General features: G+C 44.6%; 1 long non-coding RNA gene across 1 annotated transcript; it reads right to left on the bottom strand.

Moving 5' to 3' along the window:
* Nucleotides 1-17,246: 17,246 nt before the first annotated feature.
* LOC138258661 (uncharacterized) lies at nt 17,247-40,825 on the bottom strand. The gene is made up of 3 exons (XR_011198489.1): nt 40,762-40,825; nt 39,788-39,824; nt 17,247-18,943 (listed from the first exon to the last, which is right to left on the bottom strand). It is a non-coding gene; the product is annotated as an uncharacterized lncRNA (long non-coding RNA).
* Between the last annotated feature and the right edge of the window lie 31,264 nt (nt 40,826-72,089).

Here is a 72,089-nt window from a genome sequence, read left to right as displayed (position 1 = left end):
TGGAATTTGTCTTCAAATAGCCTGATCACGGCCCATCAATTGTCTGGGTTTTATGTATGCATGAGTGACAAATAGTGACAGTGTACCATGGCTGAATGCATGGATTGGGTATGGTGCCTCCAGCACAACAGAAAACGTTAGATAATGTGCTTGAAATGTCAACACATGTTTGTACCCTGACGGTCCACACACTGATTCACATCAGCCCCAAAATATTGATGGGGCTTGCGTGGTGAATAGCTGTGAGATTAATCAGCACAGAGGCACTGATGTTCCCAGCTGCAGTGGGAATTTTAGAGGCCACCCTGTGTACAAATGTTGTGAGGAAACCTGCCGGTTTTAAATTACTGATCCATTAACTTTGTCAGCACACCAAGGTTGCCCTCTTGTCAGTCTCATAAAAATTCTGCAGTGCCATAGCTGGACTATCCGCATGTTTGTTATCAATTCCGCTTTGGGTTTTGTTCAATTCAGCTGTGAAGGATACTTTGTTAATGCAGGGAATGGCTCCACAGACTCATGACTAGACCTGCACGTAACTGTTACAACATGGACCCCAATAATGGCACAGGGTACACATGGGCCCACACCTTTGAACTGGACACCTTTGTGCAATAACCCACTAGAAATATGTGAACACGTGCTGCTTGGTCTGCCGGTCCTCCACTGCCACAGGAGAAACATAGGTCATTTATATCAGTGTTGTCCAACCTTTTTATCGCCGCGGACCGGTAAATGTTGGATAATTTTTCCGTGGCCCGCTTGGGAGGGCGCAATGCTCTGCGCCTCGGCCGCCCGCCATAGTGAAATGAAGCTGAAGTTCCTCGGGCGGCCCAGTGCCAATTGATCCACTGACCGGCACCGGTCCGCGGCCCGGGGGTTGGGGAACACTGATTTATATGACTCAAACTGTGGAGTAACATTACATTTGTGGATAGGTTTTGGGATTCGGTGTCACAAACACCGTACCCACATAGCATTTTCAAATGCCTGACTCAGGGGTAGTATACAAACAAGTGACCAGGAAGTGGTATTAAACATTCCAGGACATGTGATGGCTTAGTCTTGGAACATTACCATGATCAATCATCTTCTATCTATCCTGTGCATGGTTTGTCATGGGAGATGCTTATGTCCCAAAAATCTGGGAAGTTCACACATCATTTGTTGCTACGTGTATGACAAACACATTTCCTTACTCATTTCCACACTGAATACCATCTGATTTTTGTCCACATTGACAACACATGCATACAAGCACATTTATGAAAACACCTCTTGTGATGTTCACACAGTGGGACAATTAAAATTGTAAGAGCCAATTCACACACATTGATACACAGGCAATGAGTTACTGCATGGAGGTGTGTAGCCTTGCTATCCTCTATTGACGCACAACCTGCTCAAACTGGGTAATACCAATTTGTATTCCAAAAGTTTGGGGATCCATTGCATCAGTGAAGAGTGCAAATCTGGTACAACAACTAGAGGATCCTGGTCTGCAGTAGTGTGATCTGCCACATGTGCCCATACACCAGAATGCACAATGTAGGTGTAAACAGTTACAGCTGTCATGTACTATAAAATTTGAGAAATGACCCAAACCCAGTAAAAGACATACATTTTGATGCATATGTGTCAAAAAAGACACACATGCATCAAAAAACACGGCATATGCGTAGAAAAATGACGCTCACTGCCATGATACATCCATTGGCCCTGAGCGGTAATTCCCACACTGTACCCCATGAAATTGGTTAAGTATGAAAAATATTTGAAAATATGGATGCAGGGTAATTTTTAAGCATGTGTGTAAAAAATGACGCACAGACTGTAAGCGTTATAATATTTTAAAGCATCAGAATAAAAACGCACTGCATTTGAGGCAGGAAGTGATGTAATAGGATGTCCTGTTTATAGAATTGGTACAGTGGGTGTACTTTCACTTTGCAGTTTGATTTTTCTTGACTGTGTGGCTGTGTTTGGACTTGTCTCTGTGAATATTGTGAATTTGTCTCCTGTGTGCTCTTTATATTGTCTTTTGGTGTTTTGTAAGTGTCTGTGGTATCCTGTGTAAGTGTATTTTTGTCATTTCTGGTGTCTAATTTTGTCTTTGTACTGATGGGAGTCTGTTGTGGGTAGTGTTAATTTGGGGATAGTTGGGCTGTTTTAGTGTTAATTACTTTTCATTTCCCTCTCCTCCTTTCCCTTTATTATCCTCTGTACCACTTAATTCCTTTATTTTTTCAAGCATGTTGGGTAGGCCATGTCTCGGTAGAATGGGAGAGGAAGAGCTGGGGGGATTCATTTGGCTGTTGTGCCACTTCCTCCCTTTGATGATAGAAGCAGGTGGCCGGGTGATACAGGGGTATCACACAGAAGCAAGGGGGCTCTGGTGGGCAAAGGTCCTGTACCATCTGCAACACATATACAACACACCGCGCAACGACCACCAGCTAAAGCACCGTTGGGCTGACCTTGTTGCCTGGGAGCAAGACCTACTGGACCACCTGGGAATAGTGATTGGTGGCCCTGTCGGTGTGTACAATTCAGAGTAATGTGCAAACTGAAATGCTCTGTAGTGACAGTAGCAGATTTGTTCATATGCTGCAGGCAATGTTTTTGGACATGTGGAATGCAAGTTAAACATACAGTGGCCGAGATTTATACAATAATTGCTAAGCATTACCGTCATCTGTTGATGCAACACCTGCACTGAGCTAAAAAACACAACTGGAGCCTGTAAATTAGTGTTGCCTTCACGTCAATAGAGGATGCAAATGTGGCTCTAACATATGTTTTAGGCATGGTCGGTGATTGTACCAGAAAAGACGTTTTTAATCCAGATATTTTCAAGAATTAATGTGTCCCCCAATTTCTTCTGATACATGTCTGAACTGAATTCTGACACATACGTAACAAGTTATTTCTAACCTTAGGTAACATCTTAGGCTGATAGTTTGACTTGGTTGTGCCACAATTAAATTAGGGATGGATGCCAAAAGTAATGCGCATGGGTTTATATCTAAATTTTTGGTGCTATTTTAAATAGCTGTGGCACATAAAATGAAGCAAATGATACAAATTGAGGGGGTAACAACTATCCATGGCCCTCTGTTCATTGTACCTGTGTGTTTTACATTGGTCTTCGGCACAATACCTGGAACAGAGCTAATGCATTTGCCATCTGTGTTACTCTATAGCCATGAGCTTCTCATAAGTTATTGGATCATCATGGGATACCTGACGTTGGGGAATGCATGATCACAATGTATTATGTGCATGATGTCGTGCAAGGGACCCTTGACCAATTCCATCATACATATAAAGTTCACTAATGCTTTGCTAGTATATTTTGGCACACCCGTGCTGATCTAGTGCAGCATATGTTTAATAACTAACTTCCCAGTATGGAGGCTATCACTGACATGGGAGTATGCTAAGATCCGAAGACCAGCATTCCTGTGACTGCTGCCATTCCAAAGGTACATACAAATTGAAACCTACATCATCATGATTGACACAGTGGTACATTTGCTAAACCATGTGTTAATATCCCAGTGTCAGTTTGCTGTATATCCGCTGATCAACCAACTTGGCAAATGTAAGATGAAGAATGTGGCTCACTGTGATTTCCAAACTCATAATGGGTACACAGGGCAATGAGTGACACATTTCAGGTGCAACGACTACGCCTGTGCCCATGCAATCTTTCATGGATGACTACAAAATACACTGTCAACATATATCTCCTTGTTGTATCCAAATATTAAGACTGGTCAATCCATGGCTACCCTAAAACTGTCACCAAATAATGCACAGGATCCCTGCCATTATGGTGTCATAGGGGGCTTATGTGGCTCAGGGTACACTGTAAATGTATCATATGAAACCTTGACACAACAGAGGCCCTATATGTAAGGGACCATAGAAAGCATTATAAATCATGACCTTAAATCAACCCACAGGTATGTCACACAGTAAATGATTGTCCTTTGATGCACAAGCTACAATACCTGAGTGACTGGTATTGCAGTGCTCTAGGAAAGTGGCTTTGCATGTATCTCATTTTAGGAAGGTAGCCTCCTTCTAGCCTTGTTACCCCCACTTTTGGCTTGTTTGTGAGTATATGTCAGGGTGTTTTTACTGTCTCACTGGGATCCTGCTAGCCAGAGCCCAGTGCTCATAGTGAAAACCCTATGTTGTCAGTATGTTTGATATGTGTCACTGGGATCCTGCTAGCCAGGACCCCAGTTTTTATAAGTTTGTGGCCTATATGTGTTCCCTGTGTGGTGCCTAACTGTATCACTGAGGCTCTGCTAACCAGAACCTTAGTGTTTATGCTCTCTCTTTGCTTTAAAATTGTCACTGCAGGATAGTGGCTAATTTTACCAATTCTCATTGGCACACTGGAACACCCTTATAGTTCTCTTGTATATGGTACCTAGGTACCCAGCGTATTGGGGTTCCAGGAGATCTGTATGTGCTGCAGCATTTCTTTTGCCACCCATAGGGATCTCAGACAATTCTTATACAGGACTGTCACTGCAGTCTGAGTGAAATAACATCCATTTAATTTCACAGGCAATTTTTACAGCACATAAGTAACGTATACGTCACCTATATGTCTAACCCTCACTTGGTGAAGGTTAGGTGTCAAGTTACTTAGTGTGTGGGCACCATTAACGCGTGCACTACATATAGGTCACTACCTATATGTAGCTTCACAATGGTAACTCCGAACATGGCCATGTAACATGTCTAGGATCATGAAATTGGCACCCCAATACCATTCTGTTATTGGGGGGAGAATTTAATGCATCCCCGGGTCTCCAGCACAGAACCCGGGTACTGCCAAACTGCCTTTCCGGGGTCTCAACTGCAGCTGCTGCTGCTGCCAACCCCTCAGACAGGTTTCTGTCCCCCTGGGGCCTGGGCCCCAGGAAGGCAGAACAAAGGATTTCCTCTGAGAGAGGGTGTTACACCCTCTCCCTTTGGAAATAGGTGTGAAGGGCTGGGAGGAGTAGCCTCCCCCAGCCTCTGGAAATGCTTTAATGGGCACAGACAGTGCCCATCTCTGCTTAAGCCAGTCTACACCAGTTCAGGGATCCCCCAGCCCTGCTCTGGCACGAAACTGGACAAAGGAAAGGGGAGTGACCACTCCCCTGACCTGCACCTCCCAGGGGAGGTGCCCAGCGCTCCTCCAGTGTGTCCCAGACCTCTGCCATCTTGGATTCAGAGGTGTTGGGGCACAATGGACTGCTCTGAGTGGCCAGTGCCAGCAGGGGACGTCAGAGAACCCTCCTGATACGTGCTTACCTTTTTCAGTAACTATGCCTCCTTTCTTGGTAGCCAAACCTCCTTTTCTGGCTATTTGGGGTCTCTCCTCTGGGCTATTCCTCAGATAACGAATGCAAGAGCTCACCAGAGTTCATCTGCACTTCCCTCTTTGACTTCTGCCAAGGATCGACCGCTGACTGCTCCAGGACACCTGTAAAACTGCAACAAAGTAGCAAGACGACTACCAGGAACATTGTAGTGCCTCATCCTGCTGGCTTTCTCGACTGTTTCCTGGTGGTGCATGCTCTGAGGGCTGTCTGCCTTCACCCTGCACCGGAAGCCAAGGAGAAATCTCCTGTGGGTCAATGGAATCTTCCCCCTGCCAACACAGGCTCCAAACTTCTGCATCACCGGTCCTCTGGGTCCCCTCTCATCCTGCTGAGCGTGGTCCCTGGAACACAGGAGCTGGGTCCAAGTGTCTCTACAGTCCAGTGGCCCTTCTGTCCAAATTTGGTGGAGATAAGTCCTTGTCTCCCCACGCCAGACAGCAAACCTGTGTACTGCGTGATTTGCAGCTGCTCTGGCTTTAGTGCACTTTTCCAGGACTTCCTTTGTACACAGCCTAGCCTGGGCCCCCAGCACTCCGTCCTGCATTGCCCAACTCGCTGAGTTGGACTCCGACATCGTGGGACCCTCCTTTGTGACTCTGAGTTGACCACTGTCCTCAGATCTTCTAAGCACCAGTTCTGGTACTTCTGTGGGTGCTGCCTGCTTTTGTGGGGGCTCTCTGAGTTTCTGAGTGCCCCCTCTGTCTCCTCCTCTAAGCGGCGATATCCTGGTCCTTCCTGGTCCCCAGCAGCACCCAAAACCCTCAACTGTGACTCTTGCAGCTAGCAAGGCTTGTTTGCAGCATTTCTGCCTGGAAACACCTCTGCAACCTCCAGCACGCCGTGGGACATCTTCCATCCAAAGGAGAAGTTCCTAGCCCTTTTTGTTGTTGCAGAATCTTTGGCTTCTTCCACCCAGAGGCAGCCCCTTTGCACCTTCATCCGGGGTTTAGTGGGCTCCTGCCCCCCCCGGACACTTTCGTGACTCTTGGACTTGGTCCCCTTCCTTTACAGGTCCTCAGGTCCAGGAATCTGTCTTCAGTGTTTTGCTGGTGCTTGAGGTTCTTGCAGAATCCCCTATCTCGACTATACTGTCTTTCTGGGGTAGTCGGGTAACTTTACTCCTACTTTTCAGGGTCTTGGGGTGGGGTATTTTGAACACCCTTACTGTTTTCTTACAGTCCCAGCGACCCTCTACAATCTCCCATAGGCCTGGGGTCTATTCGTGATTCGCATTCCACTTTTGGAGTATATGGTTTGTGTTGCCCCTAGGCCTATGTCTACCTATTGCATCCTATTATGATTCTATATTGTTTGCACTACTTTTCTTACCTGTTTTGAGTTTGTGTACATATAACTTGTGTATATTACTTACCTCCTAAGTGAGGGTATCCTCTGAGATACTTTTGGCATATTGTCACTAAAATAAAGTACCTTTATTTTTAGTAATTCTGAGTATTGTGTTTTTTTATGATATTGTGCTATGTGATATAAGTGGTATAGTAGGAGCTTTGCATGTCTCCTAGTTCTGCCTAAGCTGCTTTGCAATAGCTACCTCTAACAGCCTAAGCTGCTAGAAACACCTCTATTCTACTAATGAGGGATAACTGGACATGGCACAATGTGTAAGTACCACAAGGTACCCACTATAAGCCAGGCCAGCCTCCTACACTCATTACTACAAATGCTGAGAGGAGTGGACTCCATAAATTAGTCTGCAAACAATTGATGGTGCACGTTTGCCACCACATGATATTTAGGGCCACTGCATGTGTGCAGATATGTGTGTATCACTCACTTGAGTGACCGGGTCTGTACATGTGTGCAGTGGTATGTCTGTTGCAGTATCATCATGCCTGAGAGGCAGGACTTTCAGATTCAATGTTACACACAGTAATTTTATTTGGAAGTGTTGTACAGTGCACAGACATTGAGCACATTTCTCCCTTCCATGCTTTACAGGTGGACCTGCCCCCTACACAATCGGAGAGGTAGCTTAATTTTCAGACCCAGACGTATTCAGTAAGTGTTGATATTTCAGGTCTGTTTTGTGTTTGCAGCTGTTGTGTGATTGACTCCTGTGTGTTGGACACATAGCAAGGTATGATGTGCTGGTAAATGATCGGATATGTTACTTGAGTGGAGTGTCACTTTTTTTCCATCTTTGAGTTGGACAATCATTAGCGTAGAGTCATATTTTGGGATTGTAGTGCAGCCCTGTAGGCATGGCCTTGTGAAGAGGGTGACATTTGTTGTTAATTTTTTTATTAAGAAAATTTAGCAGAGGGCCATATTTATGATTTAGTCAGCAAGTCAGACCCTGAATCTCAGAACAGGGATGCCAAAGTCTTACTAACAGACTTGAGCCTCCCTGTTCACTAATGAACATGGTCGACTGTATGTTTGACTTCCTAGCAGCATGTAGCTCTACATGTTGTGCTAAGTGTATGTGGCACTTGAGTACAATGTCATGGGTGTGCATGCAGCTTATGGCCAGATGTGGGCTTGCATCTATCTGCTTGTTGTAAGACATGTATTAGTGATATTAAATTATGTTGAAAATTGTATTTACAAACATAAATGTGGATGGGACTGTCCAAGGTTTGGGTGTATACTAGTGGGACATCCTCCTTACCTGTGGTGGACTATCCAAACCCATGTACAGCTGTCCAAAGCTTCCTGGGTGTCCTAGATGTTTGAAAGTATTTGTTTCTTGTCCATCACCACACCCCGAGGCACAGGCTTAGGGTTATGAAATGTGTACCTAGGAGTGATGATCCAAGTTTAGTACACAGACATGTAAATCTGTAAATCACTTGTCGAAACTAGGATACCCACTCATGATTAGCAACTGTATTTCATCCTGGCAATTCCATTTACAAATTGTGTGGCCCTTGATTGTCATCCAGAAAATAGTAATTACAGTAGTTGGCCTGTCACATGTGGAGGCAACAAACAGCTGTCAGGGCACTCACGAAAGTACATTTCGGAGTATGGTGATGTAATAGATCCTCTGTATGGAAGGCAATCACGCCAAGCTCTGGTTCAGGAAAAATTTATTTCTTGAAGCAGTTCAATCATAATAGAGAAATGTCCTTGAAAATCATATACAATTAGCCACCACAGCCAACACGTGTTTCGTCCAATGAGAGATCCCTCTCACGGACTTCATCAGGGCTTAAAATCAGGTACGTCCTGTGTTCAATGGTACTCTTATCGTGGTCTAATATTATGATTGAACTGCTTCAAGAAATAAATTTATCCTGAACCAGAGCTTGGAGTGATTGCCTTCCATACAGAGGATCTATTACATCACCATACTCCGAAATTTACTTTCGTGAGTGCCCTGACAGCTGTTTGTTGTTACTGTCAGTTTCCTTTGAAACATTGGAGGAGCCAGGAAGATCCTCCTGTCAGGAGCACCATGACATAATGAATTTGTGAACTTGACTGCATGGACTTACTGTGAGCGCCCATTACCTATGACCTACTTCCTAGTGGCTATTTTTCTATCACATGTGGAGGACTTGCAGCAATTTTTATGTGACAAATGGCTGAACAATAATGCATAGGTCATTTAAGTTGTTACACATCTTTTAGAGCATTGCTGTTCTGTTAGATAGGACATGTCTAGGGTGCATTGGCATGTACTTCCTCTGGGCAAATCTATGATCTGTTTGGTGATATGGCCTGTTTCAGCTACATTAGATGTATTGTCTGATTTACTTCAGTAGCTATATCACACAATGAAGTACCTAATGTTTGGTTTTATCTTTTTTAACAGCTGCCAATATGAATACCATCCAGATTCGGGATTTTCAGTGCCGGGCGATAAGTTACAGCCACATTCTGGATGTGGAGTATGGGTTCTGCCACATGGCACGGTCTTATCACCATGAAAGACCCTTTGGAGTTTGGAGGGCATTTGGAGGGCCTTTGGTGTCCACAACAGCCGCCACCACCACTACCACCCAGGTGGCACCAAGCATATCAGGTACCACTGCAGGACCTTCGACCTCCACTTCTCCTGGACCTATGACAGCACCACCTGCACCTCCCCCTACAAGCATGGCTCCGACAACTGGACAGACATCTTCAACTTGCACCCAGACCACCCCTGTTGCAGTCATTGACCCTGCAATTTTCCAAAGAATGAAACGTGACATGTAACGTATGTTGAGGAAAATGAACAGGCTGCAGCAGGAGGTGGCACAAATTAATAAGAGGGTGCGTGTCATCAAGAATACCCTGCAGAGGGTGAACTTGTGAAAAATATACCCTCTGTCTTGAATCCCTCCCTCCTCTTTCCTGGTTCTTTTAATTAGTGAGTTTAGGGGGCTTAGTGTTCGGTTAGAATAGTCTGTTTAGTCAGTAGTAGTGGGTTGGGGGTGGGGTTATGATCATTTTAATTATTTTTTTTTATTATGTGTGTGGATGATGAAGTTGGGGTTTTTGTGTTTTAAAAAAATAAGAAAAATAAACTAAAAAAATAAAATATAAAAATACAAAAAACTATATATTTGTTTAGTATAAGATAGTATGTGTTTAGGTTAGTATATGTTGTCCTCCGTGTGTCCCGTCTTATAAGGGGGGTTGATGTTTAGAGTGTTTAGTTAAATGGGATAAGTAAGTTTAGCTTAGGTTAGTTAGGGCCTGTTGTGGGTAATGTGTAGTTAGGATAGGTTAGGTTAGTTACGGTGTTTCCCCAGGTTTTGTCTTCCTTTTTTACTGTTAAATAAATATTTAGGTACTCCTTTACAGTATGTGTCAAATTCCTGGAGATCAGGGACTTGCCATGGCTGAACAGTGTCTCTTTAGTATTTGCATTTGTGTCCCATCCTGCACCAATTCCCAATTGAGCTCTTACATTGGCAGCTACACCAGAGCTACTTTGCTAAGATTCTGCCATCCATTGCACCCACCACTCAAGGTTACTATGGATCCCAAAGTGTTGTTAATTTTTGATGTATGTTTTCAATCTCACATACTTTGGGACCAGATTTGGTATTGAGGACACTGTGTTATGTCTGCCTGCAGCCTGATGTTCATGTGAAGCCTTTTAAGGTGAGTGGTTGTATGATCTCATGTAGTATGGTACACATAACTCACACCTATCATTTGTTACATTGTTCAGCCAGGTTACTTATTTGTACATACACTCATACACATCCATTCCTGCTCTATGGTGTGTGTTAGGAACATTTTGGGTCAAATGCCACATACGCAAAGATTGGCTTGAAGAAAAATTTGAACACAATAATTTTTGGCTTAGACATCCCTTGAGGAAGACTTATTCTGTCCAACATATCATTATACTGTATAGTTTCTATTTCTCTCAGAATTAACCCTCAGGAAGGGCAGATGATGGTACAATCCAGACCGCAGTGCATAGTTATCAGCCCACATTCTTTCAGGGCATTTGTATTGACATTCTATAATTATTGACATGAGACAAATATCACTGATCCCCCTCACGGTTGATGTGTCACATTACGCAGAGACAAAGTGGTTGTGTAAGTGCTATTTATCATAAAGTGCTGTAGTGCTATATTTACATTGTCTATGATTGTTAGTCCATTAGTGTGACACCTTCCATTGTGATCCTCACAAGTGCAAAAGGAAATGTCATTGGACATGGTAGGGTGAAGTGTCAGACAGTGCAGAGGGGCATGATTTGCCAATGTGTTAGTGAGAGACAATCACGGGGCAGAGTGACAAGATAAACAGTGGGCTGCAGAACAATGCTTGAGAGCAGCAGTTGCAAGACTGGCGTGTTACAAAGCACAGGACCTTGGTTATAAGTGGCCAGGTGGCAGGGACTAGTGCTACCGGATACTCTTACGGGTGAAGGTGATCTGTTCCACGCCCTCATCTTCTGATGTGTGTGTTGTCTCGTCTGCCCTTGGTGGTTATGGTTGTGAAGGGTGTAACACACACCTCAGTGTTGGAAGACGTGGAGTCAGACATCCTGGTAGCTGCCAACTGTGGGGCTATTAAGGGCAGTACTGCAGCAAGGAGGAGCTGCTGGTTCTTAAGAATAGCAGCCACATCACTGTGGTAGGCAGCCAGGTCGGCCCTGAGGGGATCAATATTACATTTGTGCACGTGTTGAAAAGTTTGTTGTTGGAGGTGTTGTGTCAACTCTCTTACAGCTGTGCTGGTTTCCTTCACACTTTTTTCAAGTTCTTTCAAGATTGTTGTTTCGCCCTTGTATGGCTGCTGCCTGTTCTGCAGTTGACATCATGCACAAACGCACCCCCCTCTAGGCTGTCTGCCATATTTTCCATCCCCACCCCCACCTCCTTGGCCAGCTCCTGCTATGCTCCAACTACAGTTCTCTCAAAGCTGGTGCCAGTGTTGTTGGAGCTGGCAGGTAGTACAATTGGGGTGATGGGTGGTTCCTCTGTGTTGGCTGCTGTATCTGTGCTCCTCCTTGCGACTGAAGGTGGGGTCTGGAGGGTTCCAAGGACATCTTGGAGGGTCTGCTGGCTGATGTTTGTCAGCTCGTCATCCATGTCATCAGGGAAGTCCAGGACAGGCATATCCACAGGAGAGCCAAAGTCCTCTGCAATGAGATATTGTACAATTAGTGTGTCTGTGTTGTGGGATTTGTAATGTGACGTGCATGCCTTCCTATTTGTTGCACATTGTGATCTTGGTTCCGGTTCATTATTCCTGTTTTTAATATTAGCATTCTCCCAGGCTTATGCCCCACCTGCAAGTCACATTTAGGGGGTTATTCTAACTTTGGAGGAGTGTTAATCCGTCCCAAAAGTGACGGTAAAGTGACGGATATACCACCAGCCGTATTACGAGTTCCATAGGATATAACAGACTCGTAATACGGCTGGTGGTAAATCCGTCACTTTTCCGTCACTTTTAGGACGGATTAACACCTCCTCCAAAGTTAGAATAACCCCCTTAGTGTGGTCAGTTTTGGAACTTGTCAGCATCACATCCTCTAGGTGTAGGCTCTGCCCAATTTGTATATTGCCACCTTCTTGTCCTACTCAACCCTCCGTCCACTTCCATTGTCATGGTTGAGGCCTTCCACTGGCTGCGGTTGTTCTGATTGCACTTGCACCACACTTGACAATCTGGAACTGACCCAGTCTCAGATATTTCACATCCAGTTATATGTTGCTGAGACCTAGCATATACAATGTATAGCATTTGCATGGCACACTACAGATGTCAGCATTGGTAATGCATAATGTTTATGTTGGGGAATGTGTGCTACATTGGATTGCACTGATGGTCCTAGCAGTGTTCCATTTCCTCTTCTGACTGTGAGGGTGAATTTCACTAGCCAGTAACATATGTCCTCCCCCTCAATGCTGTTGTCTGAGCAGTATGACATTTGGGATGTTGCCTGGTGTCATTGGAGCTATTGTGACCAAGGCATAGGGTGGACCGTGCCATATGCAGCATGGGTATCACATTAGTGCTGTGTACCTCATAATGTTTATGACATTGACTGGTGTTTGTAGCAACTATGGACATTAACATTTGACAGGATTAGAACATTTATATTGATTACAGGGGAATGATATGGTTGTCATCCTGACCCCTCTAATTTGAGTGTGTTTGATCCATGGGGACGTTACTGCCATTAGCTACTTGACCTGCACACACAGCAGAGGTGGTAGTGGCAACTGTTGTCAATGTTAACTTCTACTTGCAGATATGACCTGAGACTGTTAATTGAGCCCTAGTTCATGTAGGGAGAATACCAGCTGTTGTGTGACAGCAGGCCAGTTTTCTGTTGTACCCTACCCTCCTGGACTGGCGTTACCTTTCCAACATCCTTGGCATGGCAGCATACTCTGATGCAAAGGTTGTTCGTGTAGTGTAGTACTGTGCCCCAGGTTTCCTCTGAACAGCCCATGCCCCCGTGGCGTGCCCCTTTACCCATGCCACTCCTTGAATATCATGACTTACTTGCATTGTGTAGTAGGTATGTACCCCACCCCTGCTTGTAGTTAACAATTGTGCATTTTAATTCCCCACGCGACTTACCCTGCATCTGTGTTGTCTCCTGGTAGTCTGCGCTGTCCTGTCCTTGAATCCCTGTGACGATCTCCTCAAGGATGACGGCTGCCACCATCTCCTCCATTTTGTCCAGGGCCTCCTGCGGTGCTGGACTCACACCTCCAGTCTGCAGTGCTGCCTTCCTGTTCCTGGCCATCGTTTCCTAGGTCCTCCACTTGCAGTCATACCAGCGTTTCTTGCACTCAATGACAGTTCTCCATACTTCTGCCACACTGTTTATCTTGTCAACAATTTGTTGCCATATTGCTTCTCTCCTACTAATTGGCAACTTTGAGGTGACAAAAAGTTGGTGCTGGTGTTCCGTCACCTCTTTCACCAGAATTTCCTGCTCCTCTGCACTGAAGCGACACTTTATTTTCTTCTTCTCCCTCTCCTGCTATTGCGTCAAAAAAAGGCGCATATCTGGTTTGCGACGTCGTAAACCGGCTCATAGTCATTTTTGACACATTAACGTCTTTTTTCTTTAGGACGTAACGCATTGGTTTGAGTAAACAAAGTGACTCACACCTGTGGCTTGCGCCGCCATGCGTCAAAGTATAAATTTGGCACCGGAGCGGTGCAAATAAATGGCGTTAGCCGGCGGTAAACTTTTTGACGTAAAACTGCGTTGGGGCAGTTTCGCGTCAAGAAGTATAAATATGGCCCTAAGTCTTTTTAGTCCTGAGACTTCAGGGAACAGGAGGCAAGCTTTATCCAAGCCCTTGGAGAGCAATTCTTCACCACAGCCAGGGAGCAGTAAGGCAGCAGGGCAACAGCAAGGCAGCAGTCTGTCACAGAAAGCAGTCAGGTGAGTCCTTTGGGCAGCCAGGCAGCTCTTCTTGGCAGGATGCAGGTTCTGGTTACAAGTTTCTTCTCCAGGAAGTGTTTGAGTTGGTAGGGGCAGAGAACCTGTTTATATACCTAAATGTGCCTTTGAAGGGGGGGAGGCTTCAAAGAGTGGCTTAGAAGTGCACCAGGTCTCCTTTCACTTTAATCTTGTCTGCCAGGGTCCCTGTAGGGGGTGTGGCAGTCTTTTGTGTGAAGGCAGGCCGTCCACCCTCCCAGCCCAGGAAGACCCATTCAAAATGCAGATGTATGCAAGTGAGGCTCAGTATCCTGTGTTTGGAGTGTGTCTGAGTGAATGCAAAAGGAGCCGTCAACTGAACCCATCCAGACGTGGATTGTAAGGCACAGAAAGATTTAAGTGCAGAGAAATGCTCACTTTCTAAAAGTGGCATTTCTAAAATGATAATATTAAATCCAACTTCACCAGTCAGCAGGATTTTATATCACCATTCTGGCCATACTAAATATGATCTTCCTACTCCTTTCAGATCAGCAGCTACCACTCAAACAATGTATGAGGGCAGCCCCAATGCTAGACTATGAAAGGAGCAGGCCTCACAGCAGTGTAAAAATGAATTTAGGAGTTTTACACTACCAGGACAAGTAAACTACATAAGTACATGTCCTGCCTTTTGCCTACACAGCACCCTGCCCTATGGGTTACTTAGGGCATACCTTAGGGGTGTCTTATATGTAGAAAAAGGGGAGTATTTTAGGCTTGGCAAGTACTTTTAAATGGCAAGTCGAATTGGCAGTGGAACTGCACACACAGGCCTTGCAATGGCAGGCCTGAGACAAGGTTAAGGGGCTACTTGAGGGGGTGGCACAATCAGTGCAGCAGGCCCACTAGTAGCATTTAATCTACAGGCCCTGGGCACACATAGTGCATTCTACTAGGGACTTATAAGTACATTAAATAGTCCAGTTGGGTAAGATCCAATGTTAGCATGTTTAAAGGGAGAGAGCATATGCACTTTAGTACTGGTTAGCAGTGGTAAAGTACGCAGAGTCTTAAAAACAGCAAAACAGTATCTAAAAAGTGGAGGGAGACAGGCAAAAAGTTAGGGGTGAGCACCCTAAGGCTGTCAGGTCTAACAGGGATGTATTAATGTTTTGCAACTGATGTCTCATCACAAATCATTTATATTTTACCACCACCTCAAAAGTGGTGATAAGCCAATTGCAAATGTGAAGGGGTCCCTGGGGGACTCCTTTCCTTTTCTGAATGTTCACAAAACCATTTTTTATGAGCTGACAGTGGCTGCTTGTAAAATGATTTATGTATTTTGTAAATGCATCCTGTTGCCCTTTTTTAAGAAAAGAGCCTACATAAAAAAAAAATGCTTTATATAAAAGCAATCACAGACATGGTGGTCTGCTACCCCAAGTAGGCCACTATGCCTGCCATTGCATCCAATCATAGTGGGTCTCAATGTATGACCTACTTGACGCTTATTAATGAGGTATGTCGAATTGCAACCCACTACAAATTGGAATTTTGAGAACCAACCTTTTAATGCATAGGTCGGGTCTCGAAACCCCAAGGGATTCATTAGAGGTCAGTGCACAAATTGCAACCACTTCTAACAAATGCATTTTATACATTCCTTTAAAGGAATCGTAAACTGCACATTTTTATTTGTTGCAATTTATGGTTCCTTAAATTGAATCTTTGTACATGAGGTCCTTAGTACATCTGGCGCCAGATTCATGGGGGACGTTCCAGCAGTTTCTTGTAGCCATGCTTATCATCTTACCTGAAAATTCTACACAAGTAGATTGCACAAGTGCATTTAATTATGCATTTATCTACCTTGTGACAGAGAAGTGGGGCATGTTGTGTTTAAAATAAATGCTTCATATTGCACTCATTTTCTTTATACATTACTTAGCAATGCCTAAGACTCTGAGGGGCATATTTATACTCCGTTTGCGCCGGAATTGTGTCGTTTTTTTTGACGCAATTTCGACGCAAAACTAACTCCATATTTATACTTTGGCGTTAGACGCGTCTAGCGCCAAAGTCCATGGAGTTAGCGTCATTTTTTAGCGTCGACACCTACTTTGCGTTAATTATATGCAAGGTAGGCGTTCCCGTCTAAAAAATCGACTCCGAGGCATGTGTGTCGGATTTATACTCCCGGGCAAAAATCACGCCCGGGAGTGGGCGGGTCAAAAAAAATGACGTACGGCCGCTTTTGCGCCGTTTTTTAGCGCCTGCAAAAGGCAGGCGTTAGGGGACCTGTGGGCTCTGAAGGAGCCCAGAGGTGCCCTCCCATGCCCCCAGGGACACCCCCTGTCACCCTTGCCCACCCCAGGAGGACACCCAAGGCTGGAGGGACCCATCCCAGGGACATTAAGGTAAGTTCAGGTAAGTGTTTTTTTTTATTTTTTTTGTGGCATAGGGGGGCCTGATTTGTGCCCCCCTACATGCCACTATGCCCAATGACCATGCCCAGGGGACAGAAGTCCCCTGGGCATGGCCATTGGGCAAGGGGGCATGACTCCTGTCTTTGCTAAGACAGGAGTCATTTCTATGGGGGTTGGGAGTGAAAAAAAATGGCGCAAATCGGGTTGAGGCGAAAAAATTGCCTCAACCTGACTTGCCCCATTTCTTGACGCCCAAGCCCCATATCCCCCTACGCCGGCGCTGCCTGGTGTACGTCGTTTTTTTTAACGCACACCAGACGGCGCCGGCGGCTAACGCCGGCTAACGTCATTCAATAAATACGGAGCCCGCATGGCGCTTCAGAATGGCGTTAGCCGGCGCTAATTTTTTTGACGCAAAACTGCGTTAGCAAACAATAATTGCGCAACGTTCAATATTAGTTCACTAGCTTGAGTTGTTCGTTTAAGTTAACAAATTTATGTTTCTGTGTTTGGACTTGAGTAGTACTTTCTTTCCTTTTTGTATGCTGGATGTGCAGTGTTTTAAGGCATCTATGTCATTTCCACTCTGACGGACTTGACACTTAAATGTCGTTACGGTGGAGGAATCTTGAAACCTCATTTATTGCAGTGACTTCCGGTACAAAATGCAATTCTTGAGAAAGTGTTTTTGAAAAGTAAAGGTTTAGACGAGTAGTTGTCTTGTCTTTCACAGTCTGGTTCGCTTCTTTATGTCGTGTGTGTGTGTGTGTGTGTGTGTGTGTGTACACATGCACGTATAAATATAGTATGTACATCTTCCATTTGTTCTTCCTATGTCAATGCTCACACATTTTCGATTATTTAGAGTTGTCATAAGTTAGAGTAATACGGAGGTATGACAGAGAAAACCAATGGTGGACAGAGTTTTTTTTTTTCTTTTACAGCAGACTCGTCCATTAACATACACCTGATCAAACTGCATTCACAAAGAAGAAGCTTCCGCCACAAAAAAATCTCTGACAACAAAACTCATAAGAAGCAGCCATACAAACATCTTCATTAATTTTAAGGATCTGGAAGGAAACCTCCCAGGTTCTCTGAAAATGCATTAACTGTGAAGATAGATGAACTAATTATGGTTGAGAACTAGGGGCCTGATTTATACTTTTTTAGCGCTGCAGTTGTGTCATTTTTTGATGCAAAAGCGACACAAACTTACAAAATTCTATTATATTTTGTGCGTTTGCTCCACTTTTGCGTCAGAAAATGTCGCAAATGCAGTGCTAAAAAAGCATAAATCAGGCCCTAGGTGTTCAGAGCACTGATTCAGACAACAACCGTGCGAAAGAAGGAAAATATGGCAAGAATAGTGGATAAGGTTAAGTTTCAAACACCAGACATTGACAGGAGGACATCTGCATGCAGTTGAGTGATCCATGGGGCGAATCCACTCCCTCACTTTCAGGGGACACCACAAAGCCCTGCAAACTGGTGGAAGGCCCATCAACTGCATGCCTTTTTGTTGAGCCACTAATCTGCATTGATGTTCCAAGTGGCCACCTTGAGACTCGTACTGGATCTGCAGATCTGAAGAACTCCCCAAAAAGTATCATTTTTTAAAAGTGTGGCTACATCATTCTAAGAACGCAATCCTATTGGCTTTATCAACATATCACCACATTAATATATAAAGAGAAGCATATTGCCGTTGTCAAAAATTAACCACATCAAATTAATATCAATATAAAAAATATTTTGGTGTGCTATTGCACTCCCTGCAGCCCTTCGCTATAGTTTTGTAACATGGTGGTGCTCCTGGCCAGATAGGGGCACAAAAAAGCAAGAAAATATGTAAATAAGCCCTTGACATGCACTATGGGGCACTCCTGGAAAATTGCAGTAGATAATAAATGAGCAGCTTCTGACGCTCATTTATTATTCTATATATATATATATATATATATATATATATATATATGTATATGTAGGTCCTGATGCATCAACATCGAGGTTCCTGTCAATGGGCATTGTGCAATTGAGATGATCCATCGGTTCCGATGAGTGGGAATGCTGCGATGCAGAGTTTTGTCATTGTCATTGAGGCTTCTGTTGATAGGGGATGTGAAGAGCATGAACAGGGAAAAGCATCACACAGCAGCAGTTCAGAAGGCGATGTGTCTGCAACATGATGCGGCGGTGATGGATGTTTGTTGCAACGAAATCAAACCATAAAACAATGCTGATGCTTTGGTTCTGAATGAATGAATAAACTTGGAAAGTGCACAGCTACTTCCAAGAGTGTCCTGGGGCTGAAAAAAGAAAGTTAGAGACAGAGTTAAAAGACCAGAGCGTGAAGAGCAATGTTTTCAGTTGTTTTCTAAAACGTTTCTCATTTTGGATTTTACACAGCTCCACAGGGAGTTGATTTCAGGCTTGAGGGCCTAAAAAAGAAAAACATCTTCCACTTGATATAATCAACCTGATCTTAGGTACATTAGCCAAGTGACTGTGGGGGGAGCACAAGGTTCTGAGAGGAGTTTAGGGATGAATTCTCAAAGACAAGTGCTGAGGACTAGAATGGTTCAGAGATATATGTGTAGGGATGAGAGCCTTCAACAATAGCCTTTTATTAACGGGGTGACAATGAATGTTCTTCAAGTGTGGCGAGACTGGAGCTCAACTGGAAAGATTAACAACCAGACGGACCGATGCATTCTGGACTGTCTGTAGTTTCCTCAAAGCATATTGTGGGAGGCCCACATACAGGTCATTGGCATAATCTAGCCTCAACACAACCAGGGCTAGGATGACTGTTATTCTCACAGGCAAAGAAAGGACCTCCAAAAATGGTTTAGTAGTGTGCAGCAAAACCAAAGAACATGTCAACTACCATGTCCATGTGATTGTGAAAAGACAGGTGTTTATCAAACTTAAGACCCAAGTTTTTACAGCATCAACTTGAGTGTTGAGCAAAGTGGCCCCAGTCAGCCAGTGATCTTGCAAGTTAAAATTAAAACTATGGCATAGGCCAGCATTTCCCAAACTGTGGTCCGCGGACCCCCAGAGGTCCGTGACACATTCCCAGGGGGTCCACAGGCCTGGACCGGCATAAAGGGACTTCTCCAGCTGGGCCCTCTAGAGAAACATGTGCGTGCTCTTTTATCTGTTTATTAATTTGTGTGGCAGCTTAAAAGCACTGCACAGATCAGTATAAGCTTTCCAACAAAAATAAAAGTGTCAAGATAACTCTGGTGATTAATGTACCTGCTGGAGAGATGGGAGTTTGTCTAGTGGCAGTTTTGACTCATTGGAGGTAGTGCAGATGGTTAATATGCCAGATGCAATGAACAAGTATCATGCAGAGAACCACATTTTATGTGTATAGCACAGTGGGTTACCACTTTTGTCACAGAGATTCTTTTGTTATTGTGCAGTTCATAAGTCACAATCATAATCTAGCACAGTGAGTTATAAACTGCCAACAAAGAACTACATGGAAAAAATTAGAAAATTATATATTTTTCCAATTCTTTCAGAGGTGCTATAAATCAAGTTACATACATGTGACAGAGAGGCTATGGAGAGATGATAGGCTTTTATGGTTTTACTTCCTTCGCCCACCACACATTAAATTCAAATATTTATGTATCTAAAAAATAAAAACAAAAATCACTTGGGAAATGTAGAATGTGACTTGAGGATTCAGCTTTCCTAAATAAAAACAAACATTGAAAAGTTAATTTACGAGATGCAGCGCCAACCTTCCCATTAAAGTTTTCCAATGTTTTCCAGTATAAAATAATGATATCTTTACTAATTTGAGTATTTGTTGGAATGTGAATTACGGTTTTAATCTTTGAAATTTAAATTGTACACATTTCTTGGGGGTCCCCGGCTTCTGGTAGTGATTCAGTCAGGGTCCTCAGGAGGCATAAGGATGGGAAACACTGGCCTAGGCTCAGAACCTCTGTCTCATCAGAGTTGCAATTCATTTGGTTAATACTCCTCCAATTAAAGACATCTGTAAGACAGGGCTTAATAGCATCCTGGGAAATTGACTTTCCTTTTCTAAATGAATAAAACAACCGAGTGTCACTGGTGTATGAAACTATTGTGGTCTCAAAGGACTCGACCCGCACCACTGAAGGGGACATGTAGATATTGAACAAAGTTGGACTAAGGGCAAAGTCCAGGGGCACTCCTATTGAGAAACTGCATTTGCTGGATGACAAAGGAGGTAACCATGCCTTCTGCTCTCTGTCTTCAAGATAAGATTTCAGACACTTAGGCGTTGTGCCCCTAAAACCTATGTCATAAAGACAGGCTAGCAACCTGGCATGCAGGACCATATCAAAAGCAGCTGATAGGTCGAGCCTCAGCCTCCTGTAAATCATCAGCTGGAAACGTGGATCATAAATAAATATGCTTAAAAATAATAGCAATGCCTTGTCCTTTGCCATTAGCAGTGGCAAGGTTTGGAATCTTGTAACCAGCCGGACTGGCATTCTCTAAGACAAAGATGCACCGCTCAATCGAGGAGATGCATTGGTTCTGCTCAAGGATGCATCGCTCAGTAGAAGATGCATTGGCTGCAACTAAAAGGATCTTAGGGCCACTTCCAAGGATCCAGGACTGGGGTGCCACCACTTGGCAGGGTAGAAGCACAGATGGCAGGTTCCAGGTGCAGAAGCAGGGTGGTTGTTTGTATTTTATGCCCCTGAGACTTCAGATCTGGAAATCAGCCAGACAGCCTCAAGAGTCACTCTTGGTTCAAGTGATACAAGTTCAGTTCATCAAACTCAGGCAGGGGAACAGCAAGCAGCAGGACAGCACAAAAAGCCAGTAATCCTAAAAAGCAGTAGTTCAGCCAGTCCTTCAGCAGCACAGCAGTCCTTCTTCCTTGGAAAGTATTCACAGGTCCAGAAGTGTACTAAAGTGGTGGTATCAGAGGTACCGTACTTATATGCAGTTGTGTCTTTGAAATGAAGGAGACTTCAAAGAAAGGACTTTGAAGTGCACAGAGGTCCAGCCCTACTTGCACTGGCCCTAGATTCACTACAGGGAGTTATGCAGCCCTTTGTGTGAGGGAAGGGCACAGCATATTCAGGTGTAAGTGAGGCTGTGGCCAGCTCCTCCATCCCATCCTCAAAGGATGGCCCTTTAAGTCACAACTAAGCTCCCATTATTCCCAGATGAGTGGTCAGAGATAGGCAGCAGGCTCCAAATGGCTTAAGAAGGAAAATACCAACTTTCAAACAAGTGGCATTTTTAGAGTTACAATTCCAAACCCAACTTCACCATAAATTTGGATTTAAAATTGTGATTCTAGATGCACCAAACTTGAAAGTTTTATCTCTTCACAATTAGGAATTACACTTATAAAATATAATAATGCAACTGCAATATCATTCTATCTGAAAGAAAGGCATTGCAGTACTGCCATAAAAAAGCATTTGAGAGTTTTTCACTACCAGGGCATCTAAAACTTAAAGTTAAATGTCCTGCTTTTCAAATACATTTTTAAATACATTGCAAATCAAATCAAATCATAAACATTTATAAAGCGCGCTACTCACCCGTGCGGGTCTCAAGGTGCTAGGGGGATGGGGTTACTGCTGCTCGAAGAGCCAGGTCTTGAGTTGCCTCCGGAATGCGGAGTGGTCCTGGGTGGTCCTGAGGTTGGTGGGGAGGGAATTCCATGTCTTGGCCGCCAGGTAGGAGAAGGACCTCCCACCCGCCGTGGTGCGGCGGATGCGAGGGACGGCGGCAAGAGAGCGAGGTTGGCGGAGCGAAGTTGACGGGTGGGTGTGTAGAAACTGAGGCGGCGGTTGAGGTATTCGGGTCCCTTGTTGTGGAGGGCTTTGTGTGCGTGGGTGAGGAGTCGGAAGGTGATCCTTTTGTTGACGGGAAGCCAGTGCAGGTGTCTCAGGTGGGCGGAGATGTGGCTGTTGCGGGGTATGTCGAGGATGAGGCGGGCAGAGGTGTTTTGAATTCGTTGCAGACGTTTCTGGAGTTTAGCGGTGGTTCCTGCGTATAGGGTTTTGCCGTAGTCCAGGCGGCTCGTGACAAGGGCGTGGGTCACAGTCTTTCTAGTGTCAGCAGGGATCCAACGGAAGATCTTTCGGAGCATGCGGAGGGTGAGGAAGCAGGAGAATGATACGGCGTTGACTTGTTTGGTCATGGTGAGAAGTGGGTCTAGGATGAAGCCGAGGTTGCGTGCGTGGTCTGAGGGGGTTGGTGCGGTGCCAAGGGCCGTGGGCCACCAGGAGTCGTCCCAGGCGGTTGGGGTGTTTCCGAGGATGAGGACTTCCGTTTTGTCTGATCAAATCAAATCAAATCATAAACATTTATAAAGCGCGCTACTCACCCGTGTGGGTCTCAAGGCGGTAGGGGGATGGGGTTACTGATGCTCGAAGAGCCAGGTCTTGAGTTGCCCCTGCATTCTAGTACCATGCACCCTGCATTCTAGTATGTCCAGAGGTGACATATGTACTAAAAAGGAAGGTTTGGCCATGGAAAAAAGGAGTTGTTGTGATAGGTCAGCATAACAGTGTAAAACTTCACATACAGGCTCTGCGAAGGCAGGCCTGAACCCATGGTTAGAAGGCCACTTAAGTGGGTTGCACAATCAGGGTTGCAGGCCCACTGGTAGCATTTAAATTACAGGCCTTGGACACATTTCTAGTGACTTGTAAGTCAATTAAATATGGCAGTTGGGGATAAGCCAATACTACCATGTAAAGATCAGAGAGCACCCACACTTTAGTGTTGGTATCCAGTGGGGAAGTGCACAGAGTCCTAAGGGAATACAAACAAATCCAGTAAGCATAGCAGGAGGAAGGCAACAATTTTGTAATACAGGTGTTTGAATAGTTCTACCTCAAACAGTGTTTTTTAAACCATTGTGCAATGGACTGAGACAGGAGAGACAAATGATACATGGCTCACACACAAACATGAGGCCATCCATTACCTGTGAAAGTTTAAATATGAAGGAAATAAATATGGATCCTCAATTTGTCAGTAGAGTATAAAACTATTGAAGATTGATTGACTTATAAAAATAAACCAAGGACAAATGATATTGTGTTAACAATTTTTTGTAAAAGATATGCTATAGTTTTACTTCATCAAGTTCAAGTTCTAGGCTTTCAAGTCCAACTTCTAGACTTTGACATACACATACAATGTCATAGAGGAAGTGTACCCTTATTTATTTCAGAAACAGGCCACCAATGGGCAGGCAAATTGCACCATAGGTCTCTTGATAATCAGTATTAGTGCAACATTTCAAATTATCTACTCAGGGGCTCAATCTGACCCTTGCCCCACCATACCATCACCAGGGGAACCCTACCATCAAGTGAAATTCTAACACCCATCCTCAAGGCCTCCTTTCACATTCCTGTACACCTCACAACTTGCCACCTTCATGCCCCTGCTCAAGAAACCATTTACTGACCCATCCACACATTCCAACTACAGACCTTTTGCCCTCCTACCATACCTGTCAAAGATCTTAGAGAATCTAATCAACTGATGCCTCATCATCCAACACAGCAACCGTCTTGCTGATCATGAGATCATGCTCAACCACAGTACAGAAACGGCACTCGTTTCCGTCACAGATGACATCCAAATTAGCCTTGGCAGAGGAAACACAGTAGCCCTCATTCTCCTGTACCGCTTTGTAGCACACCCCATCCTCATCAACCACCTGCATTAGATTGGCATCCAAGGGCCTCTTGCCTGCTGGATTTGTTCCTTCTTAACATATAGAACGCAAACTGCCAGTCTGTCATCTTACTCCTTAGAAGCCTGCAAATCTCATCTGTGGAGTTCATCAATGTTTATTGCTCAGTCCCACACACTTCAAACTCATACAAGATCCCCACTGCCATTTTCATCTATGCACACATCGTCAACTTACTCTCCTACCCAGATGACAGACATCTCATACTCACCCTCTCAGACAAGCCCCCCAACATATCAAACAAGTTCACCACGTGCATGACCAAACTTGCCAACTGGATGAATGCCAACTGTCTCAAGCTCAACATAGACAAGACAGAAGTAGTGATCTTCAGCAAGAACAATAACAACTCCGTATTGGACTACAACTGTTTGCTGATCGAACTCAGACCCACACTCAGAGCCCATGCTAGGAACCTCACAATAGTAATTGACAGCAAACTGGACAAGTAACACAAGAAAAACTATTACTCAGGTCCTAGTCACCAGCAAGTAAGACTATGGAAAAGCCCTCTACACTAGGATTACCAAGCAACTCACTAGAAGACTACAGACTCGGCTGCAAGGCTAATCGCCAAGCTACAACATAGAACTCACATTATACCACACCTCAGGGAATTAACCTTTCAATACAAAAAATTGCTTAATTCAAACTCCTTACACCCTCATTTGAGGTTCTACTCACCTAACTTCCTTCCATCAACCATCCAGACTCCTCCATTCCACAGGAGTCCTACTTTCCAAAACCCCATGCATACACAGAACCAGATTAGGAGGACAAGCAATCTCTTGCATTGACCCTATAGTGTGGAATAACCTCCTTCACCACATCAGAGCCTCCAACTCTCTCCTTGAATTGTGCAAGAAGCAGAAGACCCGGATTTTCTTTTAACCAACATACCAGGTTGGGTTAGACACACACACCTACTCAGTGCCAGGATATGTGAGCTTTTTTACGTTATTTGTAGATGGATGAAAATTGACAGTGATTGTATATAGTATATCTACAAGTGGGTATTCCACTTAGTATGACGGAATTTATCACCCTACAAAATTAAATTGAAGCATCCCATAACAGGAACTGCTGCGTATAAAAAGAAATTGCTCTAGTAGAGAATCACTTTCCTTATAAGAATAGATCTACAACCCTCAAGGAAGTAGCATGTTTTCATCCTTGTACTAGATGTTCAGAATGCAAGAATAGTGAGAACGTTTTTTGGTATGCAGTAACAGGACGTAAATCACACAAAAATATCAGAAAATGTATGTCATGTACAGAGACACTCACTGTATATTGTGTGGTCTGTCCGTGTGGATTGAGATATATAGGAAGTATAATACTCACAAATAAAAATGAGACCTTGAACATATGCAGGCAATTACTAACCATAATGATGCATACTGAATTGCAAGGCACTATGAATTGTATCTTAAAAGTTATGGGAATCAGTAACACTTTTTTTATATAGATCATGTACCACAGAGTAAAAGAGGCGGTGACAGAATTTTAAAATTAAGAAGACTTGAATCACATTATACTTGCAGACAAAGTGTTCCAAGCAACTTAACAAGGATGAGGAATTGGTGGTGCACTTAGTATAATGAGCTATAATTGTTTGTGAAAAGAGAGTTAAGCTTTCAGGGAGTGGTGCAATTGTGCATAGAGGGCTTTAAAAGGAAAGCTAAATGCAATACCAGCCCAGTCAAGGCTCTATTTGTTTTAAGTTGTATATTCCAAGCCCACACAGGACTTGAATTCGTAATAAAGAGAATTTAGGCTGCAGAAAAGACTAGGTCAATATTGTGATTAAATGAAAAGGTGAAACTGTAGTCCCTTCTCTATGACAATCAAGTGTGCGCATATATATATATTGCTTTATAATGTGATCCCTTATAGTTAGGACCTAGATGCTATAGAAAAAGCAGTTTTTTGCTTGCCTATATCTTTGGTGCTGCTTGATGAATCTTTACTAATTAAAAAAAATAGGTAGTCATTTGAGTTGCTGTCTGGAAAGTTTCAGGGTAATCCGTGAAACAGGGGCCAAGATAAAGGGGTGTAAAATTGAAAGTTTTCCAATGTTAATTCCTGTAGGAAAAATTAAACAGCGATAGCTCCAAGACCACAGGAAGGAATTACACCAATGTTGGCAGAAAGGTAGCTCTTGGTACAGAAAGAACCTTTTTTGTTATATGGAGCAATGCTGGATCCCACAGGAGCCAGCTGGGACTTTGGGGGCCTTTGGTTCACATGGCAAGGCCCCAGCAGATGGGGTCCCTGGGGCTGAGATTGGTCCCTCAGAGGGGGCCACACAGCCCCCTACAAAAAATATAAGTAGGCCTGACCCTGGGGGATGTGGTACCAGGGGCCAAGATCAGCCAGTGGAAGGGGGCCACATGGCCCTCCTCCCCAAAAAAATCCAATAAGACCAAGACCTCGAGGGATGGGGTCCCTGTGGCCAAGATCAGCCTGTGGAGGGAGACTGCACGGCCCCCACCCTCCAAAAAATGAAATAGTTTAGGCCAGGCCCTGAGAATGGGATCCTTGGTGATGAGATCATACTGGGCATACATGAAGCTTTCCCTCCCCCCCAAAAAATGAAATGTTTACACTGGGCTCCGGGAGATGGGGTCCCAATGGCTGATAACAGCCTGAGGAGGGGAGGTCATGCAGGATTGGTTGGTTATAGGGGTTGGCCACAGGAACTGGCCAGAGGCCAGTCCCTGCAGTCAAACCCAGCCTTGCACAGCTGAAGGCTGTCCACGGTGGCAGTTGTATTAACTTATATTAATGAAAATTACTATACGTTAAAAAAACAGATAGCAATTCACTGAAGAAACCAAAGGCTACTGGGACATTATAGTTAGGAAGTAAAATTTTAAAAAACATAGAAATTCAATTAAAAAAGCAAAGATTTCTGGGATGCTATAGTTAGGCTCTGAATTTACTCGTAGAAAACCATAGACATTCAGCAGTTAGAGTTCTTTCAAGTAAGTATAACTTTGCTCTAAGGTAACTATAACTCACACCCCTGTATGCACTGTTAAGTATCCCAGATGTTACATCATTCATGACTACTTCTATAATATCAATACAAACATAAATGAAACGTTAGAACTGGAATTATTAAAGAAAAACTGTGCATGGGAGGAGTGATTGTTGTGGTTACCTTTGGGCGTGAGTTATAGTTACTTGAAAGAACTCTACCTATAACTGCTGAAGTAAATTCAGAACCCAATAATAATGTCCCTATAACCTTTAGTGTTTTAAGTGAATATATATATATATATATATATATATATTTCCATAGAAAAAGTGTTTTTTGACTTTCCTACATCTTTAGCACCGTTTGACCAATCTTCATGAAATTTTCCAAACAAAGTGTGCCGGTGATTCTTGTTGCACATGGACAGTTTTGGGGCGATTCATCAAGCCGGGGCCAAGAAATACGGGGGGTCAAAAAAGTTGCATTTCCCTTGTTAATTTTCTATAGACTCTTTAGACGCCTGCAGCCCGAGCCGCTGGACGGAATTACACTCAATTTGGCAGAAAGGTAGCTTTCAGTGTGCAGAACGCCCTTTTTGTTATTTGGTATAAATCCATTCAGTAGCTTAGGAGAAAATAAATGAAGACCAACTTTGTATATCTGAGGTTGCAACACATTCATGACAATCGAGGAGTATTAGCAAATGCATGCACCTCCAGGAATACTGTGGTTGGCTGGCCACAACCTGACTAGAAAGTTGTGGCCACCATTTTAAGGACCCGGGACATATCCTGTGGCTGGAAATTGTAGTGTTTTGTACAATAAGTGGTCAGAGTAGAGATACTCTGACCCCATGGCTGGAAGATAGGGTTGTTTGAGGGACCCGTTATATCTATAATACATTGAAAAATTGTTTTTTTATCCTTGCATGATAATCACAAATATGTTGTGACTGCCAGCATGACCCCCCATATAATGTCGCAACAAATTTGAAAATATCACAAAAAAGAAAAGAAAATATTCATACCCAATCAGACACTCATACACCCTCTCACAGACCCACTCATATACTCATGCAGCTACTCACAGACCCACTCAGATACTGATACACCCACTCACAGACCCACTCATACTCATGTAGCCAATCATGTACCCTCTCAGACACTGATGCTCTGAATGACAGGCCCTCTCAGACACTCATGCAGCGACTCACAGACCCACTGAGACTCTCATGCACCCACTCACAGAACCACTCAGACACTTATGTACCCACTCACAGATCCACTAAGACATGGATGCACGGACTCACATACCTACTCAGACACTGATGCACCCAGTCACAGACCCAGTCAGGCTTATGCACCTACTCACAGACACACTTACACATTGACACACCCACTTGCAGACCAAAGTAAGGCACTGATGCACCCACTTACGGACCCACTCAGACTCGCACCCATTCACAGATTCTGTCAAACACTCATGCACCTGCTCATAGACCCACTCAGATACTGACACATCCACTCACAGCCCCACTCAGACACTATTGCACCTACTCACAGACCCACTCAGACACTGATGCACTCACTCACAGACCCACTGAGACCCTCATGTACCCACTCACAGATCCACTCAGAAACACAGGCAGCTACTCAGAGCTCCACGCAGACCCTCACGTACCCACTCACAGAACCATTCAAACTTTCATGCCCTCCACTCACAGACCCATTCAGAGACTCATGCAGCCACTCACACCCACATAGATACTGACAAACCCACTCAGACACTGACTAACCAACTTGGAGACCCACTCACACTCATGCACTCACTCACAGATCCATTAGATACTGTGCCAATTTAGAAAAAAGGCAATGTTTATCTAAATCAAACAAGACCAAAACAACAAAAATCCAAAATGCACAAGTCAAGATATGAATTTATTTTTAAAGCAAAAAGAGTCTTACTCCATAGCAAACAAAGGAAGCATTGTTTTTACAAAAGTCAGCAATGCGTTGATCCTTACTTGCAACTGAGGCCGTGCATCATTTCTTTTCCGGTCAGGTAGGCGAACCATTGTTTTTCTCTCCCACAAGAGAGCGATGCCAGGCAGGCACCTCAGATCTGTGCAGGGTCATTTTGATTTTGATGTCCAGCGATGATGCTTGAGAAATCCAGCTGCACAGTGATCGAAAACCGCGCTGCATGGGGTTTGCATCATTTTCAGCAGCCCAAGTGGGTGTTTGCATTGTTTCTCCAGCTGCGATGCAGATGATGCATCGAAGTCAGCCACAAGGAGGGTAGTGCATCATTTTTACAGCCGCATTGCATGTGTTGCATAGACATTTTCTCCGCACGGCATCCTGCGCATCCATTTCAGTCCTTGTTCTACCAGCTTCACCTCTCAAGGGCCCAGGGACTGGATAGGGCACCACTTGCCAGGGCAGGAGTCTCAGCGGAGAGCACAGGTGCTGGCAGAGGATGTCATTGATGGTCCTGAGACTTCAAAATAGGAGGCAAGCTCAGTCCAAGCCTTTGGAGATTCTTCATAAGCAGGCATGTACCAAAAAGTCCAGTGTTTGAGGCAAAAGCAGAAACTGCAGGCCAATCCAACAAAGCACCGTCACAGGTAAAGGGGCAGTACTCTTCCTAGGGCTCTTCAGCTCTTCTCCTTAGCAGAGATTCCTCTTGGTTCCAGGTTCTGGGACCACTACTTATACCCCTTTCAGCCTTTGAAGTATGCAAACTTCAAAGGAATGTCTATGTTGTTCACAAGATCCTGCCTTGCCCAGGCCTGACTCCAGACTCACACCAGGGAGTTGGAGACTGCATTGTGTGAAGGCAGGCACAGCCCATTCAGGTGTAAGTGACCACTCCTCCCTCCACTCTACCCCAAATGGCCGATCCAGATATGCAGGCTACACCCCAGCTCCCCTTGTGTCGCTGGCCAGTGGCGATTCACAATCAGCCCAACTGTTAGTCTAACCCAGACAGGGAATACACAAGCAGGCAGAACCACAGAATGGTTTAAGCAAGAAAATGCCACTTTCTAAAAGTGGCATTTTCAAACTGGCAATTTAAAAAAAAAATTTACCAAAGGATGTATTTTCAAATTGTGAGTTCATAAACACCAAACTCATATTTTCCCTCTGCTCCCAAAGGGAAACTGCTCTTAAAAAATATTTAAAGGCAGCCCCCATATTAACTTCTGAGTAGGATAGGCCTTGCAACAGTGAAAACAGAATTTGGCAGTATTTCACTGTTAGGACATGTAAAACACATCAGTACACATCCTACCTTTAACATACACTGCACCCTGCCCATGGGGCTACCTACGGACTACCTCAGGGGTGTCTTACATGTACAAAAAAAGATGGTTTGGGTCTGGTAAGTGGGTACACTTGCCAAGTCGAATTGGCAGTGCAAGACTGCAAACACAGACGTTGCAGTGGCAGGTCTGAGCCATGTTTTTCAGGGCAACTCATGTGGATGGCACAACCAGTGCTGCAGGCACACTAGTAGCATTTGATTTACAGGGCTGGCACCTCTAGTGCACTTTACTAGGGACTTGCTAGTAAATTAAATGTGCCAATCATGGAAAAGCCAATTACATATAGAATTTATACAGGGAGCACTTGCACTTTAGCACTGGTCACCATTCGTAAAGTCCCCAGAGTTCTACAAACAGCAGAAACAGAGTCCAGCAAACAGTCAAAACATGGGAAACAAAGGCAAAAAAGACATGGGAGACCACACCAAGGATGCCAGGTCTAACAGTAGTCTCATACTTTTTGACTGGAAAATGATGTGGTTTCAAACTGTGAGTACCCTGATCCCCCGCTAACAGATTTATAGGGCGAGATCTCTTTCCTTAAAATTGTACTATGTTTAGCACTTCAGCCACCCTTGTAAGGGCCAGATGTAGGAAGCCTTTTGCATGTCGCAAACTGCGAAAAACGCAGTTTGCGGCATGCAAAAGGCCGAACATGATGCTCATCCTCAAATTGCAAGTCGGTGCCGACTCGCAATTTGAGGATGCGAGTCGCAAATAGGAAGGGGTGTTCCCTTCCTATTTGTGACCGCATCGCCATGCTGAGTTGCTTTGTGACCACGAATGCGGTCGCAAACCAACTCGCAGTTACCACCCACTTGAAGTGGGTGGTAATGCATCGCAAACGGGAAGGTGTCCCCATGGGACCCCTTCCCCTTTGTGAATGTCGCTGAAAATATTTTTTCAGAGCCACTGGACCACTGCCTACTCTGAAAAAACGAAACCAAATGGTTTCATTATTTTTTTGAATTGCAACTCGTTTTCCTTTAAGAAAAATGGCCTGCAATTCAAAAAAAAAAAACTGCTTTATTAAGAAAGCTGTCACAGACATGGAGGTCTGCTGTTCCAGCAGGCCACCATCCCTGTGAGTGCAGGGGCTCGCTATGGGGTCGCAATTTGTGACCCACCTCATTAATATTCATGAGGTGGGTCTTTGCGACCCCATAGCGAGTCGCAGAAGGTGTCTGAGACACCTTTCTGCATACAAGTTTGCGAGTTGCAATTTGCGAGTCGGTATGACTCGCAATTTGCAAGTAGCAAATTTTTTTTTTTTTGCTACATCAGGCCCTAAGTCCCTAGTTAATGGTACCCCTGGTATCTAGGGCATGTGTACTGAGGAGGCCCCCCAGAACTGCAGCAACAATTGTGCCACTCAGAGAGGCCCCACACCAGCCTCATGCAAACTACCACTGCAAGTTGCATGACATGGTGTCCCCTAAATTGCAAACTCAACATCGTACTCACCCTGGGTGCCATGCCCACTAACACAGTATGCAATGTATATAAGTCACCACTCCAGCTGGCCTTCCAAATCTAAGGCAGGATGCACTATAATGCATGTGAGGGCATATGTGCATGAGTAGATGTTCCCCTACTGTGTCTTTGTTAATTCATATACATAGTAAGTGTACAGGAAAGCCCTAGTAAATGCATGTACTTGAAACTGGTCACTACGGATTCCCCAGCTACATCATGGTTTGTTAGCAAACAACTCAGAATAATAAAGGCACACTGATGCCAGTGTGAGATTTATTACAAAATGTACCTAGAGGGCATCTTAGAGCAGTGGTGGCTGGTGACATTTGAAAGTGGTAGGGGGGGTAAATGTTAGGTATGACTTTTATGTAGCGAGTAAAGAGACAAACGTAAGTCCTCCTCCCAAGAACAAAATAGAAAAGAATTGACAATTGGTGCATTTGAGAGCCAATTAATTTAGTGAGAGAACAGGGTTTATAAAGTTATGCAAATGTACAGCCTTGAAAAATTAAACAGATTAAAAACTGCCCCCTAACTTACTGCAATAAGTAGTCAGTCAGTGAACTGGACTTCACTGGTCCTTTGGTCTTTGTTGTGGGAGAGTGATGCCTTCACTCTGAAGGGTGATCTATGGCAATTTTGGGAAGTGTGGAGGTCCTCTGAGAGTTTTTGGTGAGTCTGTCTGATGCCTGAGCATCCCCTCAGTGGCTATTGTCGAGTCCTGGGTGCAGCAGGCATGGTTTGGTGCTTTTTCTTTGGTGCAGCAGGACCCAGTGTTCAGAGTGGCCATCATGTAGCTGTGAATATTGTACTGATCAGTGTCGAGCACATGCATGTAAAATGTCTACTCTGTTCACTTACTATGCCCCAGGTTTGGCAAGGACACAGTAGGGGCATATTGCTCATGCAACTATGTCCTCACAAACAGCATAGTGCACCCTACCTTAGGGCTAGAAGGCCTGCTAAAGAGGTGGCTTACCTATATTACATTCAGTGTGTAGTGGACAAGGGACATAGGCTGTGTGCCATGTTGAGTTTGCATTTTAGGATTGCACCAGGACACTTAGCCTGCAATGGCAGTGCTGGGTGTATCTGGATGCATGGCCCTTGAGGGTGGCACAATCTGTGCTGCTGCCCTCGTGGGCCTACCCTTAGTACAGCATGCCCTGGCAACCCAAGTACCACCTACTAGGGACTTATAGTGACAGCAAAGGGTGTTGCCAATTGTGGCAATACATCACAACAGTTTTGGGAAAGAGATCTGGCCCAGGGACCCTGGGCACTAAAAACTTTGAGACAACATCAAATATCAGGCAAAAAGTGGGACTACCCATGACAAAATAGGCCTTTACTCACATTCTGAATAATGAAGCAAGAAATTCTCTGGGAAGTATTGGCAGCGTGCATATTTGGTTAAACTTTGAGTTTAAAGAATTAGTGAAAAAAATGCATCAAGCATCCGATGTGCAATGTAGGGATATCTTGAAGGACATTAGAGTGGGTCTGCTCTCAAAAGAAGGAAAACATGATTTGAAAAGCCTCCTTATCAACACTCTATCCACATGTAATATTGTGGCAGCAGAGGTAATGTACAGTTTCATTAAAGATGATAAATGTATAGTTTATTTAACGCCAACAGTTCAACAGTGCTCCAACTTGAATGAAGAATTACTGCAAGTGGAGAAACAAGGGGGTATATTTACAAGCCCCTAGGTCCACCTTGTGCCATCCTAGAGTCATTTACACTAAGGTGGCGTTAAGAAGGCCTTTCTTCCACACCATATTTACAAAGTTGTGCAATGCTTCCATTGTTCCACTTTGTAAATCCTTGTGCCACATTATGCTTGCGTCAGGCATAATGTATGCAAGGTGGACCCAAAAAATGGCATAGTGAAATTTACATTTCACTGCATCATTTTTTCTGTCATTTTTAACACCTGCTCAGAGCAGGCATTATAATGGTGCACCCATTTTAATCAATGGGCCTCCCTCCGCTTTGCTGCACTAGTGTCAAAATGTTTGACACTAGTGCAGCAAAGCGCAACAATAGCATCAAAACAATTGTACTAATGACCACCCTGGAGCACTCTATTGTAAATACGCCGCAAACATGGTGTCGTAGGGTGGAGCAATGGCGACGCAAGAAAAGTGATGCACCACATCATGGAGTCACTGTATACTGACAGATAAACTACAAACAAAGTTGGATTCTTTGGAGAAATCAGTATCCACAACTGCAGGATTCAAGAAGCATTTAGGAGTAAGCAAAAACTGTAATTTTGTGTCATAATTTGAATGTTGAGGAAGAATTAATAAATGTTGCAATAGGTAAAGTTGTTGATTTCATTAAATTTCCAGATAAGGATGAGGTGGAATACTGTACCATACAATGTGATCAGACTGGTAGTGTCAAACAGATTGGCTATTGTATGTGTTTTGTTCGTGAAAGACCTATATGTGTGGTGCCAGCAGTTCCCACTCTCTTTAGCGTATATGCCGAAACCATTCATAAATCACAGGTTATAAATGTAGGTAATTTCCTTTGTTACTATTGGAAATTCTGTATTCAAAGAAGGAATGTCATATGTAGCTTTCACATACTATAACATTGTCCAGTTTGTTTCTGATTGACTTTAATGAAACAAAAGTTAGTGCTGAAGCAAGATGTGTGAGAGAATACAATTGGTTAAGAATTGTGTACGCTCCTCATTTAGGCTAGTACCCTGAGTTTGAGAAATGGATAATCTGTCCAAAGAGCAAGATTATAAAATGGTTTACAGATCCTCATGAAAAGAAAGCAAACCAGAACAGCACATAGGGTGCCAAGAAGAGAAAACTGGAAAATGAATGAGTAATAGAAGGTAAGAAAGCAGTTCAGGTGCCAACTGCTATGCAAACGTTGTTCTCAATGTACTGTTCCATTTATCCCAGGTAGTAAAGTAACTTGAAATTTTTTTTTTATTAAAGAATGTCTTCTGCACTATATAGTTTACTGCAACGTACACTGATTGACAGAACTGTAGCACATTCTGCTTCACATATCCAAAATCTTTCAGATGTGTGTACCTGATCACTAGTGTTTGCTCTCAACAGTCAACAAGGTGCACAATAATGCATTATGGTCATCCATGGAGTCTTAAAACATAAGAAGTAAATATTAGTGATTTGTTTGGAGTCAGTTATAAATGGAACCACAACTGTGAAAATTGCTCTTTCAAATCTAGCACTGAAATCAATTAAGAACAATTTCTGTACTCAACATTACCAGATTGCACAACTGTGCCATTTGACAAATTGTACAGAAATGCTAACCAAAATATGACCTGCCCAAACTGCAGATCAAACGTTATGTCTACATTGTTTTTACAAACACCTGGAAAATACCTTATAGTATTGCTACAATGAATAAGGTCATATGGTTCCAAACTGGAAACTTGAGTTTCAAAATTCAAAGCTGGACAAATATCTCTTTCAGGAAGATCTTCTAATAATATGGCTATCATCTTTCATGAAGGGGTTAATACAACCTCTGGACTCTACACTGTTTATTTAAAGAGCAAAACTGGATGGACAGAATTAAATGAAATGATCTAAAATACAGATCATATCTTCATTTAAACTACCAAACTCATATCTTTTGTCTCTTCAACCTAAATTCTAAGGAAGCATTCGGTTTAAAAAAGTTGGGTTTATTGTTTCTTTCATGCAGTTCATCTCTTTTTTGGACATTATTCGGCCTATTGAGGGTAATGTTTTTAGAAAATATATTGAAAAATTAAGAGTTCTTTATGCTCCTAATAGTAGTTAACATAACAACTCAATACAACACTCTCTAACTAAAGTCTGAAACTGGATGGGTATAAAACTACAAAACTGTCCCCTTTTGTTTCTCCAACCAAACTTGTACATGGTAATTCTGGGAGAAAAGTACTACCTGGGATTTTCTGTACATGGATCATTTGCAGTTTAGACATCATTTGGGCTACCAAAGATGATGTTTTAAAAATATTCTCTAACATTGAATAGTAATTCACATTTATTTGTGATATTATGCCAGATATAATAATATAAGTAATATTTTTAAGATACAGTTCTTTGGATTATTGTAATAACTCTATTAAAACCACTAACTAAGAAATAGTAGTGAGTGCAATGCATAGTACCACATATGTCTAGTAATGTACTGTGCAGCTATAAGTTTTATTTTTTCACAATCCATTGTTTTTCCCCACTGTTTGAAGAAGATGCTATATACAGACCATCGTTTATCATGAAGAAGCACAAAAAGCTTTTAAGAATAAAAAGACAAAAGTATATTTTACTACATTGTAAGACAATATCACAGTATAAGATTTATGTATTGTTATGTTTATGTAACTTTGAAGATGAAATACCAACATATCTTTATTTTCTTTTTTAATAGTGGCTGCAGATGAATGTCGTTAGATGCCTCAAAAAACTTCTTCAGCTGCAAACATATTGGTTAACTATATCCATGAAGAGTGCTCCTAAACATAAACTGCTCTTGCCATATCTTCTCATTAGTGTTTTTACCTATTTCCAACTTGAACCTTTAGTGTATTGCAGCTTATTTTTAAGTAGTCATATAGCAAGCTAATCAATCGTTCAGACACCTACTTATAGAGGCACTCACTTACCTTTGCAATACCTCACAGGGTCAGTCACTCAGTGATAGAGCCACTATCAAACCTAATATTCCACTCATGCAGTAGATTATAACTCCACTCATTCACTGAAACAGCCACGGACACACCCACTCACTCACTGATATTTCAGTTACACACTCTCTCAGTCCCTAATACAGCCCCTCGCACATCTACTCACTCATATATACAGTCACACTTACACCCATTCACTCACCCATACACCCAAACTCAAAATCATTTACTAATGAATGCATCCAGTTACACAAGCACTGACTGGCCAGTTCACCTACTGACACTTCCACTCATACGGCCACTTATACAGCCACTAATTAATCTATTCAGCCAACTGTAATAATACTCACTCATCCATTAGCCACTCAAAGTAGCAGTCACTCACCCATACACCCAGATATACTCATAGTCACTGTGTTACTCACACACACTTATGCACTCAGTCAGTCACACATACACTACTCATGCACTCTCTAACTCACAGATACATGCACTCATGCACTCAGTCACTTCCACATAAACTAGTCATGCAGTCACTCACTTGTCTATACATTCATGCATACACTCAGTCAATCATACCTACAACGCTCATGCACTGACTCTCTCACCCATGCTCCACTTGCACACTCATTCACACACTCACGCGAACAATAAAATATTCACTCACTCACCCAAAGAAGCACTCTGTCATACATGTACTGATCATACATGCACTCATGCATTCAATCACCCATGCACCACTCATACACTCACTCACCCATACATGCACTCATGTACTCACTCACTCACTCATGCAGCACTCAGTCACTCACTCATACACACATTCATCCACTCAATCACCCCTACATCACTCATACACTCACTCACCCAAGCAAATATTCATTCATGCACTCACTCACTCACCCATGTACCACTCACACACTCAATTACTCACCAATATATGCACACATGCTCTCAGTTAATCATCCATATACCACTCATGTAAACATTCAGTCAACTGTACACCACTCATTAACTCACTTACCCATGTATCACTCATACACTCACTTACTCAAACACTTTTTCAGTCCCCCATGCACCACGTACACACTCACACACTCACTCTCTCACTCTTTGTAGAAAGCTGGCTCTCTATATAGTGTATGAAAATCTCATGCTCTGTGCAGAGAGTCCAGGCAACCCCAACTTGGAATCCAGAGGTAAAAAGCAAACCACATGCTCTGTTTTTGTGGTAGTATGGGCAAGCAGTTAGGCTTATCTTGGAGATGTGGTAAGCATTTATTGTACTCTCAGTATCAATAATTTGAGGCCAATGTACAACAATACTTCAGATTTGTATACACTTTTTAAGACCAAGATCATCAATATATGGTAAGTACTTCTTTTGTTATGATTTTTCAAACTTAAGAAAATATTTGTTCTTTGTGTGTAATTAGGCACCATAGGAACAAATGCAAAACAATTTAAAATTGCATACAAAATCAGGAAATGCTCTTATAAGTGCCACCTTCCATTTTTAGGTTGAGGTCATTGAGATGTTCAGGTGGTTCCCGGTTCAAGTGGGAACAGTGGCTGAAAATCTTGGAGCTGGTGCACAATGGAGAAGGGGAACACTTGGAAACACACTGCACCAATGAACTTATTGGTAAGTCTGGTAGGTCCCCTTGGAGTGCAGATGTCACAAGATGTTAGGGTTGCATAAAGCATAGCTGGTTTTCTGATGCAGGGGCCAGGGAAGTACACATAGGTCAGCCAAGATTGTTGTGTGAGGGAGTCCTTGAGCCAGTAGCAGGTAACTTGGAGGGTAGATTGCAGGTCATCAGGGCTGCTCTGGGTGGTGGATCCAAGGTGTCCTGAGATCCCTCAACTGGTTCTTGCTTCTAGGTTTTTGAGAGTCTGGAGTGGGCTTTCCTTCATGGTGTCCGATGCTGGGGGTCCAGTCCCCTGGGCAATGGTGTATCTCAGGCCCTGAAATTTCCATTGCCACCAAATGTGGCACACTGGTACATTTAATCACTCCAGGATGTCATCTGGATTTTGTTCATGCAGCAGGACTTCTGTTGTCATGCCTTGGGTCTTCTTTGTTTGTGGTCTTCTTGTGTGCATCAAATCTGATCTGTAGGTCTGGGGATTTCCACTAAATACTGTATTTAGGGGGCATTAGGCAGAGACCCTAGCAGTGGGAAGAAGTTACATTCCTAACCCTGATTGGCTATTTTCCTACCATCCAAGATGGAAGAAAATTAAATGGAGTGGTCACCTTTCCTGTCACACCCAAGGGGTGGTGTAGACTGGGGATGGAAAGTCATCCTACTTTGGGTAAGGTTTCCCACTAGTTTTCCAAAGTGGGGGGAAACCATTGCCTTTGCTGATAACAGCAAAGGCAGAGGTCACATTTTAAAGGTGGTAAATCCTTTGAAGCTGACCTCTGGTGCAGGGTATCAAATCAAAAAAGGTACACTGTTCCAAAAAGAGTGACACCAGCAGTAAGTGTGGTTCCCTTAGAAGCAAGTGCCCTCAAGTTTCATCATTGGGCTTGCTCCACTCCAGACTGGTGCTGCAATGTCTGACGGGACCCACATTGGTGTCACTGAACCAGACTACTGTGCAAACCAACAGCACAGAGAAGTGGAGAGAAAAGTGAGGTTAAAATTGACTCAGCTCCCCTAAGGTAAATTCCTTTAATTGAAATCAAAGGGAGTTGGTCAAGATTAAAAACAGAAATGCGAGTATAGGGGAGTAATGACCCTTTTCCTCGTATACAATTGATTGAGCAACTCTATTCCCTATACCCCTACAATAGTCAACATGTTTCGCGCCTACCTCGTCCATACAGATCTCATGGCGCTTCTTCAGGAATGAAACAAATCTTCTCCAACAAAAACAAATACAGTGGTCTATAATAAAGATAATGATGGAGTAGTCTATACTCACTCAGTTGTCCAATGAGTAATTTTTCAGATGAATCAACCTGGAGTCACAAAGATAAAAAACAAACTAGGAAGACGTAGCAGAACAAAATAAAAAAAGAGGAAAGAAAGTATGCATCCCCCATAAATCTGGGCTATGTACTCAACTATAATAATACATGAACACCATCTGGAACTCTAATGAAGAAATAAGAAGAAAATCAATTCTGTAGCTTGGTCTTTTATTAAGTCAGGCGAGTAGACAATTAGTCATAATTGCTATGGAGAAAATAAGAAAAAGAAAAAGAAAAGGAAAAACGGAACTAATGTGAATACCCACAGTACAAATGTGTCTCATAAATCCTCTTCCATATACTAAGGAAATAATATTCTCAATATACTATCAAACAGTATCTATAAAAGTTGAAACATGGCAACTCTATACACAAAAAGAGATTGACTATAACTTAGTGCATTAGCCACCGAAAGTCAGGCGCTAAACAACAATATAAGGGCCATCTGTGTTAAAAATCAATTGCGTCTCCAATATATGTGTTACCAAAAAAGAAAAGAGATCTAAATCCTTAAAACCATATGTGGCACAATAAAGTACCGGAATACCCATTGCTCGGGTCAGCAACAATTATTGTGAAGGCTTTTTTCAAAAGGGCCGTGTGGAGAAATGGCTCCTTTTATACCAGGCTAGAAAAAGTATGACGCTAGGAAATTATATTAAAATACCCGCGTGTCAAAATTATCGTAAATTATTCAAAATGAAACTATATAAAAAAAGGGAACAATCTTGCAACAATGGACTGTTGCAGGGTTGCTAGGTATCTCATGCCAAACGTCTCGTTATCCTTACAGCGTTACACCCAGGAGAAAAGGTGATCGGCAATCAGTGTCAACCTCGTAAAAAATGGCCGAACGAGGAGAAAGCCCCTAATATTTGTGTTACTGAGTGTACAAACGCCTGATGTGGCACACATAAGTAAATACCTGCTGGAACTGGAAATTCTGTTCTCTCGCATCCCACGCACCGCCCAACTTTCTGACAATAGAGGGACGCGGAAGTCCAGATACAAATACGCACTCGGACGTGTATCGTCCAATCAAACAACTAAAGGGGCGGTACTGCTGGGTCCGTCCATAAACATAGAAAAAGGACCCAGATGTGAATCCAACCGAATCCTAAGCCACACGAGGCGAGAAAAAACGAAAATGAGATCGTGATTAAAACCTCATAGAAAAAACAGAGATATAGCTATACAAATGACTCAAAATAAGTATAATAGAATAGTCTGCGGATCTTACGAAACAATGGGAAAGGATAAATGTTCAAGTGATTGGTTATACATTATAGCCAACACATCAGGATCCTGGAACAATGACCCCAAAAAGGAAATTCATTCAACTAATCCAATCAAGTGTCAAAATACAAATAAGGGTAGAGAAGTAAAAGGACGACTACAATAGCTAGAGTCATCTTCCACCTCCTGTGATATTCAGCCAAGGTATATCATCATTGAGGCCCTGAATATGGGTAACCTAATCTAAAAACCCAACGTTGTTCAACTCCAAACAGCCCTCTTGTCGCTGTTTTGACCGCTTCCAAAAAAATCCACCACATGTCATCAGGAGTATGCTTGACATTGTGATAATGTGTACTTAATTTTGTTGTTAAGCGACCACATCTGATATTACTTCTATGTTCGTTGATCCTGATCTTAACTGATCTTGTGGTCATACCTACATAGCGTAATCCACATGGGCAACGGATCAAATATATACAGTTGGAAGTGTTACAATTGGTATGTTTATTAAGCTGCCATGGACCAATGGGTTCTAACATGACTATTTTTGTTCGCTCAGTAAGATGGCAAACATTACAATTCCCACAAGGGGAGTGACCCTTGACTGGTGGTAGAGACCACAATCACTGTTGGTCACGGTCCACATTAACAGGTGGTGGTATGGTATGTACCACTGAGTCTTTTATGTTGGATGCTCTTTTAAATGCAAACAGAGGTTTTGGTATAGGGGTACCTCCACTAGTGAGAATCAACCAATGCTTTTTAATCAGTTTTTTCAAAAGATTCAAATTTGGGGAAAATGTGGATACATAGGTCAAGCGAGGTTCCGTATTCTTGTGTGTGGTTGCCAGGAGGGCCTCTCCATTGTTGTTACGAGTTCGCTTCCGGGCCATCTTCATAATCTGCATTGGGTAATGTCTCTGGAGGAGTTTCTGAGACAAATCATCTGCTTGTTGTTCAAAGGTGGAAAGACTACTGCAATTCCGACGTAATCTTAAAAATTTGCCATACAGGAGATTATCTCTTAGAGCCTTCGGATGATAACTTTCATACAAAAGCAAACTATTGCGATCAGTGCCCTTATGATAGGTGCAGGATTGTAATTTGCCATTTGTGATAGAAATCGTAAGGTCAAGAAAGGAGATATTCTCTGTGAATACTGTAGATGTGAATCTCAAAAAAAGGGTCAAGACTGTTAATCCAATTAGTTAAAGAAAGGACAAGTTGAATGTCCCCTTGCCATATCATTAGAATGTCATCTCTGTACCTTCGCCAAACTCTGATGTTATCAGAAAAGGGATTAGTTGCATTAAGGATAAACCGTTGCTCAAAGTCATACACATACAGACAAGCTAAACTTGGGGCAAAAGTGCTGCCCATTGATGTCTCACGAATCTGATGGTATAACTCTTCTTCAAACTGAAATACATTTTCTGTAAGTGCTAAAGTAGCACATTGCATAATAAATTGCATTGGAGTATTGGTGGTTAGTGACCTGTTCATGAGCGCTGTCTCCACCACTCTTAGGGCCAGATGTAGCAAAGTTTTGCGAGTCGCAAATGGCCCGAATCGCTATTTGCGACTGTGCAAAATCGGAAATGGGATGCAAAAACCCCATTTCCGACTTGCAAAAAGCGATGTGAGCCCTTAGTGACTCGCAAAAAGTGCAACCCCATTTTGCGACCCGCAAATAGCAAGTCGCAATTTGCGAGTCGCAAACCATATGCAATTGCAACTCGCAAATTGCGACTAGTCGCAAAAAGCCCATTTTGCACTTGCAATTTACCACTAACTCAGAGCAGGTGGTAACCATAACCAAAGTATAAAAGGGGACCCAGAAGGCATCTGGGTCACTCAAGATGGCGGAGATATACCTAATAGCAGTGAGGAGGAGAGTCCAAGCAGCCCAGCAGACGAGGAGGAGGGGCCACAGACAGGAGAAGATATATAGAACAAGGCAGACTCTTTTTCAGCAAACTGAGGAAGAGATATACGATAAATACCGCCTTAGCAGCGCAGCTATACTAGAATTAATTGATTTACTAAAACCACAGCTAGAACACCAGACTCTGCGCGGCTGCGCCATCCCTACGCATGTGCAAGTGCTATGCTCACTGCACCTCTTGGCCTAAGGGAGCTATCAGGGGGTCATTGCTGTTGCAGGTGGGGTATCTCAAAGTGCAGTGTCAAGGTTCCTCAGGGCATTCCTAGATGCCATACTCACACACAGGTCTCACTTCATATACCTACCCAGGAATGAGGCAGAAATCAACAGCACCAAGCTGGACTTTTACCGGATTGCCAACTTCCCCCATGTCATAGGGTGTGTAGATGGGACACATATTCAAATATGCCCCCCTGCAAACCTGGAACATCTTTTCCGTAACAGAAAGTGTACCCACTCACTCAATATTCAGGTTGTTTGTGACGCCCATTATGTCATCACTGACATTGTAGCTAAGTTTCCAGGCAGTACCCATGACTCCTACATTTTTAGGCACAGTGGGATACACCAACGCCTGGAACGTGGGGAATTTGGAGACGGATACCTCCTAGGTAGAGCTGCATACACCTTGTAGACATACACACAGGTCACTGTGCACACCAACCAGGACTTTCTAACAGTGTAATGTTTGTGCCCAACAGGTGACAGTGCATATACTCTTCGGCCATGGATTATGACTCCGTTCTTAACACCCAGCAATGAATGTGAGAGGTGATACAACAATGCACATAAGAGGACCAGGAACCTTATCGAACGCACCTTTGGATTACTGAAAGCAAAATTCAGATGCCTCCACCGCAGTGGAGGTGCCCTCCAGTATACCCCCATTACAGCATTCAAAATTGTTGTCGCATGCGCCATCCTTCACAATATAGCCACCCGACGTGGGCTACCTCTCACCCCTGCAGACCCAGATCCTGAGGATGAAGAGGAAGAGCAACCACATTGCCATCATGGGGATCGGAGTATAGCTAATCAAGGAAGACTGAGACGGGAACACATCGCAAACCAATACTTTGGAAGGTACGTGTCAACTTCAACCATACTCACCTATTGACCAAAGACTCCATTTGTTAAGTGGAACAAATCAAATCAAATCAAATCATTAACATTTATAAAGCGCGGTACTCACCCGTGCGGGTCTCAAGGCGCTAGGGGGGAAAGGGGGGGTTATCGCTGCTCGAACAGCCAAGTCTTTAGGAGTCTCCGGAAAGCGGAGTGGTCCTGGGTGGTCCTGAGGCTGGTGGGGAGGGAGTTCCAGGTCTTGGCCGCCAGGAAGGAGAAAGATCTCCCACCCGCCGTGGAGCGGCGGGTGCGAGGGACGGCAGCAAGTGCGAGGCCAGCGGAGCGGAGGGGGCGGGTGGGGACGTAGAAGCTGAGGCGTCTGTTGAGGTATTCCGGTCCCTTGTTGTGGAGGGCTTTGTGTGCGTGGGTGAGAAGACGGAAGGTGATCCTTTTGCTGACTGGGAGCCAATGCAGGTGTCTCAGGTGTGCGGAGATGTGGCTGTTGCGGGGTACGTCGAGGATGAGGCGGGCCGAGGCGTTTTGGATGCGTTGCAGGCGGTTTTGGAGTTTGGCGGTGGTCCCGGCGTAGAGGGTGTTGCCGTAGTCCAGGCGACTCGTGACAAGGGCGTGGGTCACGGTTTTTCTGGTGTCGGCGGGGATCCAGCGGAAGATCTTGCGGAGCATGCGCAGAGTGAGGAAGCAGGCGGAGGACACGGCGTTGACTTGCTTGGTCATGGTGAGAAGAGGGTCCAAGATGAAGCCGAGGTTGCGGGCGTGGTCTGCGGGGGTCGGTGCGGTGCCGAGGGCCGTGGGCCACCAGGAGTCGTCCCAGGCGGACGGGGTGTTGCCGAGGATGAGGACTTCCGTTTTTTCAGAGTTCAGCTTTAGGCGGCTGAGCCTCATCCAATCTGCGACGTCCTTCATACCCTCTTGTAGGTTGGTCTTGGCGCTGGCGGGGTCCTTGGTGAGGGAGAGTACAAGTTGGGTGTCGTCGGCGTAGGAGGTGATGATGATGTCGTGCTTGCGTACGATGTCGGCGAGGGGGCTCATGTAGACATTGAAGAGTGTCGGGCTGAGCGATGAGCCTTGAGGTACGCCGCAGATGATCTTGGTGGGTTCTGAGCGAAACGGAGGGAGGTAAACTCTTTGGGAGCGGTTAGCGAGGAAGGAGGCGATCCAGTCCAGGGCCTGGCCTTGGATCCCGGTGGAGCGTAGGTGGGTGATTAGGGTGCGGTGACAGACGGTGTCAAAGGCAGCCGAGAGGTCGAGGAGAATGAGGGCGACGGTTTCACCGTTGTCCACCAGGGTTCTGATGTCGTCTGTGACTGAGATGAGGGCGGTTTCCGTGCTGTGGTTGGTTCGGAATCCGGTTTGTGAAGGGTCGAGCAGGTTGTTGTCTTCCAGGAAGGTGGTCAGCTGTTTGTTGACGGTCTTTTCTATTACCTTGGCTGGGAAAGGTAGAAGAGAGATGGGGCGGAAGTTTTTCAGGTCGCTTGGGTCAGCCGTAGGTTTCTTTAGTAGGGCGTTGACTTCAGCGTGCTTCCAGCATTCGGGGAAGGTAGCAGAAGAAAAAGAAGAGTTGATGACGGTCTGGAGGTGCGGGGCGATGATGTCGTCGGCTTTGTTAAAGATGAAGTGCGGGCAGGGGTCCGAAGGGGCGCCGGAGTGGATAGAGTTCATGATGGATTTGGTTTCTTCCGTGTTGATGTGGGTCCAGTTGTTGAGGGTGATGTCCGGGGAAGCGGGTTCAGTGGTGTATGGTTGGGTCTGGTGTCCGAAGCTGTCGTGGAGGTCGCTGATCTTGCGATGGAAGAAAGTGGCGAGGGATTCGCACAAATCCTGTGAGGGCGTGACGGCGTTGGCGCTGGCGCTGGGGTTGGAGAACTCTTTGACGATGCTGAAGAGTTCTCTGCTGTTGTGGCTGTTTTTGTCTAGTCTGTCGGTGAAAAAGTTCCTTTTGGCAGTGCGGATCAGGTGGTGGTGTTCGCGTGTAGCGTTCTTGAGGGCGGTCATGTTGTCAGCGGTGTGGTCCTTGCGCCAGGCCTTCTCAAGGGCACGACAAGTTTTCTTTGATTCTTTGAGGGTGTCAGAGAACCAGAGAGGTTTTTTGGTGTTGGTCTGTCGATGCGTGCGTTTGAGGGGAGCAAGGTTGTCAGCGCAGTTGGAGATCCAGTTTGTGAGGTTGAGAGCTGCGTCGTTGGGGTCGGTGGTGAGGGTGGGTTGGTTGGCGGCGAGAGCGGAGAAGAGTTGCTCTTCAGGGATCTTGTTCCACTGTCGACGAGGGATGGGTTGAGTGCGGAGGTGGGAGGTCTCGCGTCGGAATGTGAAGTGGACGCAGCTGTGGTCGGTCCAGTGTAGGGCAGAGGTGTGGCTGAAGAAGACGTGTTTGCTGGCGGAGAAGATAGGGTCGAGCGTGTGTCCGGCGATGTGGGTGGCGGTGTTCACCAGTTGTTTGAGGCCGAGGTTGGCGAGGTTGTCGAGCAGGGTGGTGGTGTTGGGGTCGTTGTTTTGTTCCAGATGGAAGTTGAGGTCGCCTAGGAGGATGTAGTCCGGTGAGGCGAGGGCGTGCGGGGAGATGAAGTCGGCGATGGCGTCGCTGAAAGAGGCGCGAGGTCCGGGAGGACGGTAGACAAGGGATCCTCTGAGGGTGGTCCTTGGGTCGGTGCGAATCTGAAAATGCAGGTGTTCAGCGGCGAGGGGGGGGTCTTCGGTGGAGGTGGTGACGCTGATGGAGTCTTTGAAGATGATGGCGACACCTCCTCCTACTTGGTTGGTGCGGTCTTTTCTGGAGATCTTGTAGCCTTCGGGGATGGCGGGTAGCGATGTCTGGAGCAGAGGAGGCGTTCATCCATGTCTCCGTGATGAAGGCGACGTCCGGGGCTGTGGAGTCCAGGAGGTCCCAAAGTTCAACGGCGTGCTTGTGGACGGAACGAGCGTTGACCAGGATGCACTTGAGGTGGTTGATGGCGCGTGGGCTTGTGGTCGTGGTAGTTGCGTGGTGGAAGATGCGTTTGCAGGAGTTGCAGGCGAAGGGTCCATGGGTGCGTTTGGGGTGAGCTAGGAAGCAGGTTTTGGAGCGCCCTGGGTTGAGGGCGTGGAGGGTGGTGGGGTCGTAGCGGATCAGCGGGGCTTGGGGGAGCTGGGGACCAGGGGTCGTGGCGCTGGGCGCGGGCCAGGCGCGGACGGGCGCAGACGGGCTTGCCTCTGGCGCGCCTCTGGCGCGCCAGCGGCGTGCCCGCTGCGCGCGCCCGCTGCGCAGTCGCGCAGCGGGCGCCATAAGAGGTAGGAGGGGGGGGGAGGGGTCAGCTGGGGGCGAATGGGAGCTGGGGGGCGGGGGCGTGCAGGAGGTCGCGGCGGGAAAGCGCGAGGGAGGGGGGGGGACAGGTAGAGTGAGAGGAGCTGGGGGAGGGGGTTTAGGGTGGAGGAGGGTGAGTGTTAGGAGGTTTGGAGATTAGGGAGAGAGATAGGAGTAGGGTTGTGAAGATAGGGGAGGGGGGGGTTGTAGAGGTGGGTGAGGGAGAGAGGTAGAGTGAGAGGATAGGGAGATAGGTAGTAGAGGGGGTGGCGGGAGGGGGGAGAGATAGAGAAATAGATAGAGAAAATAGATAGAGAAGTCGATAGATAGGGAAATAGATAGATAGGCAGATAGGTAGGTAGGAGGAGGTGGAGAGTGAGGGAGTTAGATAGTGAGATAGGGAGCTAGAGAGATAGGAAGATAGGAGGAGTGAGGGAGGTAGATAGCGAACGGGTTAGCTAGGGGTGAGAGAGGGGGAGGCGAGTGAGGGAGGGGGATGAGGAAGGAGCAGGAGGGCAGGCTCGGGGGAAGAAGACGGAGGAGGTAGAAGAGCCGAAGACAGGAGAACAGAAGACAGAAGAACAGAAGACAGAAGAACAGAAGACAGAAGAACAGAAGACCGGAAGAGCAGAAGACAGAAGAACAGAAGAACAGAAGACAGAAGCACAGAAGATCGGAAGAGCAGAAGAACAGAGAAGAACAGAGAAGAACACAGAAGAACAGAGAAGAACAGAGAAGAACAGAGAAGAACACAGAAGAACACAGAAGAACACAGAAGAACCGAGAAGAAGAACACAGAAGCACAGAGAAGAACAGAGAAGAAGAACACAGAAGACCGGAAGAACACAGAAGAACAGAAGGGAAGAACAGAAGAACAGAAGGGAAGAACAGAAGAACACAGAAGAAGATTGCAGAGGGGGAGCGAGGAGGAAGAGACAGAGAGGAGGAAAAGAAGCAGGAGCAGGAGAGAAGGTGAGTGGCGCGGGGCAGGGCGAGGGGCTGGGAGGAGGGGGGGTACTTACAGTTAGGTGGGTCTCAGGAACACAGGAACTCGGGAACTTGGAGGAGCTGCAGCGGCAGGGGGAGCGACCTACCCTTGGGTCAAGGGTCGCTACCACTGTCGCGCAGCGGCCGCCATAAGAGGTAGGAGGGGGGGGGGAGGGGTCAGCTGGGGGCGAATGGGAGCTGGGGGGCGGGGGCGTGCAGGAGGTCGCGGCGGGAAAGCGCGAGGGAGGGGGGGGACAGGTAGAGTGAGAGGAGCTGGGGGAGGGGGTTTAGGGTGGAGGAGGGTGAGTGTTAGGAGGTTTGGAGATTAGGGAGAGAGATAGGAGTAGGGTTGTGAAGATAGGGGAGGGGGGGTTGTAGAGGTGGGTGAGGGAGAGAGGTAGAGTGAGAGGATAGGGAGATAGGTAGTAGAGGGGGTGGCGGGAGGGGGGGAGAGATAGAGAAATAGATAGAGAAAATAGATAGAGAAGTCGATAGATAGGGAAATAGATAGATAGGCAGATAGGTAGGTAGGAGGAGGTGGAGAGTGGGGGAGTTAGATAGTGAGATAGGGAGCTAGAGAGATAGGAAGATAGGAGGAGTGAGGGAGGTAGATAGCGAACGGGTTAGCTAGGGGTGAGAGAGGGGGAGGCGAGTGAGGGAGGGGGATGAGGAAGGAGCAGGAGGGCAGGCTCGGGGGAAGAAGACGGAGGAGGTAGAAGAGCCGAAGACAGGAGAACAGAAGACAGAAGAACAGAAGACAGAAGAACAGAAGACCGGAAGAGCAGAAGACAGAAGAACAGAAGAACAGAAGACAGAAGCACAGAAGATCGGAAGAGCAGAAGAACAGAGAAGAACAGAGAAGAACACAGAAGAACAGAGAAGAACAGAGAAGAACAGAGAAGAACACAGAAGAACACAGAAGAACCGAGAAGAAGAACACAGAAGAACCGAGAAGAAGAACACAGAAGCACAGAGAAGAACAGAGAAGAAGAACACAGAAGACCGGAAGAACACAGAAGAACAGAAGGGAAGAACAGAAGAACAGAAGGGAAGAACAGAAGAACACAGAAGAAGATTGCAGAGGGGGAGCGAGGAGGAAGAGACAGAGAGGAGGAAAAGAAGCAGGAGCAGGAGAGAAGGTGAGTGGCGCGGGGCAGGGCGAGGGGCTGGGAGGAGGGGGGTACTTACAGTTAGGTGGGTCTCAGGAACACAGGAACTCGGGAACTTGGAGGAGCTGCAGCGGCAGGGGGAGCGACCTACCCTTGGGTCAAGGGTCGCTACCACTGTCGCGCAGCGGCCGCCATAAGAGGTAGGAGGGGGGGGGAGGGGTCAGCTGGGGGCGAATGGGAGCTGGGGGGCGGGGGCGTGCAGGAGGTCGCGGCGGGAAAGCGCGAGGGAGGGGGGGGGGACAGGTAGAGTGAGAGGAGCTGGGGGAGGGGGTTTAGGGTGGAGGAGGGTGAGTGTTAGGAGGTTTGGAGATTAGGGAGAGAGATAGGAGTAGGGTTGTGAAGATAGGGGAGGGGGGGTTGTAGAGGTGGGTGAGGGAGAGAGGTAGAGTGAGAGGATAGGGAGATAGGTAGTAGAGGGGGTGGCGGGAGGGGGGGAGAGATAGAGAAATAGATAGAGAAAATAGATAGAGAAGTCGATAGATAGGGAAATAGATAGATAGGCAGATAGGTAGGTAGGAGGAGGTGGAGAGTGGGGGAGTTAGATAGTGAGATAGGGAGCTAGAGAGATAGGAAGATAGGAGGAGTGAGGGAGGTAGGTAGCGAACGGGTTAGCTAGGGGTGAGAGAGGGGGAGGGGGATGAGGAAGGAGCAGGAGGGCAGGCTCGGGGGAAGAAGACGGAGGAGGTAGAAGAGCCGAAGACAGGAGAACAGAAGACAGAAGAACAGAAGACAGAAGAACAGAAGACCGGAAGAGCAGAAGACAGAAGAACAGAAGACAGAAGCACAGAAGATCGGAAGAGCAGAAGAACAGAGAAGAACAGAGAAGAACAGAGAAGAACACAGAAGAACAGAGAAGAACACAGAAGAACACAGAAGAACCGAGAAGAAGAACACAGAAGCACAGAGAAGAACAGAGAAGAAGAACACAGAAGACCGGAAGAACACAGAAGAACAGAAGGGAAGAACAGAAGAACAGAAGGGAAGAACAGAAGAACACAGAAGAAGATTGCAGAGGGGGAGCGAGGAGGAAGAGACAGAGAGGAGGAAAAGAAGCAGGAGCTTTTAGATTACAAAAAAACTATTTAATTTGTGCAGAAATACAACTATTTACAAATAATAACTGTTCATGGTCATCTAAATGCAAACCATGCATCGGGCACATTGATGTCATGTGCCACATCATCAGGGACAGGGTTATGTCTATGTCCTTCGGCGGCCCCTGTCAGCCTGGCTGGTCCCTGGTGGTTCTGCAGTGCTCTGCCTGGTACTCCCACTCCGGAGCACCCTAGTGTCACTGGCAGAGACACTGCTCACTGTAGAGCCCTCCTCACTGTCCTGGGGTGTGTCCCCTGTGCCCCTGGACAGATGCCGTGCCTCCATTAAGTCTATCACGTGTGTGATATGGCCCAGGCCCCTAGCCACATCTCCAGCAAAATGGCCCATTTCGACCTGGAGGCCAACTGTCCTTCTCGACAGGCCAGTGGTGTTCACAGCCAGTCTGCCGATTGATGTGGCCATCCTATCAAGTCTATGTAGGTGCTGACGGTCCCTGCGCCGCCCACCCTCGCCCTGTGCCAGTAGTCCTGCCACCAGATCCCTCATGGACAGGGCTAGGTCCCCAGTGTTTGTGGCAATAACGTCAATTCTAGAATTTAGATGCTGCATGCTGGCCTTGTTATTTCTGACAAAGCGGAGCAGCACACCACTAATCCGTCCTAATATATTGTTTTGCAGGCGCTGACCACGCAGCAGCTGTGCCTCACTGTTGGTGGTCGGTTGACGGCCGGACGCAGCCTTCAGCCCTGATCTCCTGTACCTGCGTCGCCTGCGCAGCGGTGGCTGCCCTGTGTGCTCAACTGTGCCACTCCTGCCTGTTGCTGGCGCAGCCTCCTGGAACACAGTTGCAGCTGGTGTGGACATAACAGGGATGGTGTTGGTCGTGCAGGTGGGAGTGGTGGCGGCTCCTGTGCTGTCCTCATGGGGCTGGATGCTGTGGGTTGTGGTGGTGTCTTGTGGGAGACCTGTGGGACATGGGGAACACACTGTCAGTGTCTACTATCTGTTGCACACTTCCTAATAAACATTTGCCTATGAACTGCCTACTTGACTACATTTCCCATAATGCATCATTCTGGTGTTTGCAGCCCTGAAATGGAGCTGTCTTGGTTGAGCATGGTGGGTGGGGGTATGGCATTGATAGGGGTACAGGCATATCACATGGTACTCACCGGTTGATGTAGTGGGCTCTGAGGTGTCCAGGTCTCCAAATCCTGACACTGCTTCTTGCTCCAGGGTCTCCTCCACCCTTTCTTCCAGGGGTGTGGGTGGTGGTACTGATGATGGTCCCCCTCCTGTGCCTCTCATCACCTGGAGCCTTTCAGCCACCCTCTCCTTGGTCCGGGAGCGGAGGTCATACCACCGTTTTTTAATCTCTTCCACACTCCTATGGCTCACCCCCAGGGAGTTGATTTTTTCCTGGCTCTCCTGCCAGAGTTGTCTTTTGGTGGCTTCTGGCACATTGAGGGCTGCCTTTCCAAATAGTTCATCATAGTGCTGACAGCATTCGTCTGTCAGCACCTCCAGCTCCTTCTCTGAGAATTTCAGTTTTCTTTTTCTTGGAGTTTCTTCCATTGCAGCTGCTGTTCCTCCGGTGTGCAGTTCAGCAGTTTAAAATGGGTGTGGTCCACCCTCCTCCCAGGTGTATTAGTTAACTTCCTGGCTGTGATGTCATCATCATGTGCCAGGAAGTGTTTCCAGAGTGTTCTGGAGTGGTTTCTGGAGTGTTCTGCAGCACCTGCAATCAATTTACATGGTACTCGCAATTTGCGACACCCACTCGCAAATTGCGAGTTCGTTTTTTGCGCGGTCGCAAAAAGCGGACTCGCTCTCTGCTTTGCGAGTCGCAATTTGTACACTGACAATCTTCCTGCAGTTCTATTAGCGACACTCAATTTGCGAGTCACACTTGCTCGCAAATTGCGAGTCGCTAATTTTTTCGTTCCTACATCTGGCCCTTAGTGTCTCTTGTTGAGGAATGTTTGCTGGTGCAGGGTGCCTGCCTGGAGGAGGAGATGTAACACTTTCACCCAGCAAAGGCTTTGTGTTCTGGCTCCTGAGATCAGAGGTTCTAACCCTAGAAGCCTTCTGTATGGTGGTGACAGGCTTGCTAAGACCAGTACGCAATCATGCCAAGGCTTTTAGGTTTTACATGAGGTACCTCTAAGGTGCCCTTTGGGTACACTTTGTAATAAATCCAATAATGACATCAATGTGGGTTTATTATTCTGAGCTGTTTGATACCAACAACCCTGTATTCTAAGAGGCCATCATGTAGCTGAGGAACTCATAATGACCAGTTTCCAGCAGATGTATTTGCTATGGCTTTCCCTGTACACTTACTATGCCTTAAGGTTTTGCAACGACACAGTAGGGGCATATTGACTCATACACACATATGCCTCACATGCATTATAGTGCACACTGCCTTCGGGCTGTGAGGCCTGCCAGAGGGGTGACTTACCTTATTGCATGCTGTGTTAGTGGACATGGCACTCTTTTAAAAGCACCTTAAGTGCACATAAACACAGTTCATTTTTAAAAATTGAAAAATTCATAACTACAAAAGCACTTACCATATAAAGAAGATCTTGGTCTAAACAAATTAATACAAATCTACATTATTTTTGTAAATTGGTCTTGAGTTATTCTTCTGAGTATGTGTCTTCATTTATTGATAATGTGAGTACAACAAATGCTTAGCACGACTCCAGGATTAGCCTAACTGCTCACCTTCACTACCACAAACATGTATTAGGTGACCTTTTTTACCATTGGATGCCAAGGTGGGGTTACTTAGAGTATCTAAACGGTCCACATAATTTTCGTTCACCATATATAGAGCAAGTCTTCTACAATGACAACTTGAAAAAACGATTTGCTCAAAAAATTCAAACTGCAGTAACAAACTTGGATTTAAAAATACAAAATCAGCACTCATGATCTTTTGGCGTCTGATGCAGAACTTGAATGGATTCCTGTTCGACTATCAGAACCTTTCAGAATTGAGAGCAGAAACTGCCAATGTTCTTTAACTGTTAGCTGTTGTTGTATGCTAGCAGTGATAGGGTAACCTGGTGCCGCCATCACAGCTTAAAATGTACTGGGCTCAGCTGCACTTCATTCTCGCTTGGCCCTTGCTGATTGCCTACTATGGTAGGTTTTGAGATGGCTTAGCATGCTGGTGGTTCCTCATAAATACGTCTTTGAAGTTCCCCTTGATAAAGTTTTGTCACAAAGGCTGCACTTCACCAATTTAGCAGCAGTTTTCTTCTCCCTGGGGGATACCAAAGAACTCCGATGCTACAGATTGTTTTTTGTCAGATGGTTAAGTTCTGATGAAATATGTTCATGATGGTGTGCTTCTTCCTCACCAGTACCACCAGATGCCATTTTATAGTTTGAAAAATTAAATAAAAAATAAAAAATTACCTTCAATTTGGGTTTGATGTGCAGCTCCAAAAGAACTCTCTGGTAACAGCACTGCAGGTGCAAAAAAAGGACACAGGGTGGGGTCTTCCTTTTCAGGACAAAGAGACCTGACTTGCCCAATCAAGTCATGTTAATCCATAGTCATGTGATATTCACCAATGCATGATTGCACACCAGTCAAGTACTCTCTCGCTCACCCATACATGCATTCATGAACTCATACATGCATTCATGCAGTTAGCCAATCACCCACACACTACTCATGCACTCACTCACCCATACATGCATTCATGCACTTACCCACTTACTCATAACTGCACTCACACACTCATTCACTCATCCATACATGCACTCATGCACTCACCCACTCATACATGAACTCATGTGCTCGGTCAATCACCCAAAAACCACTCACCTACCCAGTCTATCACCCATAGTTCACTCATGCCCTCACTCATTCACCTATACATGCACTCATTCACTCAGTTACTCACCCATAGATGCACTTATACACTCACTCTTGCACCCATGTACCACTCACACACTCACTCATGCATACAAGCAGTCATACTCTCAGTCACTTGCTTAACCATACACTCATGCATTCAGTCAATTACCCATACATCACTCAGACAGTCACTCCCTCACCAATGCACCCACTCACAATTTGTCACTCACCCATACACCACTGTGAGAAAACTGGGTTGACTGTAGCGGCCCCATTTTTCTCTTTTTGCTGGTGTTTTCCTGACTCTGAGGGTACCCTTGGTACTGCTAACCAGTCCCAGGGCCGGTGCTCTGTGTAAAATGATTATGCAAATTAGTCTAATTATTATTGGCAGTATCAACATACCTATAAGTCCCTATTACATAGTAGGACAGGTACGTTGTGGGACCAAGCATAGGTAGTGCACTCAAAGGTGCACTGCTGAGGTGCCCAATGTCATTTTAAAGGCAGGCCTGCCTTGCTGGATGCTTTTAAACTAAAGTTATATGCAAATTCATCTTTGGAATTAAAAGTACTTCCAAAGTCTTAAACTATGTTTATTTTTACAGATAAGGCACCCCTAGAGTGTGCCCTAACTGCCCCTAAGGTTGGGTACCATGTAATAAGCAGGGAACTTGTGAACATTGTTTTAGAAGCCCTGGTGAGGTAAAATGTGTTTTTCCCTCACAGTAGTGAATGGCCTTCATAGGCTACAATGGGAAGACTTTATCTTAATTAACAAATACCCCATAAGAGCCATATATCTTGAGTTTAGTATCAAATTAATTGTTAGAATAAATGGCACAACTTGCCATTGTTGGTTTTAATATAACTAGGTTAGGTAAAGAGGTTTAAAACACTACCTAAAGTTGCCAACTTCAGCTCTGTAGTGCCCTTCTTTAATTGGCCAGTTAAAGTTAGGACCTAGTTTTCATAGAAACAGCATTTATTGTTTTGCTAACAACTTTGATGCCGTTTGATGAATCTTCATGACATTTTTCAAAACACAATAGACCTAATTTCAGTTGCTGATAGAAAAGTTGCAGCCACCATTTTGTTTCTCCCATTGCCTGGAGGGGAAAAAACAGTGTAAAAACATAGAAGGGGTCAGGATACAAGTATCCTGACCCCTTAGGGACCCCTCGTGGGCCAAAAATTGCCCATTTATTTTGGCTGATTCATGGATTTGAGGAACCTCCTTGGATCCTCTTTGGATCCTTCTCAGATTGTGGGGATAATCAAGGCCCTGATTGGCTTGCTGCAACCAGACACAAATATAAATGTGTGTGTTAAAAAACATTGAAATTCACTTAAAAAAACAAATAACTATAAATGCTGAATTTCTATGTTTTTTTTATGGGTAAAACACCAGGTAAACGGTTATGCCTTTGTAACCTTTGTTTTTTTCTGTGAATATATATATACATATATATATACATGTATATATATATATATATATATATATATATATATATATATATATATGTGTGTATATATATATATATATATATACATTCATAGCTCCAAAAAGGAAGTCCCATGCCATGGAGGGCAGAGTGTGCAGGACAGGGTAGCAAGCCACCCCAATAACTTCCAACAACAGATTCTCTTCAAAAGAGAAACGCTCACATTGGACTGTAATGCAGTAACAAATTTAATGGCACAAACCAACTGCCAAAAACAACCAATGTGTTTCTGCCGCACAGCGGCCTTGATCACCTACCTAACGTGCTCTTTGAATCTCTTTAAAAAAACTAGGAAGTCACTTCTCAATCCAAGTGAAGAGCATACCCTAGATTCTCCTAAAATCATGGAGGTCATCATAGAGTGGGTGTTCAGTTCCTGTTACTTCTTATCACAACTTGAATATGTATTCACATGCTGCTAACATTGTACATTTATAGTCAATGAAATTACTCCATTTCACGTATCATTGACAGGTATTCCATGAATGTATGAAAATTTATTTTCTTCAAAGATCGTAGTTAATCAAACATTATTTTGATAGCATCAGCCATCTTAAACAGACCATGAGTATACACTTGTTTTTCTAGTTACAGTTTATAGCTGTGTCTATATCTATATATTAAAGTGCTAGACTCTAGTTCACAATATTCTTGATAAACCAAAATCAACTTCAAAATGATGTCCCTCAGTATGCTGCAAACTGTAATCTAAATAACAATAAGTGCATTATTACAATTTAAATTTATCCTCTACACATGAGTATATGTTTCAGTGAAAACTATAAGAAATCAATCCTCCATCTCTATGTAAGCATCATACATGTATATTCATATTAACCACTGTATTGTACTACATCCTTCACAATACCAAAACCAGAAGTAATAACAGAAGACGTTAAAAACCCAACATCAGTACAGTGTAGATAGAAATAATAGGTAGGGGTTTTAGACAACAGGTCTTTACAGCATCCAACATCATGCAGCCCCTTCCTCTCCTTGTACAATAAAATAAACATATGTACAATTAAAAACTAAAAAACAATTCACAAATAGACATTTAAAAGCAGAAATAGTTCATCATTAATTCGTCTGTCATATACTTTATTCGACCGTAGGTCATAAAAGTTACATATTAAATTGTACAAAAAAGGTACGTTTTCTTCATTATACTTTTACACTGGCTGAAAATAGTAAGGTTTAGAATAGGAAAAGCTTCTATAGGCAATGGCCTACTATAATCCACCATTGATCCCGATACATAACTTAACATTTAGATACCAGGGTTTCTGAGACAATTACTTCATAACGTTAAAATAGTACAAATATTTAAAACTCTTAAAACAATATGGGGTGATTTCAAAATACATATTTCCCAGATGGTATCATCATCAAGATAAATACAAACTATCCGACCCAAGATATAAAAATTTAAAGTGCTGATTTGATGTTACATAATAATATAATTCCTTAATAATTTAGATGGCATACTTTAACAAAGAGAGCCTACTACCGGCACAATCATTTGGCAAATTTAAGCACTGTCAAGTCGTTAAGACACAGTGATAAAAAGCTTATATATTAACTTAAAATGGTTATCGGATTCATGTTAAAATGGCACGAGTGCCAGACAGATGCATAAAAAATAGCTCTTTATGGCTAAAACTAGTGTTAAAATGGCAGAAACACATAATGATTACCTACATAATGTCTGAAAAATCTATTCCGAGCCCTATCCAACCCACTTCATCCAGATCATCTTCATCATCAACTTAGTTCATCAATGACCATAAAAGCACATAAAACAGAATATAATAATTCTTAAGTAAATAAATAAATACATGTCTGTAAATAGGTGTAAAATATTAAAAAAATAACTTGATTTGCACATATGGCTCTAAATCTTACCTATATAGAGATAAGACCTTAAATAACTTTTTGAAGATGGCAACGTATGCGCCAAGCTGTTGCTAAATACTTACTTACTGAAAGAATTATGTCAGCTGAATTATGGCTTTTTAGAACCCGTAGAGCCAAGGAGCAATTCTTGAATCCCATGTCCCTGCAAATCTTGCGGATCCATTTTGTTCGCGGAATCGCATAGGCTGGGCAGAAGAACATAAAATGCTCAATGGTTTCAAAAATACTGCCACAGGCAAGGCATGTATCGGGAAGATTAATCGACCCCCACCTATGAATCAATGACATCAGGGGCAGTGAGCCAAAACGAAACCTTGCGTATAAGCTCTTGCCTTGCAAGTCCGGTATCACATCCAAATAGGATTCAAACTTTGGGGACCATTTGGTATCAGTAAAGGAATTAGTTAAGCGACCATGGGATTTATGGATTATGTAGTTGTCCTTAACATAAGACCAATAGGTTAACTTTAAAACATTTTTGTGCCGTGTCTCTAATTTGTGGGGATTTTCCCAATAGTCGCCCAAGCCCAAAAGCCTAAGCCAATGGGCCACATGGCGAATCCAGGGAAGAGTATTAGCATTTTGGCATTTCAGTAAATCGAGTAATGCGGTCTTATATATATCTAGTTCGGGGGTTGTCCATAATCTAATCCAATAAAGGAGAGGTCTTAGAGTAGCTAGATCTGCTACTCGGCTTAGCCCCAGGTCTAGAAATATTGGAAGCAAGGGTGTAGTGCGTGGACATGCAATTAAAGCCCTTGCAAAGTTGTTTTCCCCCACACTGATCTTATTGCAGCTAGCGTAACCCCATACCTCCGCTCCGTACAGGGCTGCACTTTGAGCCTTAGCCGTGTAAATTTTTATTGCTGGGGAAACAACCTTTGTAAAGGAGCTTTGGTAAAAACGCAATATGGATGAGGCTCTATGTTGAAGGAGCCCTGCACTTTTCGTAATCTGCTCTTCCCATAGTAGTTTACTGGTTAACCTAACTCCCAAGTAATCTATAGAGCTTACTTCCTTCAGCGGTACTCCCTCAATGTGGATGGAACATCTTTTCCTAGGTCCCTTGGATAAGACCATCAATTTTGTTTTGTTAATGTTAACCTCCAGCCCATAATCGCTACAGAATTGGTTAAACCGGTCAACAAGGGTCTGCAACCCCATTGGTGTCTTAGAAATGAGGAGTGAATCATCGGCAAAGAGCAAGATAGGGATTTTTTGTGTATTCAGGGAAGGGGCATCATTCTGGCCTGTGGACACAGCCTTTACTACTTCGTTGATAAATATAGTAAACAGTAGGGGGGCTAACACGCAGCCTTGGCGAACTCCTCTTCTGATTGGAATCCGTTCTGTCAGTTCGCCTTGTTCACCCCACCTCACTTGGGCATAAGTGTTCTCATGCAGTCGTTTTAACAGGAGTAATAGATCCTCTGGGATTCCCAATCTACCCAGCACTTCCCACAGTTTGGCTCTTGGGACCAAATCAAAAGCCGATCGCAGGTCTATAAATACCACATACAGGCATTGTTTGGCCACAAGTACATATTTCCAATGCAATATGGCCAATCGAAAAACCTGGTCTATCGTGCTTGTTTTTGCACGAAACCCTGCCTGTAGATGGGAAAGGATTTGGTACTCCTCAACCCAATTGATTAACCTCTGTAAAATTTGTTTTGCAAAGATCTTTTGTAGGTTGTCTATAAGGCTAATTGGCCTGTAGTTGGCTGGGAGATTAGCATTCCCTTTTTTATAAATGGGTATGATCTCTGCCCCCTTCCATGTACCTGGAATTTGCCCCCCTGCCGCTATACTATTTGAAATGGCATTTATATACCAGGACCAGATATGTGGTTCTGATCTATAAAGATCTCCAGGGAGCTTATCTGGTCCAGGTGCTTTGCCAGGTTTTAGGCTATTTATAGCCTCAAGGGTCTCTTCTATTTTAAAAATGAGGCAACGCTCAGGGACACACTGAGACTCCACTTGGGGGGCCATACGGGAATTTGGTTCCAACAATTCTGTTGGAGAGTGGGCCACATTGGTGTCCATTGGGCCCTCTGGTAGGGCATAGAGAGTAGTAAAATGCTCTACCCAGCTTTCTGGTTGGATATGGTTGCTGGGACAACTCCTACCTCCATTTTCTCTTTTAGACAGAAGCTCCCAGAAACGCTTATTGTTCTTCTCTCTGGAAGCATCTAATAATTCCTGCCACAGGGAATCCTCCCACTGCTTTTTAGCATTAGACAAAGTTGCTTTGTATAGGGACCTGGCTTGTTTAATTTCCCCCTGGGAACCAGACATTACTGCAACTCTTAACCCAGACTTAGCCTTTGAGCACCTCTCATCAAACCATCCCTTGCTTGCCCCTTTCCCTTCATGTGTCTTTGACCGCCTTGTTTTATAAAAAAAAGACCGTAGTTGGGTATACATGTTGTCATGTATTTTGAGAATCGGAATATTCCCCACTGCCTGGTCTTCATACTCTGCCAAATTATTTAAAAAAATCTGATATATTGCTCTGATATGATGAGGGTTCATCATTAATTATTCCCCATATGAACTTTCAATTCCTCTTCTGAGTTTAGCCCAAATGGGTAGTTAGGCCCTCATTATGACTTTGGTGGTCTTTTAGCAAGACCGCCAAAGCCACGGGCGCCAGAAGACCCCCAGTGCCTGAGGTCTTCCACCCACCATATTACGAGTACTGCTGGATTTCTGCCACATTTTGGGTGGAAATCTAGCAGGAGTTGTGCTGGCAGGCAGAGGCACAGGGGTGGTTCCACCACCAGCCCTGCTCCACCAAAAGGACTCAGCAAGTGGTATTGCAACCTGTAATATGGCCTGGTGGTGTCCTGATGGCAGGGACCTGCAGGTGGTGGAAGTGCCCCTTCCCATTCTCCGCCGGACAACCTCCATGCCAGACAAGGTAAGTCAGGTGTCCAACAGGGTAGAGGGTGGGAGGTGTTGTCTGTGCGTGTGTGAGTGGGTGTTGTTTGCATGTGTGTGCGTATGTGTATCCATTTGTGCATGCGTGTATGAATGTGTGTGTGCATGCGTGTGTGTATGTGTGTATGACTGTTGGAGTGAATGCGAGTATGAGTGTTGTGGTGATTGCGAGTATGTGTGTTGCGAATGTGAGTATGTGTGTTGAGGTGAATGCATGTATGTGTGTTGATGTGAATGAGTGTATGTGTGTTGAAGTGAATGTGTGTATGTATGTATGTGAGTGAATGCATGTATGTCAGTGTTGGTGAATGAGTGTATATGGGGTGCGTGTGTGTGCATGTATGTGGGGAGGGGGCCGCCATACCTGGAGGGTGGGTGGGGTGCGCTGTACCTGAAGGGGGGCGGAAGAAGGGGGCACTGTACCTGGAGGGCGGTGAAGGGGGTTGCTGTACCTGGATTGGACTGAGGGGTGGAGGTGGCGTGAGAGGGGTATTGTGCTTGTTGGGGCATCTGTACGAGTCATCTGCCAATGACAGGGAAGACATTCCCTATCACCAGTAGCCTTTCTGCCAGAGTTTTTGTGGTGGTGCTACAGCCACAGAAACCCTAGTGGAAAGTCAGCTCCTAATACCGCTGGCGGTCTTCTGTGGTCCGCTGCTCATCCCCAGCCCAGCAGGTCACACCACCCTGGCGGTATGAGTGGGGATGCGACGGGTTGGCAGAGACCAACCCGCCACACTCCTTATGGTGGCTTCTTCACCGCCAGCCTTTTGGCGGTGAAACCACCCCCGGGCCTGGCGTTCTTCGGACTGCCAGGGTCATAATGAGGGACTTAGGCCCTGATTTATACTTTTTTGTGCACCACATTAGCGTCAATTTTTTGAAGCAAAAGCAGCGCAAACTTGCAAAATACAATTGTATTCTGCAAGTTTGCGCCACTTTTGCGTCCAAAAATTACGCTAATGCGGCGCAAAAAAAGTATAAATCAGGGCCTTAGTCTCCAAGTCAATGATGTATCTAAAATCATATCTCCTAACTTGCTGAACCCGGTTACCTCCTCTTGCATTGAATGTTACCTGCTCAATCACAAACAATGTCCATTTTTGATGGTCCCCATTTTGTTTCTCCTGAAAATGATGTGAAACTGGATATTGAGTCATTCCTATAATTAGCTCTCCTATGTTACAATATCCTCTTCTTAACACAGTGCACTGTACAACCAAAAACATGCAATTCACATGGACATTGTAGTACATATCCCACATACATGGAACCACACGTCGGAAAGTGTGTTATCTGTTGCGTACCTTTTCCATTAGAGATCTTATACACATATGTATTGCTGCAATTTCTGCAAGCTTTACAGTGGCCGTATGAAAAGAAACCCTGTAGGCTGGTATCTACCTTTCTGTCAGTTTCCACAATGTCACTCAATACAAGCAAGTGCCTCAATAATCAACCTTTCCTAAAGGTAATAATAGGTGTCTTGGAAATTATCTTGCTAAGAACTGGATCAGATTTCAATATGTCCCAATTCTTTTGTATAATATTACACACCATCCTCGAACCCCTATTGTACAGATTTATCAGACGTGTAGTATCATCATTATCTTTGGTATCATTCTCAATTCTGTTATAAAACAGAAGCTTACCGCGGCCCATCTGGCCTACTCTCTCCGCAGCTTTCAATAGTACCACAAGGGATAAACACTTTCCCTGAATCTTTGCATCATCTGTTTCTGTTCTTGTAAGAATGCCTCAAATGTATTGTAGTTTCTCTTGGCCTGCTGTAATTCTCCATATGGAATACTACATTTAAGGGATACTGGATGGTCACTATATGCATGTAGATGGCTATTGTCAGATGCAGGTTTTCTGTATAGTCTAGTTTGTTTAGTATTGTCTACAATGGAGACTTCCACATATAGGAATTCAACCCTCTTCTTACTAATGTTCATGGTAAACTCCAGATGCAGATTATTCCTCCTCAGTTTGTTAATAAATTATTTAACTGAACTCTCAATGCCTTTCAATGTGATGAAAAAATAATCTATATATCGTAACCATAATATGGCACTATGCATGTCTTCAAATGTATCAGGATCAATAGACACACTCTCCTACCACCAACTGAGCAAAATACTTGTGAAGCTGAGAGCAAAGCATGTGCCCTTCTCAGTTCCGAGGCATTGTTTGTATAAGGTTCCATTGAAGAGAAATATATTGTTGATAAGCGAAAGTGAATCATCTGAAGCAACATCTCAGTGTGTTCAACGGTCTAACTTTAAGGAAATGCTTACATGCCTTAATGCCTACTTCATGGTCAATAATAGTGTACAGAGAATTAACATCTAAGGTATCTAACAAAACAACGTCCTCCTTTACAATCTCTTATAATCTGCCCAGGGAGCCCTTGGTTTCACAGACATATGACAGAAGTTTTACAACAAATTCTGTCAGAAAAAAATCCACATATTTGGACACATACTCACACTGCCTTTTGAAGATACTATTGGCCAACCAGGGTGTTTAGACATATTCTTATGGATCATGGGAAGTAAATAGAGTACCTGTATTTCTGGAAAATCCTGCTTCAAATACCAATATTCTTACCATTCCAGAAGCCTTTGATTTTTCCAATCTTTCCAATTACTCAACAATTCCCACACAGTTGTTACACTTTTGTTATACTCAGTTTTAGGAGTAATCTGATAACATATCTTATTATTCCATTGTCTTAAAAAGTTTCCTGAATGTACATGCCTCTAGACCAAAAAACAATATTCCCACATTAAGTAGGTGCTTTGTTGTTTTTGCCAGTTGGTTTGCACCATTACATAATTTCTTGCAGTATTACTTCACTGTGTGAGCATCTCTCTTTTGAGAATATATACGATGTATATACACAGATATATCACATAGATATATTTATATATATATATTATATATATATATATATATATATATATATGTGTGTGCCTATATATATATATGTGTGTGTGTGTGTATTTATATATATATATAAATGTGTGTGTGTGTGCCTCTCTCTCTCTTATATATATATATATATATATATATATATATATATATATATATATATATATATTTATATAAAAACAGCGTTTACCTTGAGGGTGAAAACCACGTGCTGCACTTCACAATCAGATACCTCTTTACACTGCATTCCTTTACCATTCATGTTCTTATAATGACATGTGTTGGGAAAGCAGCCATGGAGTTTAAAATACAACGCTTTCTCTACTGTTGCATAGACTGTAGTTGGAATAGTAAATTATTCCACTCCAAAGTCCAGCGCTTTCCCCGGCGCGTGTCTCTTTAATGGTGTGCGTGGTAAAGGAATGTGTGTTAAAGATGCATTTATTGTAATGACTGCGGAGTAACACCATACTGGCGGTCACCAGTGGCAAGCTATAGTTGAGACCTAGTTTCCATAGAAAAAGCATTTTTTGACATGGCTATGTCTCTGGCTGCATTTGATAAATCTTCACAAGTTTCCCAAAAAATGTGCCCAAGAATCATGTTGCCTGGAAAGTTTTTGGAATGGTCCGTCAAGCAGGGGTGAGAAAAACAGGGTGTTAAAAAAACAGGAGCTTTCCCATTTTAATTCCCATACAGATTTTAGACATAACTACATCCCGAACTACTGGACGGAATTACACCAGATTTGCTCCAGAAAGAGTGCTTTTTTTATTTTGTGTAAATCCATTTAGCATTTTTTGAAAACTTAAAGGAAAAAAAAAGTGTCCCTGGATGGAGTCTAAGCACAGATCTCATGGTGAGATCTGATTAGCTGTCAGCACTTAAACCAGAAAATGATTGCAGCTATTATGGGACCTAGAGGCTGTGGAAGGTGCTTCAGAAGCTGAAATGAGAGCATGTGTTATAAAAATTCACACTATCTTTCTCAGACATATGAGAATGAAGCCAGAAAAACATGCATTTCAAACATGAGCAGCCTGTCAGTTAATTCCCCTGTGTTCTACAACAGCCTTCTAGAACATTCTAAAGAACAACTAGAGCACTAGGAGGCATATTTAAGAGCCTTTAGTGCCTTTTTGCACAACCTTAGCATTTTTTTTTTTTTTTTTTTTACGCTAATGTGGCCCAATAAGGCCAAAATTCCAGTGCAAAATTTACAAAATGGCACATGGCATGCATTGCGTCACTTTGTAAGCCTTCGCGCTACATTATGCCTGCTTCAGGCATAATGTATGCAAAGAGGGCATTCTCCTGCTAGGGAGGGCAAAAAAAATGGCACAAATAAATCTAAGACATTGTGGCATACCTGAAGACATCTTGAATCAAACTGGTAACAATTAAAGCATTTAATTTAGAGAGGAACAAAATTAGGGGGTTAATTATGTCATAGAAATTATGGTTAGAGCTGTAGAAGAAACATTTGCACATTTTAAGTAAGTTCTCAAATATCATTTGCTTCTATTTCATTAAAACATTCTGACATGCATCTTTGACATCATTGATATTATCACTGTAACATTTGCATTAATATTATTGATGACAAAACTGTGCATGATGAGGGCACATGATAAAGATACCTTAGAGCCAATGGGTGTAGCTGCAGCATGTGGTCACCCAGGGATATCTACCAATCCTGGCCATTTCTGAAAAGTTCTGAAAATTTGAAATCTAGGAGAGTCCAAGGTGGTGTACTATGTGGTATTTGTATTCAAGTGTATCATTATGTATGAATTTCCGTTTGATTTAAAATGCCACTATTAGCTCTTTTTGGGTACAAATTCCATAAGGCATATATTGTTGTATTTTTTTCATGTCTATCACTTTGAAATGGACAGGTAAGCGTGTATATGCATGCCAGTGATTGCAGTCCTTGTATCGGCATCCAGATACTACTTCACAAGAGAACCATGGAGTTTTGATACTTAATTTGAGCGGAAGCAGTAGACCATGAAAGCTCCCCGCTCTGATTGAAGAATCCTGGTAGTAGAGTGCTGGTGCCTGGAGGTTGGAGGACATGTGGCAGCTGGTGTGCTACCTCAGGTAGGAGATATTGCATTGTGGGAGAGGGGCGCCAATGAAGAAGGTCGCACAGTGAGTGCAGTCTATGAAGATCAGTTAGTGCGCACACAGCATTATGTCGGCAGACATGGAAAGGGAACATGAGGAAAAGCAAAGAACGCATTTGATGAAGCATTATGCATGACAGAGGCTTCTGGTCATCGCAGAAGGGTCAGCGGTATAAAAGAGGATGTGTTAATGAAGCTTAGGAGACTTGAAAAGCTCTCTAAAACAGAACAAACTAAGGGCCATATGTACAAACACTTTTTCCCATAGACACAGAATGGGTAAAAATGTTTGCTACATCTGGCCCTAAGTCATTACAGCGGTACATTGAAGCAGGATGGATACCAAGTGGAATCCGGATTTTAATTGCTCCTAGTTTTGAGAATCCTCATCCTGAGATGATGAAGGAATGGGCCCAAAGTGGAGGCGTCGATGCAGCTGGTACAACAGGTGAACTGCCTTAAGGGAAAATAGAGACTAGACACAAGAGGAAGCTCTGGATCAAGTGAAATTATGTGTGGATGCCATGACTATAAGGCTTAAAAATCAAGAAGAAATCATTCTATTGAGGAATACAATGGAATTTAAGCGAGACAAGATAGATTATGGTAGAGGGCAAATATTTATGTTTTCATGTAGGTTTGATAACCTATGTTGGCAGCCACTTTTGGATAGGAACAGAAGCAGGAAGGGTGTGGAAGTGCAGAATCATCTGTGGTAACTTCAGAGGTTGAAACGGACCCAGATGATATGAGCATTGATTGACCTGCAATTGATGAGTTGCTTTTTTTACATTTAGACAGGACATTACATTTGCCACCCAGAAGGAAGGGATCCAGACAAATGGAAAACATAGAAAAATGCATGGGGCGCAGGCTGTCGGGAAACTCACAAAAAATGCAAGACCAGAAGCAAAAATGCAAGCCGTGCAAATAGACAGACACACAGTCTATAATTAATCTGTCAGAAGTAAGTACAAGTGATGATGAGAAGACAGTGCTGGCTTTGGGCCTATCATTCTGCCCAGGAATGAATTTTGATTATTCTAGGACACAAGTGGATTTGTACAAATTCATCAGGAATTTAAAACTGCAGAAGTTTTATGCCACACAAGTGCAAGTTAAGAGACCAGAGAGCCAGGTCAGTTCCGTTGCCAATAGGAACTCACTAGTTGTGGACATGAAGTTGTAGGTAGAACTCCAAGCATTAGAAAATAAATGTTTGGGCACACAGGAGGAAGTAACAACAGACACAGGCCCTCATTCCGACTTTGACCGGCGGCGGTCGCCGCCGGCCTGTCGGGGGCCGCCAGAATACCGCTGCGCGGTCAAAAGACCGCCGCGGTAATTCTGACTTTCCCGCTGGGCTGCCGGGCGGCCGCCTTCAGGCCGCCCGCCAGCCCAGCGGGAAAGATGCTTCCACGATGAAGCCGGCTCGGAATCGAGCCGGCGGAGTGGAAGCTGTGCGACGGGTGCAGTGGCACCCGTCGCGTATTTCACTGTCTGCCAAGCAGACAGTGAAATACTTGTAGGGGCCCTCTTACGGGGGCCCCTGCAATGCCCATGCCAGTGGCATGGGCACTGCAGGGGCCCCCAGGGGCCCCGCGACCCCCCCTACCGCCATCCGGTTCCCGGCGGTCGGACCGCCGGGATCTGGATGGCGGTAGGGGGGGTTGGAATCCCCTCGGCAGCGCAGCAAGCTGCGCCGCTTTGGAGGATTCAATGGGGCGGCGGTACACTGGCGGGAGACCGCCAGTGTTGCCGGTCCGACCGCGGCTTTACCGCCGCGGTCGGAATCCCCATTGGAGCACCGCCGGCCTGTCGGCGGTGCTCCCGCGGTCCTCCGCCCTGGCGGTCTTTGACCGCCAGGGTCAGAATGACCGCCACAGTGACAACATCAATAGGTTTGCTTGTGGACCAGAAAGTGGCCACACCGTTTAAACCAGTTTCTTCTTTTTTTCCAAATATTGGAAAAGATGGTCCTGATTTTTTTTGCAGAATTTGTCTCTCAAGAGTTAAAGAGCTTGTATTGTGCCAAGAAAAGACAAAGGGATACTTGGCATATGGACAAAGATGAGTACAACAGTTTGATTAAGAAATTGCAATCCAATGATCAGGTGGTGGTGAGAAATGCTGATAAGGGTTGCAATATTATGTTGTGGTCCCCAGAAATGTATATGGAGGAGGCCATGGGCCAGTTAGGGACAATACTTGTTATGAGAATGCAGATGTTTCACAGGTCAGACTAGTAGAATTCGTTTTTCATTTGGAATTGATGAAATGGTGAAATGGTGAATGATGAATGGTGAAATGAGGGCCTTCTGACTCAAGAGAAATACCTGTACTTTAGGAATGATAATCCCAGGCTACCAGTACTATACCTGATTCCCAAGGTGCACAAAAGTATGGAAACCCCCTCCCCCCGGTCGTCCATTACTATCGGCCATTGGCGGTTTATCTGAGCATACTTTGAAATATAGGTTTTCTCTTGCAGGAATATGTGAAGAATCTAACTTCCTACATTTGTGACAATAGGGATTTTTTTAATCGAGTGTTTGCTATCTCATGGGAGGACAGTTATGTGTTGATTTCCGTGGATGTGGCGCCATTATATACTAGTATAAGTCATAATGATTGAGTGCGCTGCAGTATTATTTGAGCGCAAGAACACTAGCACTTTTGAAACACACAGACATGCTGAAAATGACTCAATGGTGCATGGAAAACAACTATTTCCTGTTCAATGATCTGCAGGCAGAAGAGGGGAATGGCGATGGGCATCTGCTTTGACCCAAGCTATGCTAATTTGCATATGGGCTGGTGGGGGGAGCAGATGATCAGAGATGACTTCTCAGAAGAAAGGTTCACCAATGTCATTTTTTTGTCCAGATTCATTGATGACCTCTTTGTTATTTGGAAGGCGTCCATTCAAAGTGCTAAGGGCCATATTTATACTTTTTGACGCAAAACTGCACCGCCGCAGTTTTGCGTCAAAAAATTTACCGCCGGCTAACGCCATTTCGTAGTGCCGTGTGGGCGTCAACTTTATACTTTGACGCACGGCGGCGCAATCAACAGGTGGGAGTCATTATTTTTGACGCACACCGCGGCGTCAAGTCGTAAAGGAAAACGCCGTTAACGCGGCGGAAATGACTGTGGGTCGATTTACGACACCGCAACCCGGATTTGCGCCGTTTTTTGACGCAATAGCGTAAAAAAAAAACGCAAACACTGCAAGTGCACCAGAGGAGAGGCAAAATGGATCCCAGATGCCACTACAGACCCCAGGAAGATGACAGCAGACCAGGAACCAGCCAGGACGATCCATTCAAGAACCAGGACATTTATAGAAAGAAAAAAAAAAGTGTCGCTTCAGTGCAGAGGAGCAGGAAATCCTGGTTAAAGAGGTGACGGAACACCAGCACCAACTGTTTATCACCTCAAAGTTGCCAATCAGTAAGAGAGAGGCCATATGGCAGCAAATTGTTGACAAGATTAACAGTGTGGCTGAAGTACGCAGGACAGTCACCGAGTGTAAGAAACGCTGGCATGACTGCACACGCAGGACCAAGGAAAAAATGGCCAGGAACAGGAAGGCAGCACTGCAGACTGGAGGTGGGAGTCCAGCACACCAGGAGGCCCTGGACCACATGGAGGAGATGGTCGCAGCCGTCATCCCTGAGGAGATTGTCACAGGGATTCAAGGACAGGACAGCGCAGACTACCACAAAACAACGCACATGCAGGGTAAGTCGCATGGGGAATTAAAATACAATAATGTTGACTGTAAGCAGGGGGGAAATACCTACTATACATTGCATGTAAGTCATCATATACATGGAGTGGCATGGGTAAAGGGGTACTGCAGGGGGGCATGGCCTGCACAAACAGAAGCTGGGGCACAACATTACACTACACCAACAACAGTCCCATGGGGGCATGCTGCCATGCCAACAAAGGAGCAAAGGGAAAGCCTCGACAGGAGGGAAGGCCACTACGTCAAACTTACATCCTGGCACTCGTCAGCCAACATATCTCCTACATTAACTAGGGCCCTATTAGCAATCCTCTAGCCAAAACGACAACTGCAATGTAACTGCTACAACAGTTGACACTACCACCTCTGATCTGTGTGCAGCTATAGTAGCCAATGGCAGTAACCTCCCCATGGAACATACATACCTAAATTAGGAGGTGAGGATGACATCTGCAACAATCTCCTGAAACAAGACAAAGGCCCCAGTACTCGCAAATGTCAATGCCCATAGGTGTCTCAAACATCAGCCAATGTAAACAACAATAGGAGTGACACAGCACTAAGGACACACCCATGCTGCATATGTCAGGGTCCTTCCCGTGCCTGGCAAACAAGGCAACATCACAAAAGTCATACTGCTCAGACAACAGCATTGAGGAGGGGACACATGGAACTGGTCACTGAAATACACCTGCACAGTCAGAGGACGAAATAGGACACTGATACGACTATCAGGGCAATCCAATGTAACACACATTACCCAACATCAGCAGGACACATTAACAATATCAACATCCATATCACATCATAACATTGCCATGCATAGGATATGCTACATGTCAATTACAATTAAGTCAATGTGAACGATCAGGGATTGGGGCAGGTCCTGAGAGTCAAGTGTGCTGCCAGGACCATCAGAACACCCACAGCCAGTGAAAGGTCTCACCATGAGAATGGATATACACGGAGGGTCGAGTAGGACAAAAAGGTGGCTATTCTTTATTTGCCATAAAGCAACACCTAGAGGCGATGAGGCTGACAAGTCTGATAACTCAATAACATACATGGGACACACAGATGGGCCATAGGCCTATAACAATGCCCATCTGAAGGACAGCAGATATCAATACAAAACAAGATCACAAAGTGAATTCACCAAAAGGCAGGCACGTCACGTCAAAATTGTCACAACACAGACACACTAATTGATTCATTGCAGAGGAAGATGGATCACCTGCCGATATGCCTGTCCCAGATTTCCCTGATGACATGGATGACGAGCCCATAAACATTCCCAAGGAGACCATCCAAAGGGTCCTTGAAACCCTCCAGACCCCACCTTTAGTCACAAGGAAGAGCACAGAACAAGCAGCCAGCGCAGAGGAACCACCCACCACCCCAATTGCAAGACCTGCCAGCTCCAATACAGCTGAGGACTCTGACGACACTGGCACCAGCTTTGAAAGAACTGTAGTTGGAGTACAGCGGGAGCTGGCCAAGGAGGTGCGGGTGGGGATGCAAACTATGGCAGCCAGCCTTGAGGGGGTGCGCTTGTGCATGATGTCATCTGCAGATCAGGCAGCAGCTATGCAAGCCCTAACATCCATACTGCAAGGACTACAAGAAACTGTCAAGGAATTCTCCACTGCAGTAAGGGAGTTGCTACAACACCTCGCACCCCAAACATTCCACTGCATGCACGAATGCAATCATGACTCCCTCGGGGCCGACCTGGCTGCCTACCATCGTGATGTGGCTGCTATTCTCAAAAAACAGCAGACCCTCCTTGGTGCTGTACTGCCCTTAAGACCTTCACAGGGAGCAGCGACCGGGATGTCTGACTCCACGTCTTCTAACACTGAGGTGTGTGTTGCCCCTTCACAACCAACAACAACAAGGACAAAGCAGGCAACATACACATCAGAAGAAGAAGACATGGAACAGATCACATTCACACGGAAGAGTACCCGGAAGCACTAGTCCCTGCACCATGGCCTACTTTGACCAAGGTCCTACGATTTGTCAAATGCCAGTCTTACAACAACTATACTCAATGACTGTTCTGCTAACCACTGTATAACTTGTCTGCATTGCCAGTGAATGTTTCTCTCCTACTAATCGGCAAATCCTGTCCCTCTGCACTGTCTGTAACGTCACCCCAGCATGTAAGGAGCATTATCCACACCCCTTCTGCAGGATCACCATGTAAGATTGCACTAGAACGGACTCAGCAAACATGGACAATGTAAATATTGCACTACAGCACCTATCAATAAATTGCACTTGCACACCAAATATGTCTCTGTGTAATTTGACACATCAACTGTGCAGTAGATAACACAAATGTGCCTGTGTGACAATCATGTTGCTTGTCAATACAACTGTCCTGACATCATGTAGTCAGATACATCTGTGCAGTGGCCAGGATT

Source organism: Pleurodeles waltl, chromosome 2_1 (assembly GCF_031143425.1).
Source record: "Pleurodeles waltl isolate 20211129_DDA chromosome 2_1, aPleWal1.hap1.20221129, whole genome shotgun sequence".
NCBI classification, from domain to species: domain Eukaryota; kingdom Metazoa; phylum Chordata; class Amphibia; order Caudata; family Salamandridae; genus Pleurodeles; species Pleurodeles waltl.
Note: the sequence above shows the minus strand (reverse complement) of the source record. Positions and strands in the feature narration are given on the sequence as shown.